The following is a 72,089-nucleotide window of genomic DNA, read 5'->3' as shown; positions in this document are numbered from 1 at the left end:
GTTATTTAGGTTTATAGATGGGTTTCAATATATTCTATAATGTCTTTCATGAATTAAAAAAACCGGATCTTAAGGAAGTTGTATCTTTGGCAGGTTCATCAAATAAGGCTATAAAAGAAAGAAGGTAACCTAAACTCAAGTACCTGAACTCGTGAAGTTCCCCAAGTGCAATGGAAATAACGAATGGTATACCAGAAAAAGCAAAGGAAAAAACGTTGAACTTTTGTCTAGAATGAAATTTAGTTGTATTCCAAACCAAATTATTTGTTTGTTTTGAGTGGAGTTTTGGAGGGCTTTTATAATGATACGTATGTATACTTTAATTAAATAAGATTAGTGTTCAAATTGTTTTTATCTTTTATAAGATTTGTTGTGATAAATAAAAGGAGGGATAAGATGTACTAAAAGATAAAAGATAAAATTCTTCTTTATCTTTAAAGAAAGTAGGACTCTTTAGTTTAGAGTAAGTAGGACAGATTTATCACCGTAGGATCGTCCCAAAAATGCTTTCTCCCCGACCGCTCGATATAACAGCATAAAAAACCAAGCTGCTTTATTATATAGACTAGAATTTAACCCGTGGCTATGCCACTCAAGTCATTATGGATGTAAAAATTACATCTAGTCTTCGTGGAGGTGATAAAAAATTGCATATGTTTCTAAATAATCGTACAAAATTGATCTAACTTGAATGACATTTTTACAATACGAATGTATAGTAATGTTCTCAGCTTGGCCAGAGGCATCGTAATGTTCCCACCACTTCTCATGCCACTCAACACCCATTCTATGCTTCCCCCACTTGTCTGCAGTTTTCTCCATATATAGTAGGCCTATTGAAGAGTTTGGCCTCAAAGAAAAGGATGTCACTAAAACCTTGAACAAAGAATGAATGTAAATAGTTATGCTTGTCGTAGTATGTTAATTACCTTCAAAGTAAGCTAATGATGCAAAGATAATAAGATAATTCCACCGCAAGAAAAATATTAATAACTTTAGAAGTAATTTTGTATAAATTTTAAATTTTGTATAAAAAGAAATTGAGAAATAAACATTAAAGCTCAAAAGTTACGAAATATACCTTCTCTCAAACTAAAGCAGGACTTCAGGATACACGATATTAGTTGTGTGGTTTGAAGAATCAGGAGGGAGGATGACACTGATTCGTTTTGAAGAAGTGCATCTTGATAACGCCACATATAATTGACCATGGCTAAACACCGGGTTTTGCAAATCAATACCAACGCATTTAATGTGAATTTGTCCTTGTGATTTGTTTATCGTCATTGCAAACGACAATCGAATCAGAAATTGTCGTCTGGTCATTTGAAATGGTATTTCATTGGTTGAAGGAGTTAATGATATTCTCGGGATAAAGCGTACATTCCCTGCTTTTTCTCTAGTTAAGATTAGAACTTGCACCACGTGTGGCTTTGTGCACACAATCATCAGGCGGGTGCCGTTACAAAGTCCATCTGTTGGCGCTATATTTCTCAGCAACATTACTGGGCATCCCTTCTTGAGAGTAAGCTTGAATGGAGGCAACCCAGAAGGATCGAGTGAGTTCAAGTACTCTGTTGGATAGCTATTTGCGTTACCACTATCAACAACACTGGCAGCGCCTAACTTGTTAGCACCTAAGCAAACAATTTCTTCCCCAGGAAACGTATCTAGTGCAGTAGCATTTATAGTGCTAACATCATCGTTGCGTGCTGAAAGGATAGTCCGCTCGGTCAAATAATTTGGGTCAGCTTCATACTGCTCACTTAGATCGGGATATACATTATTTAGCAAGTCATGAAGATTGCTACAATTTTGAATCTCCGGCGGCAATTGAACACTTTCTTCTGGTTTCATTCCAACTTGAAAATTTCAAATGAGAGCATATGAGATGAGTGATTGTGTATAATTTAAAATGGTCAGCAAAAAACATTATTTTTTTCAAGAAATTAAGTAATACCTCGATCAAGAAATTAGAGAACAACACGTTCTCTGGCAAGTCACTGTCTAATCTCATATTTTGCACCAAAGATAAAACATTAACGTGTTTCCAGAGCAAAGACCTTTTCAGTGATGCACCTACAATATCCTCACGTTCACCTTGTGGTACAACTGGCAAAATTTGTCGGAAGTCACCGCCTAGAACAACAGTGATTCCACCAAATGGTCTTTCATTGTTACAAACATCCCGGAGTGAACGGTCAACTGCTTCAATACAAAACCTATGCTGCATCGAGACTTCATCCCAAATTATCAATTTTGTTTCTTTAAATAGACCTGCTTGGAGTGAATCCTTTTTGAAGCCGCACATAGAGTTCTCCAACACATCAAAAGGAATAGAAAAAGTTGAATGAGCTGTTCTACCACCATCTAATAAAAGCGATGCAATACCAGATGAGGCAACTGCAATCACAATATGTCCTAGATGATGACATTTAGCTGCAATTGTATTATACACAAATGTCTTTCCTGTACCTGCAGCTCCATTTAAGAAGAAAATTCCCCCTGCATTTTGCATGACTGAATCAACCACGGTATCAAACGCATGGCGTTGCTCATTGTTAAGACGATCAATGTTACGGTTGATTTGTTCATCTTGTAAATCAGACTGGAGTTGGCGTTGCTCCCAAATTAGTCTATTTCCAATCCCTTTGTTCCATTTTTTGAGTGGTTGGGGCATTGGAGGAAAGTTTTCTAGAGTTTTGTTTTTAAATTCCATGAGGAACTGCTCCAATAGATGCAACCCGTAATCTGTCACCTGCAGGAAAATTGTGTATTTATAATATAATATAGGCTACATGAAGGAGGCATTAATATAATATCTGTCACCTGCTCTTTTGATGGATTAGGAATGTTGAAGATAGTTCGTAATTTGTGCGCCAAGTCGTCGCATATACTTGTTGAAAATCTATCCCACAACAAATGTGGTTGCACTGGATTGCATTCCAACAGAATAATGTCGAACAATCTCCTTAGCTGATATCCAGTATTCTTTATCGCCGCTTCTTGTAAACAATGTATCCACTCTCCATCATCTTCAAGAAGTCCACATGCAACACATGCAGCCTTGAATGTTGGATGAGGAATACCTTCAAATTTGCGTAGATCCTCAAATGATGTTGGGCCCTTTACGATGGTCAATAGTAGACGCAAGTAAAACCTCTCTCCCTCGTTGGGCTTGGCAAAATACATCTTGCCAATAGCATAACCACTACTTCTTTTAGTCCATACCTTATCTGTTTTGTGCCAAACAAAATGCTCGGGAAATTCTTGGTAAGTATAGGGCCGAGCATCTGGATTTGAAGCACAACAGTCGAAGAATGCAGTGAGACTCGAATTTTGTTGTTTCGCCCTCTCAAGAATATTCTCCATCGGTTCCTTAGGGTTGAACACAACATGATGCATAGCTGGCAACAAATCATAACTTAATAGTATGGCATTCCACTATAACTTAATAGTATATTGATGAAATTTGTTTAATTAGGTGTTAAATACCTAGCAAGTGAAGAGATAACCTTACAACAGTTGGAAACTCTTCATGTAAGGAAAACCCAAATAGCCGCCAAGCTGCTTCTGGTGGTCCAATATATCTGGCATCAATGTACTGTTTAATCTCATTTCCGCCGTCCAACACCATTGTTGTTCTGTCATTGCCCTTGTAGATGTACTTGTGGATGTACTTAACACATTGCAATCCCGCACACACTTCGACATTAATGTGACAATTAAACATCCCCACCAACTGTGGATTATATGGGACAACGTTCCTATTGTCAACCTCTTTGTCTTTCATCATATAGACACGTCCCGTGTTGCGACGCATATAAAGTGGATAACCGTCTTTTTGTATGGTTGTCGCGTCTGTAAACTCATGTGGAAAATGCTTTGTGCACTTGCCATTTTCCATACACGGTGAGTTCATATTGTTAACACCACACGGTCCATGGATCATACAACTTTTTATTGTATCAAAGAGCAAGGGATCCTTATCTGGGTCGGGAAATTCTGCAGATATAATTCGATCAATTTGGGCTGCGGTACGAATTTTATCTTCATGCTTGAGGAAAAAGAGTGCATGCATGTGCGGGAGGCCACGCTTCTGAAATTCAATGGTGTATACATGAGCTACTTCACGGCCAAACACATTTTTCTTCTTGATAAATTTCATTAAAGCTCTTCTCTTCAGTTCGAAAACACGGGCAAGAACATTAGGTCGATCAAATGCATTTTGGTTCTCTAAAAGGGCTTCTTGCTCTTCTGGCCGGTGAGGATTAGCTGTCTCGTAAGGAATATATCTGGATGCTTATTGTAACGTGTTATAGCCATCGAGTCTTGAAAGATCTCATACATGTACCTTGGACTTCCAATGAACGATGATGGCAAAATAAACCGCTGACCAACCTGATCAGGATCCGTATCCTCAGCTAAATCTATCAAACTCATGTACAATTCAGCACGAAGATCCTTTTGGTGGGTATAATGATAGTATAGCCGATTTTGCTCAGTAGAAGCCCAAGCATCACACAGAAGCTCCTGAAATAATTTTCCACCACGGAGTATTGCTGAATATTCAGTATGACGTTCAAACAAACGATATGCATAAAACTCCATTTGAGTCAATCGCCTCGAATCGTCGTCATTGACATCATAAAGTTTCATTTCGGTTGACCATCCAAGCTCACCCCGAGGGAAAAACAAAAGATAATGCAGGGGTAGATAAGCGGGATTACATTCATCAATCCGCTTCAGTGCATTGCCTAATCTATAATGAAGAATGATATCTCTTGTGCTTCTGATTTCAGTTCCATCCCCAGGTATAACAACTGCAATTTCATTTGTTGAAGGAAGATTGTATCGACGTCGGTCAGTAGATGTATTATAATGGAGATAAGCTGCCACGTCATTTTCCTTAGTTGTGCGAGCACTCAATATATCATATGCCTGACGAAATTTTTCAGCAAATCTATTACAATCCGACAGTGTACTCTGAATGATATCTAAAACATCACGTCTCAATTCTGGATTTCGGCGATGACGCACATCAAGGGCACTGGCTGGGTCATAAACATAGAGTTGAGCATAAGTCGGATCTTTCTCAGGTTCTGGTAGTAACGATCCAATTTGATGGCGTAACTCACCATGAATGGTGAATGGAATAGGACCGCTACCGCTGAATATTCGGTCATCCGGTTGACAACCGAGACTGGTAAATGCATTAGCCAAGTTATACTGACGAAGATGTTGTCTAAAAGACCTGGCTTTGGTGTCACTACCATCATATAGATCTTGAATCGCATGAGGCAATGGACTAAGTAAAGGAAGACTGACTTTTCCTTGTTTGCAACACGTCCCAAAAAGAGGTCTACTAAGCGATGAATTTGCAAGTCTTTCATCCATCCAGTGCAGTGCTTTACAGAAGAGACATGCCACATCCATCTTTCCAAGATAATGTCGGGAGTGAATATGCATATCAGTAGAAGATTCCTCTAGATGAGTCGTAACATTGCTAAAAATTGTTAAGTCGGGAAAGAAATAAAAAGTATGTCAGAGATAATATTTTGATCGAGAAAAAAAACAAACTAAAAAAAAATAGACAGATAAATGAACTTACGTGTGAGACACCACTGGAATATTCTTAAAGTTTGATGCTAAGTTTCTCCTAGTCCGCTTCTTTTTAATTATAGTCAAATCATCATTGACTATTTGCTTTCTTTTGCTCCTCACCCTAAAACTTGTTACTAAGGGGAATTCTCTTGATTCAGAAACACTAATAGGAAGTGGAGTAGTGACATTTAATGCCACATTTTGAGCTCGTTGTCTTTCTCTTCTTGTCCATTGTGCCAACGTTCAATCGGAAGGCGCTTTTTGAGTGTGTTTCCTCAAGCTTGAGGCTGACGAATTAGCACTTTTGCGTTCTCTATCTCTTTGTGTGCGTTGGGCTAACTTGCGGTTAGAAAGCTGGGAAGGTATGGAAAGATTGGTTGGACTGAATTCAAGAGTTAACTGTGGAGGTGTGACGACAACCTCTTGAGCTGATTGAACTTGATGGTTCTCTTGCAACTGTTTGTTGACAACCTATATTTTGTATTTGATAAAACAATAAAGACATCACAAATGAACGTAACAAATATTGCATATATTGTGAAAATATAATACATACCTTAGCATTGGTCGGACTAACAATAATAGTTGACTGTGGAGGTGTCACCACCTCCCCATGAGCTGATTGGACTTGATGCGAACATTTTTCTAAGGTTGACGTATTAGCACTTATCGCTATCTCTCTCTTCTTGTGTGTTGGGCCAACTTAGCGAAAAGTTCGCGAAGGTAAGAAAGCATTGGTGGGATTGACTCCAAGAGTTAACTGTGAAGGTGTCACGACAATCTCTTGAGCTAATTGGACTTGGCGGTTCTCATGCAATTGTTTTTTAATAACCTGTACATCACAAAATTAGCGTACGACAGAAAACAAATATTGTATATATCAATATAATACATATATATACCTTAGCATTAGGATTGGTTGGAATAACTGTAATAGTTGACTGTGGATGAGGTGTGACTACTACCTCATGAGCTGATTGGACTTGATGTGAAGGTATTTCTGAGGTTGACGAATTAGCACTTATGCGCTCTCTCTCCCTTCTTGTGCGTTGAGCCAACTTGCGCTTAGAAGGAGTAACACTAAGTAGAGTTGACCGTGGAGGTATCTCGACAACCTCATAAGCTGATTGGACTTGATGGTTTTCATGTAGTTGTTTGTTCATAACCTTTATTTTGTAATTGGTGAAAGGTTAAATACATTTAAAATTAACAATATTAACGTAAGCATAAAACAAACATTGTATAGATTGTGGAGTTTTACAATTCATGTAAGAATAAAAGAAAAAAAAAACGTGAAAGAATAAAAGAAGATAAAAAAAACTTGAAAAAATACCTCAAAGAAATGCAAAGACGTTCAATTGGTAGAAATAGTTTGTGTCTTATCCATCTTTGAGGAGAAAATGGAAAACAATAAAATATTTATGAGAACATGACATACTACAAAATATTGATAATTAATAACTTGTTGAGCAAAAAACAAAATAAATATGACTGCAAAGAGTTAAAGAAGACACTTTCACTAGTAGAAGATAACTGAATGTTAAAGATCAATGAACAACTTAAACCAAGAAATATTAGTTTTCTACTCAGCCAAATGAAGGCTAGAAGTTTTGGAAAATAACAAACTGAATAGAAATACACTCATTGTCAACCTTCACTCCTATGTTTACGGAATGCAAAGAATCCATGGGAATCATCATTCATACCATGCTAAGTTAAACAGTAAGTAATATATAGGGACCATGTGAGATGAACAGAATAATGAAACTTTCTAATTTAGTTTAGGCATCAGTAAAATGTCGTTATAGGTGATGAGGTATTTGTCTATCAATTCAAGACTTCATCTACCATTGTGACTTATGACCTGTAAGTATCCTTCCTATATGAGCTAAGAAAATGAGTATATACGGGAGATGTCTATATTACCAACCTTCATCCTTTAATCACCACATATATATTGATCGCCTTTTCGACCTCAAAGGGTGTATTGTAAATCTAGACTCATCTTGTCATGTTAGCGACCAAGCTTAGTAATAAAGAGTAATTTTATTTGAAGTCAGAATCATACTTAATTAAATGTATTGCAGATTCACAGATACCAAACATATACAATGGATATAAAAAACCTAAAAATGCTGACTAAAAGAAAGTAGTGCCGAGTGGAAGGAGAAGGATACTTGATAAAAAAAAAATCAAGAATTTCTTGTGCAGTGTTGTAAGATATCTCGAAGTCAAGCCCCGTCCATTAGCTAAGAGAGAGGATCAAATTTAAGTCTCAAACAGCAGTATAAATGACAATGTGGCTCTATGCAACTTGGTCCATAAGCTCAACATTTTGCTTCAGTTGAACATCAATAACCCCAGACTAAGAGTTAACGATAAAAAAAGTGATATAATCAGCCCTACCTTACTCACAAACTTCCATTTATCTCATGAGTAAAACTATATCATATATGGGAATAAAATGGCTTATTAATGTTATTATGTTGTTATAGGCGCCATAAACTTACCTTAAGTCCATAAAGCTCGAGCAAGCACTTCATCTGCAAATCTTCACCTCTACTTTTAGCAACTCTATCTGTTTCAAAGTTATGTGTAACTTAGTCATTAACATAGAATACATACATTAATGGCTGCAAAGATGACAAAGCTCGGTCTCCAAGACGTGGGCTGACAAAATTAAGGTCCTCCTGCAATCCTTTTAGTGGTGGATCATAAGAGTCGATGTACTGAACCAACCTGTAGTTGAAAAATGATAAAAAGGTGTGACAATTTTTATTTCTTAGGACACTGACAATTGAATAGCTAGTGAAATAAAACTAATCATCAGTAATCCATCGCAAAATTCATGCCTACCCACTCCCAAGTCTCAACCTTTCAATGTGAAGTGTCCGTGATTAAGTTTATTCACAGGACATGATTCTCACTTCAAATATATTCATTGATTGGTGTGATATCTCATGTATTCATTAGATACTAATAATGCATATGCATAAAAGTTTCATTCAAGATATCATATCTGACCATTGCCCAAATAATTTATTCTGGCTCATTAGTAATGTTTGTTTAGGGAATTCGATACACACATATAATATGTTGATTTTCTAAACAAATTGATCTTTTGCCCATTGTTATTAACACCATGGCTTTGTATATTGGTCAATGTTGTTTCATGAGGCAGGGCTGGAACATTTTTTTTCGTAATTTGACAATATACTATAGAGGGCCAAAGGGAGGTGTAGTAGTTTAAGGAATCTAGTACCAGGCGTAGGAGATGGAGAAGTGAATGGAAGTTAGAAGTAAGAGTGGTCGTTGTGAAAGTCTGTTTTTCTTAGGCACTCACGCCTTGCATGTTCATAAATCGGGAATCTAGGGGCGTTTTTATTGAATCAATTCTAGCTTTTCCATGTCTCTATTCATTTTCCATTACTTCTCTTTAACTGATTAGATGAACCTCCGCATTTAAAGGCTTAAAGCTTAAAGCTTAAAGCTCATAAGTCATAACATAGTCCACTATTCAAAACTTTAATATTCAACACATAACTTTTCATTTCAGTTCATTTGATCAAGAATCTTTAGTTTAGAAGACATCACTGTCACCAAAGTTTAAGTGTTTTGATGATGGATATTATTACATATTGGTGAGGATACTTTGATTGCTTTGGAGGAAAAGAAAATGGAATAGTAGCTAGATAAGCTTTTGATCATCTTAAAAAAGAAGAAAAAAAATATTCTTGCAAGAATAATCCTTTCTACTTTGTTACTACTCACTACACTTTAATTTAGCCTGTCTCTCTTTCTCAAAGGGAGTGTAGCCAGACAAATATGCAGATGGAGAGGGAGTATGAAAGATATCCGTACGAGATGAGTGGAGGAATTGTTCTGTCTAGAGATCCTAAGCCTAGACTGAGATGGACGGCTGAGCTTCATGATCGTTTCGTGGATGCTGTCACCAAGCTTGGTGGACCTGACAGTAAGTCGATCGTCTCCTACTCCTCACTAAATTTGTGCATTTCTTTTGTAATTTGTGCTGCAACGTAACATTGATACTGTTCTAATTTTGTGTATTATTGGTTATACAGAAGCAACACCCAAGTCAGTGCTGAGGGTGATGGGCCTTAAGGGCTTGACATTGTACCACTTAAAGAGCCATTTGCAGGTTTGCTTGAAAAATTTTCCCTTGCTATTTTTATTTGGTCAATACCAAAATGTTATATTTTGAGGAACACTGGTAACTCCATCCATTCCTTTCCAGATGACTATGTACGTTTACGGCTATGATATTTCTATTCTAATTGACATTGTGGCATATTTGTAGAAGTATAGACTGGGGAAGCAGGCTCAGCGAGAAACCAGCTTAGACCAAAGCAAAGACAGTGCTGGTGAGTGACTTTACTTCAAAGTATATAGTTTCTGAGTGTTTAATCAGTCTGATATGAAAAGTAAGAAGACTTACCCATGGGAATATTGGCACAGGGCTTTCAGACTCAGGCCCGATTCTTTCAATATAATCAGTAAAGTGCAAATACCTCGATGGGGGCAGGCGCAGAGACCGCAGTAAAGAAAGAGAGGTAGCAAGCTTGGTCTTCGTAGTATACCAAAGAGACACCTTCAGACCTGCAAAACGGAAACACTCTATGTTACATTGTGGACGCCAACTTTACATCAATATAATCAGTAATTGTATACACAGCTTAAAAGTGCAAATAAACATTAGCAGTATTAACATTAGCAGAGACGAAGCAGCAACACCAATAGCAGCAGTACTAACATTAGCAGCTAAAGTTGATGAATGTGCGTGGACATTTGGAGGTCTATATAGAAGATGAGGGCTGGGACTCTCTATTTCCTGGGACTCTCTATTATCCTAGGACTCTTCCGACTCTCTATTTCAAGTATTAATATATTACCTAGATTTTCTCTAGGACTCTCTATTATCCTAAGATTCTAGGATGTTTTTTATGATTTTAGAGCCGGCTTGTGCTTTGTGGTAATTGGATAGATTTTACGTCAGTCTGGATAGATTTATATAGCCTTCCCGTGGATATATATCCGAATGAAGATATGAGATATAATCCTGTGGATATATATCGGAATGAGACTCTTCCGACTCTCTATTTCTAAGATTCTAGGATGTTGTTTTTTATGATTTTAGAGCCGGCTTGTGCTTTGTGGTAATTGGATAGATTTTACGTCAGTCTGGATAGATTTATATAGCCTTCTCGTGGATATATAATCCGAATATGAAGATAATCCCTATGATATAATCCCTATGTATTGACAAGATCAAATGTATTCTCGTGGATATATATCCAATGAAGATATGAGATATAATCCTATGAGCTTCAAATGTATTGAGCTTAAACCCGATGTAGGATTCACAAAAGAGAGCTTAAACCGTCGGATGTAGTCGTCCGATCCGATGTAGGCTTCACACAAAGAGCTTAAAGACCAAGCTGTTTTATTATATAGAATATATACTAGCTTTCGAACCCGTCCTACGAACGGGTGTCGTTATATTAAATTATTCTAAAAAATATTAGCAACTATTCATAGCTATGAGATATGAAAATTATATTAATCACTTGCTTAAATTTTTTGCACCACTCTCTATCAAACGAAAGCACCAAATCTTGGTAAAACCCGTCGATTTATTTTGGTTGTTATGTTTAATAATAGAAGTTTGATTGAAATTTTGTGAGAATGCTCAATGTGGCGAAGATGATATTGAAGCTACTTAAATAGCAAGACATTCTCAATCATAATAAAATAATTATAATAAGTACTACTTAAAATGCAAAACTATACTTGTCGAGATATTATATTCTCCCTATATATAATACAACTATATTTCGAGGTTAGTTCAATGCATTTGCATCAAGTTTCTAATTTTACGTTAATTATTCTTTGAGGCTAGTTCAATGTATGTAGTTGGATCTAGTTTTCGATTTTCCATTAATTATTCTTTGAGGTTAATTCAATGTAGTTGTATCAAGTTTTTTATTTTCCATTAATTATTATTTGAGGTTAGTTTAGTGCAGTTGCACCAAGTTTACGATTTTCCGTTAGTTATTCATTAAAATTAATTCAGTGCAGTTCCATCTAGTTCTTAATGTTTCGTTAATGACTCTTTGAGATTAGTTAATTGCATTTGCATTAAGGTTCCAATTTTCCGTTAATTACTCTTTAAGGTTAGTTTAATACATCTGCATCCAGTTTCTGATTTCCCGTTAATTACTTTTCGAAGTTAGTTCGCATCTAGTTTCCAATCAATTTCCAGTTATTTATGCTTTGAGGGTAGTTCGATGTAGTTACATCCGGTTTTCGATTTCTAGTTAACTATTCTTTAAGGTTATTTTAATGCATTTGCATCTAGTTTCTGATTTTCCGTAAAATATTCATCAAGGATATTACATCCAATTTCTGATTTTCCAGCCTGTTAGTTAATATATGATTTTAGTTTAATGCATTTATATCCAGTTTTCTATTTTTCGTTAATTATTCTTTGAGGTTAGTTCAATGCAGTTGCATCCAATTTCTGATTTTCCATTAATTATTTTTCGAGGTTAGTTTAATGCATTTGCAGCAAGTTTTCGATTTCCCGTTAATTATTTTTTGAGGTTTGTTCAATGCAGTTGCATCAAATTTATGATTTCTCGTTAATTATTCATTGAGGTTAGTTCAGTGCATTTGCATCCATTTTTTTATGTTTCTATATTCGTTAATTAGTCTTTAGATTAGTTCATTATATTTGCATACAACTTTTGATTTTTCATTTATAACTCTTTAAGGTTAGTTCAATACATCTGTATCTAGTTTATGATTTATGCTTTGAGATTTTAATTAGTTCGATACAATTTCATCCGATTTCTGATTTCCCGTTAACTATTCTTTGAGGTTATTTTAATGTATTTGCATGTAGTTTCTGATTCCCCATCAACTATTCTATGAGGTTAGTTGAATGCAGTTGCATTTGGTTTTTGATTTCTTGTTAATTATATTTTGAGGTTAGTTCAATACATTTGCATTCAGTTTCTGATTCATCGTTAATTATTATTTGAGGTTTGTTTGATGCATTTTTGTATACCGTTTCCAATTTACTGTTAAATATTTTTCAAATATTTGCATCCAATTTCTAATTTCCCATTAGTTATTCTCTGACGTTAGTTTAATACAGTTGCATCCAGTTTCCGATTTCTAATTAATTACTTTTTTAGTTTAGTTTATTGCATTTGCATAAAATTTTAAATTTTCCGTTAATTACTATTTGAGCTCAGTTCAATGTATTTGAATCCAGTTTTCGATTTCTTTTTAATTATCCAATGTGGTGTGTAATACCAACTTTCTACTTATCCATATGTAGTGTCCTTGCAAACATGACATAAAAATAAATTATGCTTGATTTACTATATTGGATCATCAAACATTATCCAGTTTCCGATTTTCCGTTAATTATTCTTTAAATTATATACCTGACTCACTATGTGAGATCTTCAAAGATTATCTACGAACGGGTCCTGTCATATTAATTATTCTGAAAAATATATTCAACTATATATGCATAACTATTATATACAGATATTATATTGCTCACTCATCCAAATTTCTTATAACATGAAAACCTCACGTACTCTCTATTAAAAAAAAATAACTCGCCATTGATAAAACCTTTCAACTTCATTTATTGTTTAATAATTGAAGTTTGATTGAAGTTTTATGAAATTGTCTAATAAGATAAAGTTCATATTGAAGCTACTTGAATAGCAAAGTGTTCCCAATTATACGAAAAAGATTAGATAAACACCGTTTTAAATGCAAAACTATACTTATCGAGACATTCCCACAACATATAACACAACTATATTTTGAGGTTAGTTCAATGCATTTGCATCTAATTTCTAATTTTCTGTTATTTATTTTTTGAGGTTAGTTCAATGCAGTTGCATCCAGTTTCCGATTTCTTGTTAATTATTATTTGCTGTAGTTTAATGCATTTGCATCCAATTTCTAATTTACTGCTAATTATTCTTCGAGCTCAATTAAATGCATTTGCATATAGTTTCTGATTTTCCGTTAATCATTTTTTTAGATTAGTTGAATACATTTGCATCCGGCCAGTTTCCGATTTCTCGTTTATTATTCGATGAGGTTGTATTTGCATCTAGTTTCTGATTTCCCGTTAATTATTATTTGAGGTTAGTTCAATGAATTTGCATCTAATTTCTGATTTTTCGTTAATTATTTCTTGAGGTTAGTTCAATGTATTTGTATCAAATTTATTTTTTGAAATTAGTTTAGTGTAGTTGCATCCAATTTTCGATTTCCCATTAATTATTTGTAAAGATTAGTTTCACACATTTGCATCATGTTTCCAATTTATAGTTATTTTTTTTAGGTTAGTTCAATACAGTTGCATCCAGTTTCCGATTTCCCGATAATTTAATCTCTGAGGGTTAGTTCAATGCATTTGCATCCAGTTTCCGATTTCCCGATAATTATTTGTTGATGTTAGTTTGATGTATGTGCATTCAAGTTTTGATTTCCCGTTATTTATTCTTTGAGGTTAGTTTAATGCTTGCATGTGCATCCAATTTCTGATTTCCCGTTAAATATTATTTGAGGTTAGTTCAATGTATTTGCATCTAGTTTTCTGTTTCTCATTAATTGTTCTTTGACGTTAGTTTCATGCAGTATTATATATATTTAAAAATATTTGTTATTATTGGGGGTTTTTTTTTCCAGTTTCTATTATATATTTTGTGATATTATTTTTTGTATAATTTAATTTTCCATATGTAATTTGGTTTGGTTTGGTTTGATATATAATTTATTTAAGCCCAACGTCTACTTTAACTAAATCAATAATTATATAAATTATTTAAGCCAACATCCGTTTTAACTAAATCTCATTATTCCGCTAAAATTGGAAATTATAAAATTTATAAATTTAATTAGAATATGTCGTAATTATTGTGGCCTGTGGTTTTTGAAATCCTTAACAATGACTAAATTTTACACCTTAAATTGATTCAACTTTATTTATTGGACCCATATATATAGTGCATACAATACAATTTTATTTGTTTTTAGTGTACACTATTACTTATTTTATGATTAGTTTACTTATTTTTTTTCCTTTTTTCTCAGTCACATGTGTGGTTAACAAATGCATAAAGTAAATGTTCAAGCAACTCAATTCATTTTTTTCATTTGTTCTTTCGTAGTTTTATTATCATTTTCTAGAAAGAAACTTTGTTATGTTAAACTTCACCTGAGATTAGTGTGTAAACTATTCTTTGTGGCGTAAGGGTTTTAGGAAAATCGTTTTTGGTTGAAAATATTGCTTTTTGCAATTTAGTTATTTTTTTTAGGTTAGTTCAATACAGTTGCATCCAATTTTCGATTTCACGGTAATTTAATCTCTGAGGGTTAGTTCAATCCATTTGCATCCAGTTTCCAATTTCCCGACAATTATTTGTTGGTGTTAGTTTGATGTATTTGCATCTAAGTTTTGATTTTCCGTTAATTATTTTTTGAGGTTAGTTTAATGCAGTTGTATCAATATTCTGATTGTCCATTAATTAATTTTTAAGATTAGTTTATTAGTTTAATGTTTGCATGTGCATCCAATTTCCGATTTCCTGTTAAATATTATTTGAGGTTAGTTCAATGCATTTGCATCTAATTTTATGTTTCTCGGTAATTGTTCTTTGATGTTAGTTTCATACAGTATTATATATATTTGAAAATATTTATTATTATTGGGGGTTTTTTTTTTCCAATTGCTATTATATATTTTGTGATGTTATTTTTTATATAATTTAATTTTCCACATGTAATTTGTTTTGGTTTGGTTTGGTTTGGTATATAATTTATTTAAGCCCAACGTCTATTTTAACTAAATCAATAGTTATATAATTTATTTAAGCCAACGTCCGTTTTAACTGAATCTCGTTATTCCACTAAAATTAGAAATTATAAAATTCATAAATTTAATTAGAATATATCGTAATTATTGTGGCATGTGGTTTTTGAAATCCTTAACTATGACTAAATTTTACACCTCAAATTGATTCAACTTTATTTGTTATGTATATATATATATATTGCATGCAATACAATTTTATTTGTTTTTGGTGTACACTATTACTTATTTTATGATTAGTTTATTTATTTTTTCATTTTTTCCAGTTATATGTGTGGTTAACAAATGAATTAAGTAAATGTTCAAGCAACTCAATTCATTTTTTCCTTTGTTCTTTCATTGTTTCATTATCATTTTCTAGAATGAAACTTTGTTATGTTAAACTTCGTCTGAGATTAGTGTGGAAACTATTTTTTGTAGCATAAGGATTTTAGGAAAATCGTTTTTGGTTGAAAATATTATTTTTTGCAATTTAGTTTTTTTTTTTCATAATTAGCTATATGTTTTAGAAAAAGTTGGACATTCTGTGAAATTCTAGATGAGATTGTTTATTTATTTATATCCTACTTTTTTATAATTAGTAATAGAATTTAGAAAAAATTAGAGTCTCTAGAGTGCTCCAAAAAATAGATTGGTGAGGGTATAACTATAATCAAAGACCATTAATACTGAGTAGTTGAGAATGCTCCCAGTGACCCACGTCAGTCCCCTTTTTTTCTCTCAGACTGACACATCAGATTTTACTTAAAAAAATGAATTCTCATTTTTTTTTTTTTGGCGATTTCAATTGTTCGTAGTCCAAAATACATAAAAACCCAAAATAGATAAGTAGATAAAAACCTCTTTCTTAAATCTTATCTCCATTCTTAAATCTTATATTCATTCGGTTATAATCTTTCTTCTACTATATAGACTTTTGGTTCGTGGGATTAAATGATTTTGATCGCAAAAGAAACTGTCATTGCTGAAATTACACGAATTGTCCATATTGATCTCATTTCCAGGTACGCTGACATATTGTTAATGGTGTTACCATCTTTGAGTTGGTTCTCCCCAACCAATGCTTTGCATTTGTTTGGGCTACTCAAAATCCAAAACATTTCACCCAACTTATTAAACAAACCGCTCACCCTTTCTCACTTCCAAATTCCAAACCATCTCTCAAAATCTCTCGAAAATAATGGCTCGAAAGCAAGATTGATGAATCCTCCAAGAACAAGAAAGGTTGAAGTTTAAACCGACATCAACAGTACCAGTAACTCTCTCAAACGTGCCAAAGATGGAAGTGCTTTCACCCGATGGTAATAATCTTTCTTCTCCTTAAAATAAAACTTCAAACTTTATCTGTTAATATTTTTTTTTTTGTAGTGAAGAGTGTAATAGAGATGTAGCGGTGGTGCTTATAGATATGCACAGTTGCAGCCAAGAATCTAAACTCAGAATGAAAATGGGTTTTATTGGATATCAATGGAAGAAAAATAACCATGTAAGTGCCCCCCACCACATATTTTCATTTATGGCTTCTTTGTACTGTGGATGGCATAGTTCAACATAAGCATTGGAGAAGCACTCGAAGCAACTACATTAATACCAGTCGATCAGAGCAATGATTCAAGCATAATTGGTTAGAGCAACCCGTAGTAATGTCATCACTCCCCGGTGTGTGTAGGCCCATGGCTAAATCTGCGGCAACTATGAATGCAAGGATAGATCGAGATGAGGACAAAACAAAGGTTCTTGATGCCCTTATGGTAAAATTGTGTTTATATCAACTTAAATCATAATTATACATTATTTAAAGGGTCTATATAAGGAGACTTACTGATATTACGGCTATCTATAGGATGCAACCGCCATTTTGCCTAATGACAAACCGGTAACCCAACAAGATGTGGAGATTATTGGACAGACCCATGCAATGCGGTTTTGTAAGATAGTTTCTTTGATATACTTATATCAATTGTGAATTTGTGATTTCCTTTCTTCATATCATTCCATTTGTTCAAATCTTTTTCTTAAAGATAATTAAATGGTAAAAGTACTTATTTTGCACCTCTACTTAGGAAGATGTACACATTCCCATGTTTTAAAGTCTATCTTTCGGTTCTCAATTAATAAAATGAGTTCCACAGTTTTCATCGGTTAATCCCAGACATTTTTCTAGGAAAAGAAGTCTAGAACAAAGTTATGATTATGATTTTGGCAAGAAATAATCAAGGTCCAATGACAACTACATTTGCAGAATAGAGAAGTTTGGAAGGCGAGATATTTTTACTTACTTTTGCTCCACTTATGCTTAGATGCCTATTGAAAGTAACAAATGGAAAGATCCCCTTTAAAAATGTTCTTCGTCACTACTAATGTTGCTTCACTTGGAGCTTTAACTTAGTCCTACTCTTCTAAACTCCGCTCTGATTGTGAACCTCGAGGATCTTTGCATAAACATGTCTAGAGATATGCACAGATGTGTGTCGTATGCGGTAAAGAGGCGTTATGGATAACTCATCACTCCATTCGCTATAGAAATGTATATTTGCTATTTCACTCACTCAAGTCAGCATAATATCCTTTCTACTTAGAATATTGCATAGCAAGTTTTAGTGAACATTGATAGTGGTAGTAATATATATGTAGCTCTAGTATCATATTCTTTTGAGTTTGCTATATATCTTAAAGCAGCTGCATGTGTGTGAGAAGCTGAGTGTGGGAGCCTCTTGAGTATGGGAAGTATGAAGAAGATCATATTATATTCATGACATGGGAAAGGAGACTCACAAGTGAAGGGAATGCAGTTACTCTCGGTCGTGTACAACAACAACAAAAAAACAATTAGTGGGATGGAGTGATCACTGACGGGCGGTTATTTTGGAGGTTCAAGTCACAATGGACTCCATAGAATTGGATGACTGCTCTTGGTCTGACACCTAAGAAGACAGAGTCAGAGCGACGTGAAACGCCACAAAGGAGACCGTATGATGGACCCAATGGAACCAAATGATGAGGCCAAGAGGATTACTACACCGCTCTATCGGCCAGTTTAAAGATCTTGCCCACTATACTGCGCTGCCATTGCTACCATGGGAAGAGGAAAGATAGAAGTAAGCAATATTTTTCATTAGGTATTGTACATATTTTTTTTGAAGCATTTGGTTCAATAATATGTTGAGTCCAATTCTTCTAAAACTAGTACAAAGATACATCTCTGTAACTGTTTTAGTTTACACACCACCTGTCCATTCTAGATTTTAAATTGTTCTAAATTGCCCAATAGACTCCGTCGATCTGTTTTTTGTTTTCCTTTTAGTTGTTTAAGATTTGTATTTACAAAACCCACATATCGAAAAGGAAACTCTTCTTTTTTGTCTGATAGATTCCATCTCCTGCCACGAACATTGTGATTTTATATTCGTCTCCATTCCCTACCCCCAGAGAACTAGGATTGTGAACTTTATATTGAGAAAATCAAATCTGAGCAAATACATAAAATTTTACCTATCAAAATACAAATCTCATATATTATATTTAGGAAGAATTTTTGTATCAATGAAGGTGTGCGTAAGTTACTTTAATATTTGGATATTTAGTTTTGATTCGTTTTGTGAAAATACAATCTCATATATTATATGTTTTGGTTGGTTTGATTTGTTTGTGTTGTAGAGGTAGTCAAGCTTGGGAGTTCTACTCGGATCTGTGTTGAAGATTTGATTCATGAGATCATGACTGTAGGACCTCATTTCAGGGAACCAAACAACTTCTTATGGCCTTTCCAGTTGACTGCTCCATTAGGTGGAATTAAGAAGAAGAGAAACCACTATGTTGAAGGTGGAGATGCTGGAAATAGGAAAGATTACATCAATGAGCTCATAAGGCGGATGAACTAGATAAGGAGCTCATATTGTCACAAAATATGACTATATGGTTTCATTTTTCGTTTCGGACACTATGTGGATTTTAATTGCTCATATTATCAGAGCTATGACTATATGGTTTCAGTTTTCATTTTGTAGAGTATTTTTGGATTTTGATTTAGCTGAGTTCTGCATTAAACTTATTGTTTGTTTGTTGGGATTTTGTTGTTCTCACCTGTCTACCAGTTTTGGGTTCGTATTATGCATTTATAGCCAATTTCAGATGCTTTTCATATTGGATACATACATCATTTATGTTCATAGGACAGATATGCTCCTATTCTGTAAGTAAGTACAATAACTATATATATCCACTTCCAATATGAAGTGTGTTTCTCTTAATTTGCCGCCCTCTACACCAGTCAGTTGTGTCTTCTGCGTATCATCATCAATTTCTTCAATCCGGATCCTCTTCACAGCCTGAGCAGAATCATTCCTCTGCCTATTCGGTATCTCAATCAATACATCTGATTTTTTACCAGTGCTTGCATTCACAAGGCCCCCATTCTTCTCTACCTGATATGCTAGCTCATCGCCTATTGGTGAAGCATCAATATAGACTGATGAGTTCTCATCTATCTCCCCTCTTATCGGCATCTTTGATAACTTCGGTCACCACCTTCTTCTCCGGCCACCTCCTAATTGGCCTTGCACCATAAACCTGGATCATAGCTCTTTGACAAGACAACATCCGAGGCAAACGCATCGGATCTTGCTAAAGCAATACCTCTCTCCGCCCTCTACACCCGGTCGGTTGTGTCTTCTGCATATCATCATCTTGAACATTAGTCATTTCTTGTTGATGCATTGAAAAAGAGTCATTTATCTTCTGCAAGTGTATTAATGCAATATCAAAAGTTACGCTCATGTATAAAAGAAGCTATACTAATGAAAATGTACTAATGCAAAATCACGCAAGATCATCTCAATGTAAAGTCCAAAATTGAACGCTAATATGGGCCATTCCCCCACTCGGCCCAAACAGTTAACAAAAAACACGTAACCGACTGCATTCATTCTCAACACTACCCATTACAAGGCGAGGAGTCTAGAATGTTTTCGACACCTCTCAACCAAATTCGTTTCTCTTATTAAAGGAGATGTACTATTGCAATTGTACTAACGCTTGCATAAAACTTTCTTTTGAGTGAGATATTTGACAATACTTTCAGCAAAATTTATTTATCTTAGATTTGATATTGTATGATTGTGTATACATACCTCTACGAATTGCACTTCTTCAACATCACTGCATAGCTGCCATTGACTCTTCTGATAGAGACTGGAAGATATTAGCTAGAGTAAGTAGATTATGGGAAGCCATTGACAACAGCTCGGATGAAATAACAAGTTTAGACATGCTCCTCATTGACGAACAGGTATGTATAATTATATATCTTTTGTTTTACTTTTTTTATCAAACACAATATATAACAACATTTGCACTTTTACCAGGTACACCAGATACATTCAAGAATTTATAAAACGTTCATGGATAAGTTTAGACACCCCATAGTTGAGAAAGAGATTTATGAAATCTATAGATTTTCTTTGATAAAAAGCGACAAGGCATATAAAGTAACATCTAGAGAATATATTATCACTTTCAATTGGGCACCAAGATAAAACCAGCCAAAATCAGCGCTACAAACTTCGCAGAGCATGCATTCCAATTTGTCGATTTTGATCAAATATCATCCAAGATTAACGACAAGCATCTTATAGGTATGTACCTACATACTATAATATTTTAATAATTATTTCCAACGTTAATCTAATGTTTTACGCTGTTCTTTTTATTTACAGATGTAGTCGGACGGATAATTGTGTGGAACAAACTAAAGAATGTTACAAAAAAGAATGGCCATCAGACTGTTATAAGGGAGATACAAATCCAAGATGAACAATAAGACATTTCATTCCAAACAAACATTAGAAATACTCTGCGGATGAATTACTTATTTATGTATACTTACTTTTCTATTAATCACTATACTTCACTATACTCCGTTTTAGCGTACTGTTATTAAATCTTCTTAAATTTAAAGAAAGAGGAAGGAAAGTTTCAGACAAGGGGATAAGGCAGAACAAAATAAGTGTGGGATGAATTTCATATGGATCCATTTTGAAAATTAAAAATACTTTATATTATTCTACATAAAAATTCGAAATCAAAATTGTCTCTCTCTCTATTTACTCTCCCTCTTTACACACATGCTACCTCTGTTGCATGGGTAGTGCATAATTTCCTCTCAGATCGGCGTGCCGTGTCGTGCGGACACGGATCTGGACACTGGACACAAGCAAAACAAGTACCTTAATTCTCAGATCTTGCTGTGTCCAAATCGTCGCACCGATGTCCAAACCCGGACACTCCGTCCGCATACCCATGCAACCAAAGACATGCTACCTATTTATTGCTTCATCATGTAGAGGATATGTCCTGATTAGGGTCTTCTTATGGGGTTTATGGGAAAGTTATGATTGTATATGATGTTGTGTACTCTTTCTACTGTCTTTTTGTATGATGTATTGAGGGCATACTTTTGTGGTTGCTCTTACAATGTGACCCCATTTTGGTACCGCTCTCCTCACTTTTGTAACCTGGAAAGACTGTTTATATATTCTCTTTCTCATAGTTTGTTTTTCATTTATTTATTTAGTTGAGATAGTTAAAGCTGCTATTAAAACTTTCTTTCCCAATGAAAATCAGGTATTAATTGTTTTGGAATTTGCTTGAATAGGTACTCTTTGTCATTGAGCACTTTGAAATAGGCGTATTGAGGATTTGGGATGATGAGTTGGAAAATTTAATTCTTAGTGTCTACTAAATTTTGAGAGCTACGGCAGAAAATTGGAAACCCAACTACAAGGTGTTTTGGAGCCTAATATATGTTTTGGATCTTCATTGCATATTATGTTCTCTTGCTTTGTTGAAGTAAAAGACCATCCTTGGCCCATTGACTGACTTAAAGAAACTAACTAACAGGTGTATTATGGGAAATAGGAAGGTGTATCATGGGGGCTCTGAAGGAGATCAGTTGCAGGCATCAATGGGTAATTGCAGATGATGCAAATCAAAATTGAGTTGGATTATAGTTAGTGGAGAGTGGATCGTTCCTAAAGAACCATATGGCCGGCTCGCTACTTTATGTACTTAACAAGGATTAGATTGATGTAATTGGTTTTCAATTATTAATCCTTATTGCTAAGAACCATATGGTCGCCATCTTTGAAACTCTTAAAGATCCTTAGGTGATTCTTTATTCAACACCGACTCTATATTGTAGTATAGGAGAGATGCAATGTCCGATTACCTATGAAACTTGGTGTCATCTATTTCGGTTAGTGTTCTAAAAAATGTCTATGATACACTACAAAAAAAATTGACTTTATGCCACGAATTCTCGGTATTTTTAGCCACGGATATGAGCTGTTAGGTGTTTTTCCCATGGTATTTGTTTGTAATTTATATGGATCGCGAAAAAGTCACAAGGTGGTTAAGGAAGAATGGAATCAGGTTCTAAGAGGTCCTAAACTTAACTCTCTAATTTACCAGTACTACTAGGTGTTACGGTTGAGACTGTGCCCACCACCAATTGTGTTTCTTATCTTACATTTTGTCAGGGTGTTTTAGGAGCCAACATTCCTCCTTATGCGAATGTGATATCTTTGATTGACATTGTTGTGTCACAGTCCGGTATTAATACATTTAATAATAGTTGAAGTCCTGTTTCTAATTGGGTCTATTGTGTTTCCATACACACACATCTGATCAATAGAATGTAACAAATATCCACACTTTGTAACCTAATCGTCCTAAGTTCAAGAACTACAAAGATCTTGACTCATTATGGACGAGCTCAGTTATCAAATTTATGGTGCTAATATATTTATCAACATATTGACTGTGTGCAATTGAAAAAAATAATGTATCGGTAATTTGGATCACTTCTATAATTTGAATCACTTTTTGTCTTCAGAAAGGGTGGGTGCAGCGACTGTCTTACAAAGAGAAACTCAACCCTTTTCATCATGTTTAAATGTTGTAGGACTCTTTGATCATAGAGCCACAAGAAGCAAGTTTACCTAATGGTCAAGTATGGGAGATGTGCCTCCTAGAAAATGGTCAAAACTTGAGAGGGTTCTCATTAAGGATAATGGTCTATGTTCCACAGGAGACTACAGTGGAATAATTCCTACTTAATGGTACCATATCTGATCACAGTCCGGCTATTCCATCCTTTGTGGATTCCTTTAGATCCAGGAACCCTTTCAGATTTTTTGAGAATACTCTTAGTAGTAGTTCGAACTATCCCATCTATGGCAACCCTCCTTATATAAGGATGGACTTTTTTTTCTTAACTACACCCCAATTTCATATATATATTGCTCTCATTTGCTATATTTGGTTCACTCTGATTAGCTAGCTAGCTACGCTAACAAGTTAGTTTCCATTCATACAAGCTTCTTCTTGCTTAGTTATTTTCTATTCGAATTATCTATTTTCAGTGGAGTACATTTGCTTGGTGATTGCACCTTTTAATATTTAAGGTTTTCTTGAAAAACTTATTTTTTTTCAGGCTGCATACAAAAATAATGATATATTCAAAATCTTATAATCCTATTTTATCCTTTGTTTTCATTTTTTTTTTATGAGTGGAATAAATTTTTTATATTTTTTTCTCATGGTTTTCTGTCTTAATGTGGTTTTCAGGTAGTCGATACTAAGTCATTCTTGATCTATTGGTACACTTCAAAGCAATGGAAAGGAACCTAGCTTTCCTTGAGGAGATCTTTTAAATCGTAAGGGCGGCAATCAGAGGTTTTGTAGAGTTTCCAGATGGTCATAATTTTGAACCAAAGTTCCTGTTGTTTTTCGGAAATGGCTTTCGCCAGGGATTCCTTCCTCTAGCGAAAGCGAAAGCACATGTACTGGTTCTTCACTTACACTCCATCTGCTCAATATAAATAAGAATTTCTATTGCGTGGTTTTCTTTTGGTAAATATCTAATTTCGACTATGCTTTTCTACTTTGACATTTCAACATCAACAAGTATTGTACTTAAACACAACGTATGTTTTTCGTCTTGAGATTTGAAACAGAAACTACATTGTTGCAGGACACTGCTCAACAATTTTTTTTTCTTAAACTAATGGCATGACGTGTGGTTGTAGAGAAAGAAGCAAGAGAGGAAGAAGACCTTAGCCAAATAAAACAATTCGTGCTACAAAATCTTGGTAAAGTTCCCAAAGAAGTACTGGGTGTCATAGAAAAAACCGGTTTGGAAAGCATTATCTCAGCTCCATTAAGATCCGGGCATCCATTGAATGTACTATGGCCAGGTGCTATCTACAAAGAAAATTTATGTGTAGCAGGAGAGGCTCTGCATCGTATGACTCCTGATATTGGCCAAGGGGGTTGTGCGGCCTTAGAAGATGGTGTTGTTTTAGCAAGATGTCTTTCTGAAGTCTTTCCGAGAAAGCAAACTAAAGAAAAAACAGATGATGAAGAAGAATATAAGAGGATGAGGAAAGGTATTAAGAAGTTTGCTAAGGAAAGAAAGTGGAGAAGTTTTGAGCTCATTGCTACATCTTATATTGTCGGTATGTTACAACAGAGCAATGGGAATATCATGAACTTCTTTAGAGACAAGTTTTTGTCGTCGTACCTAGCTGGTTTGTTACTCAAGAAATCTGACTTTGATTGTGGGAAGCTCACCTCTTCCTGAACTGATATTAGTGTAAGTCACAAAGATTATTGACAGCCTGGGTCACTGGGTGTGCAAATTTATCCTTCTCCAGTCTCTTTAGTTGTTGAACCTTTCTTTGGCCATTTTCAGTGGAGATTAAATGCTTAGTCGAACTAAGATAGTTAAGTTTCCTTCACAGTTAGTTGAGTCTTTAGGATCAGTGAAGGATTGAACCTAATTGATCCCAAAGATCAATAATATGTGTGCTTTTAAGATTCGAATTTAATGATGCAATCATTATTTAGTTAGTAGTTTGCAACTCAAATCCTACTATAACCATGTGAAAAATGAGGCGAAGAAAAAAAATGAGAAACGTTTCGTATAAATGTTCTAATGACACAGGAAAACACATTCAAGACCTCTCCTGAACATTCTTATTCTCTCAAATCAAGCAAGCGCTAATCTTTTACTTGGGAGGGTCACATGTAAATAGGGAAAGAAGAGTGCACAAACTGCACATATCGTTAACGGCGGGCCATGAGGCACATCAGACTAAAGTTGTTTTCGTACTTTAGCGAAAAAAAAAAAATCCAGGATTAATTGAAGATATGCTATAATTGTAAGAACGTATGACACTATGAGATATAGACCATGTATGATCATCCAAAAGAGAATTTATTTGAATGAACAATGGAGAGTGTTTTCATCAAGCTTTGATGCTTTACATCTATTACTCTTTGCAAGGACATAAATGTTGAGTATCAGTCTCACACCTTCTTCAATAGCAATGGAGGTGAGTTGGTAGCTATAAAAGTATAATATTTACATTTTAATTCTTTAGACTTTCAGGAACGTATGTACCGGTAGCATGCTTTCCTTCAGTTGGCTTCAAGTTTTCAATTCACTTTTGTATCTAACATTTGTTTTTTTATAGTATATACAAGAATGGAGAATGTTGTTACGCAAAAATTAGTGCAAGTTATGGACCGAAACATATTTCAAGCCTAAGATGCTTGCCTTTAGTGGTCAGAAGATGTCTTTTGTTCTAATTGCTAGATGGAAGTCAGGTACCCTATTACAATCTACAACAGTTAGCCGAAGATTATAGAAAATTTAGGGAGGCAAAAACTCGAAGCTGATTTAGTGGGTAGATATGGTTGGACAAGACCCTTATTGAATCGACAAAACACCTCTTTTTGTCTAGGTAGATTGGTTTTGTTTTAGATGAAGTGCTATTTTGGGAGTTAGTTTATTTTTTTATTATATTTTTTTTCTGTTGTTTTATTGGTCATTAATACTGAGTAGTTGAGAATGCTCCCAAAAAGCCACGTCACCCCATTCTATCAATATAAATATATTATTTATTTAAGTGGACTTTAGGCTTTTGAGTATTTAGCTATCTATGTAGCAAGTCCGGCCATAGGCCGGGCCAAATGGCTAGTATATATCTAAAGATTTGGATTTTTTTTATTTTTTCCGTAATTAGTATTAGAGTTTAGAAAAAGTTGGAGACTCTGTAAAGCCTTGAAAAATAGAGCCAAGAGGGTATAGCTATAATATATATCTAAAGATAATCCGTGAGCGTAGCGAACTCTTGAGGTCGCTTTTCTCAAATCACCCAAAAAACCACTTGCTACGGGTGTCACTCTCCCCTGTGTCTGTCCGTACCCCCAAATAACCCTTCGTTTGTCCCGATCAGCCATTTCTATTTTCTCATTTTCCTTTGTCTTCGCCTCCAATCTCCCAATCTCTGCTCCATCAAGCCTGTTCTCACAATCTATCTTGAAAAACGCCTTAATTCAAAGAATTCAAGTGGGTTTTCCTTCAAACCGAACCAATTGAAATCTTTTAAACGACACATACTATATTTTCTTAAGATATTTCTAAGCTCTCAGATTATGATATTTCTCTCTCTCGATTTAAGCCACTTCAAAGTACAAATACAATAGATTCATTTCATCGAAATGAAGCATTGGAAGATTTCAAAACATTGGTTCACTGATTGATTATGATAGAAGAGTGATTATTTCATGTCGAGGGGTCATCACTTGCGCTTTTAGGTGAAACTTTACTTTGGGGTTTTGTAATTGTTATTGTTTTAGAGCTTTAGTGAAATTAGGGTATTGGGTTTTGGTCTTGGTGGTGGTGGTGATGGAAGTGGGGTTTTTGTTTCGAGGAGGGATGGGAGTCTTCTTTGGAGAGAAGTGGTGGTTGAGAAAAGGAGGTTTAAGGAGAGGGAAGGGAAGAAGAAGGGGTTTAATTTTAAGGTTCCAATTAATCCCCTTTCGCCTTCTAGAGATGTGGTGAAGTTGGGAAGTGAGGCGGCTTTGCGGAGACTGCAAAAGCATGCGTTGGAAGGGGAGAAACTTCCTAAATGGTGGCCTGATTTTGTTCCGGCTTCTTCAGTTGTTTCTGGCAATGACAACCAGGAGTTACAGAAAGAAGCCAATAGAGTAATTCAAGGTTTGCTGATTTTTCTTTGTAATTTTTGTTGTTGAGGCAATAATATCACATTCGTTACATGATAAATTATTTTCTGATATAGGTTATGAAATAAAATTGTATTTAGCAATTGGCAAATGTTTAAAGCTGCATTTGGTATTGTGAAATCATCATGACCTGTTTTTGTCATAGAATTCATAGCTCAAGCCAAGTTGAACAATGCCCATTACGTATCTCGACATGTAATTTGAAGCCCACAAAAGTGATTATTGGAAGCTTGGATTGTTGTTTCTTCTAATCACTTCTTAGACATTGGTTCCTTCTATCGTTCATCAGTTGACTTTGTTCTCAATTACTGCAGCAGGTGTGCATTGTCATTCAACACAAATATATTCTTGTTTCAGTCACTACTTCATAAATAAAAAATCTATTATAACTTTATTGTGCTCTTCATATGTGATGCAGCTCAGCAAGCAGCTCTACCTTTGCACAAATTGATGGGGAGGATGCACGCCAATTTGTTGCTGGTCTTGCTGATAGCATAGGACTTCAAAACGTTCGCGTTGCAACCATTGTGTCTACAGCAATTGCAGCACGGACACATTCATGTTTTCTGCAGGCCTGGGTAAAGTTTTTTTTTTCCCTCAGGCTATATCTGACTATATGTCTATATGTTGAACATATTCACGTAACATGCAAGACTATCAGAAATTGAATCTATCTCTAGATTTGTTCTAGCGTCTTAGTAATCCTCATTAGGTGGATAGTAAAATATCAGAAAAAGAGCAAAAAGAAATTCGGAGATATTTTTATTTTGTTTCTTTTTTCTTGGTTTTATGTCAGGAAACTTAAAATAGTCAGCAATACATTATATCCCAACTCCCGTGGTGTTTCCAAGTAGGATGTTTTTGCTAAGATTAAACTTCATAAATCAATAACTAGCAAGTTTAGAAGTCACCAATTATTTTATTTTGGTTTAATCTGTGTTTTTTGCAGATATTAAACTGCATCTAACATTCTAGCGAATGAAGTGAATCGTAGGTTGTCGGGTTATAAAGCGGGTACACCAATTGATCGCTCAAGGACTTACATTTACTAATGGGCTGAGAAAGAAGCTTAAGGAATTAATGATGGATTTTCGGGGAGTTGAGGCAGAAAATGATGTCCGAAATATAAGGAGATGGTGGGGAGAAGTTACTTTACGCTGGATGGTGAACGTTTAGAAGAAGATGTTATTGAGAAGATTATAACAAATGGTGAAGAGGGGTTGGGCTGATGCATGATTCTTCTTCTTTGCAGGTGAACAAGTCAGCGGGTTTATTCTGGATCAATTCAACCCCCAATTAAATTCGATCTTTGGAATGTGGGAATTGGTGGTCCGGCTTTCTCTTTTTCTCGCGTTGGACAATTACAAATTTCCAATGAGTTTGAAGCATGGGGAGATGCTTCAAATCCTCCGTGAAGTCAAGGAATTCACAATACCAAAATCTCAATGATTGAATTGCGGTGAGTTGATTGAAGCCTTGGGGAAGTGGACGACCGTAGAATGGCAGATGGAGAAAGAGTGAAGATTTGGCAGATGGAGAAAGAGTGTATGGAGTTATTGTGACAGGCGAAAAAGGGGTCACAGAAAAATCAAATCCACCGCCTTCAAAATAACCAGGCAGTTGGCGATCAACAGATTTCAGCAACATTTGATCATTCAAATACAGGAACAATCTCCGGTGCCAATGGGAGTCACCGACCCAAAGATGATATTTTCAGTAACACCCCCGAAATGATCGGTTTAAAGATAGACAGACGCACCCAAAAGAATGTCCACGTTTCCTCAAATGAACATCTCATCATTCCGGTTGATACCATAGCGGTAATAATAGCCATTAAGTGACCTCGATAAGTCATAGTGTCGCCACGGACATCAAGATGCCTATAATTGACATAAGATCCATCAAAGGATAGAACCTTACGCAAACTCATCGAGTAGCGCCTTTATGGCGACCTCAATAACATATGAAGGGCGGAAATTTATTAGTGTTGTTCTCAGATCACTCTACCTCTAGATAAATCACTTTGGAGTACAAAAAACTCTTTACCATTAGACATTTGGCAGTGTTAGTATAATTTACAGCCTGAAGACATCTCTTGAGCCACGTGGTAGATGATACATGTATATAAATGGTATCTGGGGGATGGTCATTTTGGCTCTTGAGCTCCACTTCAAAACATAATTTCTTATAGGTTCGAGATGATGAAGAATAAGAGAAGAGTTGCTAACTTCTAAACCTATTAACCCCACACGCTTTGAAATTGTTCTTGGTTTAATGAATTAATGAACCTCTTGAAGTATCTCATCTGTGGCTTATTCAGAGAAATATTATCTGACTAACTCTTCCTCAATGATGTATAACTTTCGGTGTAGGTCTTTAGGATGATCGCTTTTTCTCCTCTGGTAGCACTACAACTTGCAAGTTGTTGATGAGAATGCTTGTTGGCTTATTCAACACCTATCTTGGGACCTTAACGCATACCACTTTAGAATAATTATATTTGAAGTTTACAACTCCGTCCATTTAATCATGGTCTAATATCGTGTTTTCTTAAAACTGATGTTACCATGTTTGTATAACAATGCAGATGAATTGGTGATTTTGGCGCCAAATATGCAATCCAACTTGTCCGAGTTTGAAATATAGAGATACAAACCTTCTGGCTGTATACATTCTGTATCTTGCTATGGCTTTTCGTGGCCTAATAATTTTGAGATGTAACCACCTTATTACAACTAGCATGATGCATGTGCTTGCTATGGCTTTTTAAATGACATAATTGTCTTTAATTAATTTTTAATATTTTGATTGATGTTTTGTAATTTAATCAAATGGATACCATTCCCAAATAAAATTTGAAGAGGCAATATAAAATATTAAAATACTGTTGTATTTTCTTTAAAAGTATTTTAGATATAGTCTAATTTTATCAAAAATTAATCAAAAAATTAATCAAAATAAAAAAAAAAAATATATATAAAAAATAATAATAATAAAATAGTCAAATAAATAATATGCTACTACGCCCACGCCCCACTGCAATGCAGTATACTAGTATTAAATGCTAGCATCTGACATCAATTTGAAGACTGTGGGTTCTGCCGTTCGGGCTGGGTTCGTAAATGACTCTAGAGTCTAGTCAAAAGATCCATCGAGAATCTAGAACTAGACCGATTCGCAATCTATAATAAATATCTGAAACTGAATTTTTTTGCTTTCGTCATCATCATCAACACAACACACACCAACGTTTTCTTTCTTCTCTCCTCTTTTAAGAACAGATCACTCACGAAAACACTCCACTCTACTCCACTTCTTTTCTTTACAACCGTTGATATCACACTTGTTTCTTTTCTTCAATGTAAAGTTACACATACTCTTCCTTCTTCACTCTCTTCAAAGTCACTTTTTCTTTTTCTTTACTGTTTTACAGGAAGAAGACGAAGAAATGATGATGATGATGATGATAGTGAAGAAGAAACAGTTTTCGTTATTATCTATAAGATCACCAGCTTTCTTACTAGTATCAAAGCTTGCTATATTTCTTTCTATCGTTCTTTGTGTTTTCGCTTTCTTTAGACTTCATTCTCAATCTCCACAGTTTCGTAAACATTATAGTAGTACTAGTACTTTTCAAGTTGTTACTCAATTTAATGGACAACCAAAGATTTCTTTTCTTTTTCTAGCTCGTAAAGATCTTCCTCTTGATTTTCTTTGGAACAACTTCCTTCAGGTTTGTACTACTTTTTTCCTTTTGTCATTTTGATTATTGTATGGTTTGTTTGAGTTTGGTGTGTTTTTGTTTTTCGTAGAATGCTGATTTGGCTAGTTTTTCGATATATATACATTCGGAGCCTGGATTTGTGTTTAATGAGTTGACTACCAAGTCATCGTTCTTCTACGGTCGGCAATTGAGTGAAAGTGTTAGGGTAATTTTGTTATTTAATTCAATTGCTGCCTTTAATATTTTGAATTTTGCTGATTTATGTGCTGTTTGTTGTAGGTTGTTTGGGGAGAGTCTAGTATGATTGAAGCGGAGAGATTGTTACTTGGAGAGGCTCTTCAAGATCCTGCTAATCAGAGATTTGTTCTTCTTTCTGATAGGTATTGTATGTTTAATTATCTATTCATATGTAATTTGACTTATGTATTGTTTTGCTTGTGCTTTCTGTATCTATCAATAATGATGTTCAGTGTATATAATTATGGAATTAAGCAATCAATTATATATTTGATGTCACTGCTTCTGTCTATATCTAGACTCTAGAAGAAAACTGAAGACACCTATGCATAATTGAAATTAGACTACTTGTCATTACTAATTCACCCAACCTGGTACTTTGGCGACTTAATGATTATAGCTGACCTTGCTACTTTTTATAAATGAAATGCTTTGTGGCTTTTGTTCTTTGTTGTTTCATCTGTCTACCTTGTTGAATGAAGTTGTTTCTATACATACATAGTCACACTTCAGTGCTATTTTGTTGGATATAAATTTGAAGAATTGGCAAATAGGTTTCCTATTATACTGACCTGTGAGAGTATAGGGCATTTTGGAATATAGTTGACTGGGTGTGTTCACACTATCTTTGAATTCCATAAGTTTAATATGTCTGAACTCTGAAGTCTGATAGAAGTTTCAATTAGGCATCGCTGTTTGAGACGTGTTGTGCATTTTCTTGGGCATATAACCGGAAGTCTGGAATGCGTTTACTCGATAACAATTCACTTATCAGAATACTAATTGGGTCATCTTTTGCATTTAAAAATGTTAGACTAACCACTATGCCAATTAGGATGATAATTAGGGCATGCGCGACAACTTTCTCTCATGCCTGGAATTTAGGTTTCGGTGAAAGTTATTGTCACAGTTGTTTGGTTGTCCAAAATCATGGTATCCCATTTTCTTGTGAAAGCTAACTTGATGCACGTCCTCGTTTGAAATCAAAGTCGCAACCCCCTTAGAATTTGTGGTCTCTATAGGAGATGGGAAATCAAATCAACTTCCAATAAAAGGCGGCCCTTCATTATCTCAAAAGCACTAGGACAGGAAGGAGTCCAAACACACCGCAGAAAACCCACCATTGATCATCTTCTCCAATGGTTGCTTCAATTGTTGTCATCCCCAGCAGTTCGACTCCAATTTCTAATGTCTTCACATCTAGATCGCAGGTGAGCGGAAAGTACTATGGTTTTCATTTGTTTTTTTTTCCATTTGCTATGTGGTTTACATTAAGATGATACCCTGGGGTTCTAGATTTATACATCCGTTATTCATGGTATATTGCTGCTTTTCCACCATAGTTTCACTTTCTTGAGGTAGATCTTGAGCTCTACATGTGGTTCCTGAGTTGAAAATGTAGAGAATTTGGCCTAAATTTAAAATTTGGCATAACTTCATCAATCTCACCCTGAATCTACAGATCTAACCTTGATGTCATGTCTAGATGGGAAGATATTGTAATGGCTACGCATTAGGGTGTGATACTTATTTGTTGGGGGTATAGTGTGATTTCCTCTATCACACTAGTTTCGGTTAATAGTATACAAATCTAAGATTGGTTCTACCACTTGGGTTCGTTATCCACCTTCACCTTGGGGAGAAGGGATTAGGGAATAAGTTCTAATTATAAAAAATTTAAGTTTGTTTTTTGAATATTTGTATGGGAAGCAAACAATAAAGGTTACGTTAGAGATAACAATCAAAGCCGGATGATAACCTTGTTTGTGGAAGATCAAGAACCGCCTTCTAAGTTGCCGTCTCCAAAGCTTCTATAGTAATTGAGCGTTTGGTTCTCTAGATTTCTTGAAGGATACACAAATATGAGACGAAGGTGAACAGAGACATAGGATTAATCATCCACGTTAGAGGTAAGAGAATAGAATATGTAGCCATAAGTGCATACTATAGGTAGGTTTTACTTTCTTTTATAGGTGAAATTCGTGAATACCAAGAGATGTTTAATGAATAAATGAAATGAAATGAAACTACTTCAGAAAGTGGGTTGGAATCAAATTCATTCTTATTGCTTAACATATATGGCATGTTGATTTTTTAAGACTTTTGAAGCCCATTTGCTACCACAAGATGTTTGTTTTTTGTAGTTCATTCTATTAGATTTATTGTAACTGAAGGCAATAGTTATTGGGCCTTAAATTTGTGATTTCAATGATGACTACCTGTTCCATATAAGAATTTTGGTCCAATAACTATTTTAAATCACAAATTTAAAGCCCGAAAAATATGGATGGACTTTATAGTAGATCTTTTAGAATGAAAAATTGAAACTTAAAAGAACCATCATGGGGTTGCAAACGGCTTCAAAAGTGAAGCAAATTCAATACATCAAAAATACGAAATGCTAAGAATGTTTTTTTATTGCCTATTCATGTTGCTAAGTAATTTGGTTTACTTCTTCCAATGTCTCTTGGTATTCCCAAATTTCACTTTTAAAAGCAAGTGAGGTCTACCTATCCCATGCACTTTCATCTAGCTGCCCCACTCAGTTTCATCTTCCTATCCTAAAGGCAAAGGCACTCTTCAGTGACTTTCTTTGCTCCTTCCTCCCCACATTGACGAAGAGATATGGGAGGAAGAAAAAGAGGAGGGCTCCTCCAACGATAATCATTGATGATGGCTTCACTGACTTTTCAACTGACAATGGCTCTTGATCAGAGCCTAACAAACCTTTTAGTTTGGTCTTCGTATGGCTCAAATGGAGAACTTGGTGACTGATGTGTGGGTGCCTCTTCTCTAACCATGTGGTTTTTGTTTTGGTATTGTTCTTGTGTACGTATGTACTTTTTCCATTTGGTAATTTTAATCAAAATAATTGTTTGTTCAATTTATTATCCTTTTAATTCACATCATTGTTATTTTTAAGTTATCATTTGCTGCCGTTTTAAAAGGATCTAACTACCAATGCAGAATAATTATAGTGTTGTTGAGTTCGTCTCTAAATGCGCATAAAGTCATAAAGAAATGCTTTGAAATGTAAACCAATTGTTGCACAACCGTTGGATCATGTCAATCGTTTTAATCAAGGTCCTCATTGAATATTGGATCTCTAGGTTTATCCAAACACTTTAATAAATTGGAACATTAACGTCAATAAGTTAAACGGTGTAAGAGCGTGGTGTGGAGTCAACATCAACATTGGTTACTTTGAAAACAATTACAAGGGGTATCAAGGCGAAAAGCTAGTTCAAAAGTCCAAATAACAAAAAGGAAAAAAGGTCGAAAATATTGGGTTTTTTGCATTTTGGTCCTAGTGATAATAGTGATATTAGGGTTTGGTCCACAATTAATTATTTATTGCACTTTGGTCCAAAATTGTCGTTATAGTGCGTTGACTTTGCCTTGACAATGAGTTAACCGAACGGCCCACGTTTATTCCGTCCATATTTTTCTGAAATACCTATAACACCCTGCACGGATCATACACGTGACCTACTTGAGGATCAAACTGCAAATATCGCTATTAAGAGTAGGATCTATTACTAAAAACTACACATGACACCATCTCGTTCATTCAATCCAACGATGGAGCTTAGACAGTTAACATTTTTTTCTTGAACATGGCCACCACCACTACCGTCCAAAAGTAATGGCCGCCATTAACACAATCAACAATCAATCAAAAATCCATTTCTCACATTTTTACTTTAATGATTATATTTTCAAGTTTGTCGGTGATTTTTGAACATTTACGTTTGTTGCTGATCTTTGACACTCAATGCTTTTTAGATTTCTGGTTAAGATAAGGGTTGTTAAGATTTTTGTCTAATTTATTAGGGAGTTTTAAGTTGAAATTTCAAATACCCAATCTTATTTCTTTAAAATTCAAAGTTCATTTTTGTAGTCTTCTATTGTTTTAAGTTCAATAGGACAAATGATTTTGATCTTTGTATAAGGTTGAGAGAGATGACGGTGATTGTTGAATGGTGATGAATGAGGTGATAATTGAGTGGAGGAGGAGAAGGTGGTGGTGGTGGTGGTAAGATATGAAGAAGATAAAATGTAAGTTTCGGACTTGGTTAGTTGAGATACACATGGTGTAAAACGAACCGTTGATTAAAAGTAGATGAATAAATGATGGCCAATGATTTTGAGGGTAAACATGGTATTATGAAATTTTAGATGGGTTGACGAGGCCAAAGTGCAATAAACGATTAATTGTGTCCCAAACCCTAATATCATCATTATTATCACTAGGACCAAACTGCAAAATACCAGTTAAGTGATGGCCGGTGATTTTAAGTGTAAATGTGGTATTATGAAATTTTTGACAGGCTAACCGCAATTTTGGACCAAACCCTTATATCACTAGGACCAAAATGCAAAAACCCTGAAAATATTTGATATCTGTTTGGGAATTTCAAATTTCCCATGTTATGCAAATACAATTTTATTGATGTGTGCAATAGGAATACAAATGTGGGAGAATCTCTCTACAATCAGTTGCAAGTCAAAGACCCCAAGCTACAAAGCTCTTGTTACAGAACTTTGGCAGTAAGGCATTGCGATACACACCGTCTCCAAGCCAACCATTCGGTTGACAGTTGACTAGGGAGCCATTGACTGCTGCAATTAGGTGCGCTTTACTGACAATGAGCAATAGCTTCCTCATCCTTTCCAGCTCAGCATGTGTCCAACAGATTGCAGGATCACTCAATTTGACTACTTTTGGAATAGCACTTTCCTTACCGAAGCTTTGAAACCTGCTTCTAGCTTGCACTCAATGATAGTAAGAAATAGCTGTATCTTGATCCTGCCCCAACTTTTTGTGGAGCATGACTCCATTGTAGCACGAAAAGTTGCCGGAGCCAAAACTCTTTCCAACAAGATTTATTCCATATTCTGGTGCCTTGTCGGGTTATCTCATGTTTAACATGTTATTTTGTTGATAAGCTCTATCTTTGACACACGTCACACACAAGGTTACATTTATTGTCAACCTTCCATATAGTTTGCACTCTGAGTAGCATTAGGAAGAGTATCCACAGAAGTGTGAACAAAGAGAAATAAATAGAAACATGATAGCTCTTGTGAAAATGATTGTATGTTATTTGCGCTAGTGCTTGCATGATCATCATAGTCTATTGGAAGCCTTTCAAAGGGACCCATTTTGGAGGTAGCTTGAGGGGATATCTCTTGCTGTGCATAATATTGTGTTGTGAGTACCTCTTAAGCTCTATCCTTGACGTGCTTGACATAAGGCTATATCCTCCTTTTCCTTCTCAACCTGTTGTTTATTTGCAGTCATTTTATTTCTGTGAAGGTATGTGTGGACGTTTTTGTTGGATTTTGAGTGTTAAATCCAGTTTGCTAATTAAGTTTTTCTTTATGCAGTTGTGTTCCATTGTATAACTTCAGTTACATCTACAATTATTTGATGTCTTCTCCCAGAAGCTTTGTGGACAGGTACTTGCAAGAACTGTATGCTGTGGTATAAAGATTAATTATAAAAAGTTATAAGAATGATATATTCAATTTGTGTGATGTTTTAACCGCCTTTGTTCTAGCTTTCTCGATGCAAAGGACGTGCGTTACCATCCAAAGATGTCACCTGTTATACCCAAGGGCAGATGGCGAAAAGGATCCCAGGTTTTCCTTCTCATTTAACTTACTCTTTGTTGTAGATATGAACTCAGAAACTAAAAAAACATTGTTTCAAACAAGTTAAAAAAAGAAGTTTGTTCCTCTGCCTTATCGTTAATTTCTTGATTGTTATGTGGAACTCTAAAATATCTCACGGACATAAAACTCAACAATTTCTCTTAAATAGCTATATTGTCTTTATGGTTATAGTCATATAATCATTATGATATATGATCTATGTAATGTCAACAAACTGAAAATGGTAAAAAATAAATTTTAGAAAAGGAAGAGAAAACAGTGTATGAAGATGACTGAAATAGTACTCTTTCATGCTCTTACTGTGTCATCTAATATGCTATTACTGTCATCTAAACCCTTGTGAGATATTTGTTGCTTTGGCACATGTGTTGGTCAGAATATAATTGTGGTGGCCCATCTTTGCATAAGTGATAGTTAAAAGAAGTGAATTTTTATATTTTTTCTAGCCTCGTCGAAATGAGTAGATATGCTCTAGTAGATGGTTCTTTCCAGAAAAACATTATAGCTCCAAGTTCATGGAGTCTGAGAGCACACATCACAAAACAACCCAGCATCCTTGCTATGAAACACCATCGATTTTCCATTTTTTTGCATTGTTGGTCAGGAGTTGCTGAGCCTACTGCCTTCCATGCCAAATTATCCTCTGCACTTACTCTTTTACTAGTCAGTGTGGCTCTGGCTCATGTGGTTCTGCCTCTGGCGTGCCCATCACTGCATGGGAATGCGGAGTGACCTATTATATCTCTAGCACAGTTTGCCCCACATGTAGCTTGTAGCTTCATCGGCATTCCCCACCCGTTGAAAAATATAATATTATGATTTACGAACTATAGCTTTGAAAAGATAATATTGCTTAGAAAAATGTCGCGTTACTCTGAAGTCCTCTAGATATAAATCAAGGCTTGCTATCTACATACATGTTTAAGCTGTACAAGGTTTACTATTAACTTAGAGCAGACAGTTCCTAACAGGTCAGACATTCAAAGTCTCAATATCGAAGGACAAAAAAAAATATGTACCCCGCCTGCGGTGTAAGTTGTAATGTGGGTACTTACTATGTTTTTGACCCACAATTCTTGATATACATTGTGCTTTGCCTCTGTACAAGCTTATGCTTTTGAACAACTGATTGTCAACAGAATACCATTTCTTCGCACCGGCCTGTACAACCATCTATACTTGTTTCGCTTCATTTTAAATTATTTCATCTTAACGTGATTTGTAGCTTTTTCTTTTTCTATCACTATATCCCAATTCCACATAAAGCCCTATAGATTGGAGTGGACTTGTGGTGGTGGAACATGAGAACAATGAAGGGTTTAGGCTTTGACTTTGTAGTTGGTTACCTGTTCTTTGGGGGTTCCTTTGGGTGTTTCTGGTTGTCCTCTCTCTTAGGCCGAGTTCAATGGCTCGGCATCCCCCCAAAAGTGGTGTAATTTGCGGCAGTTTATACTCTCCATTTGTATATTACTCTCTCTCTCTCTCTCTCTCTCTCTCTCTCTCGAGTATTTTTGAGGAATGCGGAGTGCATTCTACTAAGTGAGTTGAAGTGGCGTGAAATGAAAAAACCCAAATGGCGCCACTTCTGCCACTAGAAGTGGCGCAGAATGTAAAATAGAATTTCATTTAGAGCCATTTGAAGTGGAGTCATTTTATTGTGTCCCCACCAAATCACATGCTAATTATGATAACAACGAATAACTACACTACCCCCACTATTTCTTTATTACGAATGTATCCTTTTACTCATTTAATTAAATTTTGCAGTGTTTTTGCGTAATTAAAACAAAGTTTTCCAAATTAATTGGCAATCGTAAAATAATACAAGTTGCATAACATAAAAAACATTCCATTATTACAACACACAAATTAAAATTGCATAAAATAAACACAACACTTCCAAAAAATATAAAATTTCAATTGGAATCTTCGTCGCATTGGGTGAAGTCCAGGTTCCTTGATGCACCAAACATACATGTTTGCATGTCTAGGTTAATTTGACGTTTCATCCCCTTATACCACATTTTCCCCTCTGGTGTCATATATATATATTTTTGGTTGGAAAGCGAGGTTTTTATAGAGGTCCCCTACCCCTTTTCACTAAATAAAATAATATCATAGCTTGTTACATTCTCTCACATATTGTTTGCCACTTGCATCATCAAAAATAATTTTCTTTACATCTTCTGAAGATGAGCTAGGGACTAACTCTATGTAGCTAACAGCCGGTATATTACTAGCTAAAGCATCAGCTAGTTTGTTAGCTTCACGAAAGACATGGATAATACTAAAAACCTCAAACTCTGTCTTCATCCTTCCAATGCTTCGAATCATCTTCTCTGCTTGCCATGGTTGCTGTAATTTCTTTGTTAGGAAAGAGATTACATTCTTTGAATCTGTTTGCGCTCTGATCCTCTTTATGCCATGTCTTAGAGCCATACTCATTCCGTTCTCAACAGCTTGTAACTCAATAAGCTCTATATTGTGCTTGTTGGATTTGCCTCGACTTGCCGCAACAACTTCACCTCTTTCATTCCTGATCGCTGCTGCCCATCGCCCAGTGATGCCTTGTAGAGTGCCATCAGTATTAAGAATAGATGTTCCTTCCTCTGCCCTCTCCCATAGTCCCATGTGCAAAGCTTCTTTTGATTTTGGCGAATTTTGACCTGCATGTTCCAAGTATCCATGAAGTGCTCTGTTTCTGGTCCGGGTGCCATTGTAATATTCATTGCCACCAACTTGATTCGTACATCTCCTAGAACTGATTGGGCAACTTGAGGTGCGTCTTTCTGTTTGTTCTCAAAGATACGCTCGTTTCTTGTTTTCCAGACCCAGTAATTGAACCCATTCCACACCAATCTCATCGCGTCTTGCTTGCACCCCTTTCATTTCGTAACTGTTCCTGCCCACTGTACCTCTTCTTCCCAAGTCAAAGCCATCTGTCTTGTATACCCCATCTTTCCCAGCAGAATACTCCAAACTGCTCGAAAGAAATTGCACAAATGGAAGAGATGCTCCTCTGTTTCTGTATCCCTCCAACAAAGCACTCACAAATCAGTTGCTATCACTTTCCATTCCTTCATCTTCTTCATCGTTTTTAACCCTCCACTCAGTGCCATCCAGCTGATGAACGAGTGTCTTGGGATGTTGTTCGTGTACCAGACCAATCTTCTCCACTGTACTGATTGCCTTATACCCCTCAAGCTGTCATAAGTATCTTTCATGTTGTATTCACCATTGATCGATGCATTCCAGACTATTTTATCATCTCCACCCATGATTTCCACTTCATCTTCAATCAGTTCGATAATCTCTCTTAGATGGGGCCTTATGTGCTGTTGGAACGACCATTCTCCATTTACGATGAAACTCGATACATCAGATCGTAAGTTGTAAGCTGATGCATATAGTAAAACTTGAGGAAACTTATCTCGTAGTATCCCGCTAGGATGCCAGGGATCATGCCAGAAATCAGTTGCGTTGCCATCACCTATCTGATGAGTGACTCGCTGTGATGCTTCTTTCCTCAGCTTTAGGATATTCTCCAGCTCCATGAGCTGTCATTGGGTACTTTCAAATGCCAGAAGTTCCTGTCTTTGATTAAGTTCTGCTGTACCCATTGTAACCATAACGTGTCTGCGCTTCTGATAATCTTCCATATGTGCTTGATCGTAGCTGCTTGGTTAACCTTCTCCAAGTCTCTAATTCCCAAGCCTCCTTCTTCATAAGGATAGCATAAATCTCCCCAACCAATGAGGGTGTGTGATTGGAGGCAATCTGGTCCTGTCCACAGGTTATTTCCTACACAGCCTATTTATATCATCAATCGTCTTTTGGGGTATTGTGAAGGATGCAACCCAATAGACACTTAAATTGTTCAACACTGCCTTTATCAGTTGTAGTCTCCTGGCATATGATAGCAGCTTCCCCTTCCAGCTTTGGATTCTGCTTGTCACTTTCTGAATTAGATGGCAACAATCCACTGACCTTAGTCTTGTAGTAATCAAGGGCAGCCCTAGATACTTCACTGGTAGCTCTCCTCTTTGAAATTGTAGCGCTAACTCAATGTCAGCACTTGTGGTGTCATCCACTCCGGCAAAGAACACATTGCTTTTCTGAAAGTTCACCTCCAATCCTGATGCCATTTTGAAAGTTTCTAGATTCATCTTTAATTGAATAGCAGTTTGAACATCTCCATGCATGAACGCCATCAAGTCATCTGCAAAGGACAAGTGAGTGATAACTGGTGATACACATTTATAATGCAACTTATATAAACCCCTCCTGACACTATGTGACATAATCTCCGAGAATAAGTCCATTACAAGCACAAAAAGGTACGGTGACATGGGGTCACCCTGCCTAATTCCTCGCTTTCCTTTGAAATAGCCATAAGCAGATCCATTGATCATAATAGAATAAGATGCTGTTTCCACACAAGCTTTTACCCATGTCAAAAATCTTTCTGGCATGCCTACTCTTCTCATAGCGAATTCTACCGCCTCCCATCTCACAGAGTCATAGGCTTTTCTCAAATCAACTTTAGCAGCACATCTAGGTGGGTGAGCGTCTCGGTGGTAATTGTGCATAAATTCATGAGATAACAATATGTTATCTTGTATGCTCCTACCAGTTATGAAAGCAGACTGGTTTGTGTTGATTATCTTCGGCATCAACTCCTTCATCCGTTTTGTCATGATCTTTGTTATGCACTTGTACATCACACCACAACATGCTATAGGCCTATAATCACTGAGAGATATAGGAATTTGTACTTTAGGAATTAGTGTGATACATGTTGAGTTTACCTCACTAAGCAGCTGGTTCGAGTGGAAAAAATTCTTTGCGGCCCTTATGAAATCATCCCCAACTATTCTCCACGTGCATTTGAAGAAGAAAGAGGAAAACCCATCACTTCCCGGAGCTTTCTCACTGCCAATGTTAGCAAGTGCCTCTGTTATCTCATCCCTAGTCACCTTTTTTTCCAAGTTCTCATAATCTACTGTGCATATCTGATCTCTCGGCCCAATCTCTTGAAAAACTGAAAAATCCATCTGTTGCATGTTGGTAGGGCTGTATAAATCCTTATAATACTCCACGCATTCAGCCCCAATGTCATTGAAGTCTTGTATCACATTTCCAATACTATATTTCAAACAAGTGATTTTATTGACTACTCTTCTTGCCTGCATGGATTTGAAGAAATAAGTCGTATTGTTATCCCCCACTCTTATCACTTGATCCCTAGATTTTTGCTTGAACATTTCTTCCTCTGAGTTTGTCGCCTGTACATATGTTCTAATGGCATTTTTTTCTTTCATGATGATCGTCGGGCTTAGTGGCTGTGCTTGCAGTTCTGTTTGAATCAAATCCATTTCTCTCTTCGCTTCTTTGACCCTGTTCACAACATTGCTTACTCTATCTTTATTCCAGTCGATAAGTGCGGCCTTTGTTAGTTTCAGCTTCTTCATAAATACATACATTGGGTTCCCTACTACTACACTCCTCCATGCTTCCTCCACTGTTTTCATGAATTCTTTCTCTGTATACCAGAAATTGAAGAATTTGAACGCTTTCTTTTTATGATTTCTCTGCACCATTGATGTTACCACCATTGCAGAGTGGTCAGAAATAGCACCTCGGTTCAAAAATTCAGTCTCATAGTCCCCATATCCACTCGGCATTACCCATAACTCTATCTAATTTACAACTCACTCTTACCTTTTGCTTGTTGCTCCAGGTGAGGAAGTTTCCTTTGTATTTGATGTCTACAAGCCCTGCTGAAGTTACACAGTTCAGAAAATCAACGAAATGGTACGGTCTCACCTCCACTCCTCATACTTTCTCTTGGGAGTTCAAAAAGGAATTAAAATCCCCCAAAAGTATCCATGGCTTGTTCATAGTACAGGACAGGTCATTGATGCTTCGCCAAAGCTGTCGTCTAATACCCATATCCGTACTTGCATATATGATAGACACAATGAACTCTTCTCCCGCTATTGTAGCTACTTCCATGGTGACTTGCTGTGTGTCTTTCCTCAGTATGGTGGCTGTACATACTCTCGGATTCCAACACACCCATATACTCCCCATCTCAGTCCCATAATAGTTCCCCTCCAGTTGCCATTGTGAGAAAGTGTTATTGAAAACTTTATCTCTATTATTCTGTTTTACTCTAGTTTCCACGAGCCCCATCAAACTTATATCATGCTTTCTGATCATATCCCTGACTTCAACTTGCTTAAAAGCTTTGTTGAATCCCCTTACATTCCAACACGATAAATTTATCATTTAAGAGGTTTAGAAAGTTTCAAAGGGCTTTTCAATGCCCCTTCTTTACCGAGAATTCTCTGTGATGTTCTTGTTGCTTGCTTTGTGACTTGGCTTCCTCTCTTCATCATAATTTTGTCTGTTTCAGTACTGACCTTGAGTCTGCTCTCCCCATACTTAACCATCTGATTCTCTGCCGGTCTCTCTTTGACCATACTTCCTAACCCTTTCTCTGCTTGTTTTCCCTCTCTGTGCTTATCATTCCCCCCTTGCTTTGTAGTGTCCTCAATACCATCTTCATCATTTCTTACCACTTGCAGCTCACCTTGTTTCGTCTGCATTTCTTTTTCCCCACTCTCATTGCCTTCATTTGCTTCAATCCCATTCTGTCCCAGTATTTTCTCATTCTCTTCCTCTTTAGTCTCTTCTCCACCAGCACTCTGCTCCTCTCTTGTTTTAGATGCTCTTGAGCACCCTTCTCCTTGTATCATGCGGCTTTTGCATCTATGTTTTTTGCTCGGCGTCATCCACTCGTTCTCAACTTCATGAATTTCCTGAACTTCATTGTCTGCTACCATCTTGCCTTTAAGCTTTTGATCTTTTTTTTCCTCACCTTTTGACTCAAACTCCCCCTCTTTGGCTTGAGGTTTCTGCAACCAAACTTGATCAGCACTATCTCTCCCCCTTGCTCTTCTTAGGGCAGTTTTGGTCCGAGTGTCCGAAGACCGCACAACTTGTACACCCCATAGGCTTCTAGTTGTATTCGAAAGACACTATACACTCTTCTTTTATCCAAGACCACAGGTATATCATCTGGGTACTTGCAGCTTGTGTTAATTTCCACGCATAATCTAGCATAGGAGGTTCGAGACATGTTTTGTGTTAATCGATCGGTGAACATTGGAACTCTGATAGCACTCCCGACTTGGCTAAAGCCTTGCTTGTTCCACATTTCCATTGGCAAGCCTTTAATCACAACCCATATAGGAATTGTCTTTAATTCTCGTGTTTCTGCCTCGACAAAAAGCTTCCAAGGCCTAACAACAAACAACTGGTTGGCTATGTGGAATGATCCCATATCTAGCACTTCCATCCTCTCATCATCATTCATAAACTTGAAAGTAAACATGGTTTCGCCATAAGGTTTCATGATAAAATTCTTTGTTCTCCATGTACAACTCACTATGTCCTTGACAAAGTTATAGTTGAGTCTCTTCCCAACAAAGGATCCAACAATTATTTTTTCGAATTTTTTGTTCAGATCTTCAAATTGGGAGCTGTTGACATGTACTACAGGTTTACCATTGACAATCGCTGGGGGTATATATGTTAGTTCATCAGTACCCACTGACTTCCCACCAATCATATCAGCCCATGTGCTCTTCGTTTCCGATGGGTTCTTTGCTTCGGCATCTGGTGCGGTTTCACTTTTGGCCATATCGGTTTGCCTTGTTCCAGATCCTATTACTGCGATACTCATTGATGCATTGGTCTCTTCCACTCCCGCTCCCCTAGGCTCTTTAAAGTATGTCTCAACATCTTGTTGCAACTTCGTTTGTGTTTCTTTGGTTCCCTGTGCTGCTATCCAAGAGCCTTGAGTATTCAGAGCACCATTTCCATGTTCCACAACAACGCTTTCAGAATTGATTATCTCTGCCTCAGCCATAACTTGCCTGGCTTTGAAGGTACCATCTTTCGTCTTGTGTAGCTCTGCTGCAGTTTTCTTCCCTATCTCTATACTTCGAGGTGCTTCATGCTGCTCTGTTTCCACAACCTTGATTGTCGATGTTTTAGTGCTTGTATCATTATTTTTTCCAGATCCTAGCTTCTCGGATCTTACTTTTAGGGTTTGCAATGCCGTGTTTCCTTGGCTTACTTCACCAGTTTCTCCTTTCTCAGTGGTCAGCCCTCGTGTTCCGGTGATATTTCTCTCGTGTGTGATGTCAACAGTCATGTTGGCATCTTCTTCCTCCTCTCGCAGTACTAATAGGTCATTGTGAATCTTGACCATTTTTCGTTGGATCAGTCTTTCGAGTGATCCTTTCCAATACAGCCTTTAAAATTCACTTTCTTGTTTCTCTGATTCCTTATCAACTGTTACATTCCTAGGAGTTCTAGGGGTTGCGCTCTCATTCTCTTGTGTTTTTTCTCTCTCCATCTGTTTTTTTAGTTAAATGACTAATATACCCTTACTGATATAATCGCTCACTTAAGGTCGCCATTAACTAACTAACAAGCTCAGTTGTGATTTCAATATCTTTGTGCTCATGATGTTTGACTCCCACTCCAATCTCGTGCGGGTTGGCTGCTTCTCTTTATTTTTACCACGTGAAGAATTTTTTTCACTGGATTCATAAACTTCATAGGCATTTTTCCTGCGGTCACGCAAGTCTTCAATAGCCTCCATCGCTCGTCGAGAATATTCTTCAATATTCTTCAGACTAGATGCATTTTGTGATTCAACTCTTTTCACTTGTTTTGCTTTGTCTTTCCCACGTATCCTTGTCGACAGAGAATTTCATGGCATATCAGAATTAGGTGGTGCCCCAGTCTCGACACCAATGTTTACCGACGCGGGTGATTTGAAATTCATATTGTTAATGAAGATGCAAAGTGTCGGTGGGACTTCATGTGGAGCCCATTTCTGGTTGTCTTTCAATAGTTCCCATGGGCGTGATTCACGGTGAAATTCTTGTGACTTGTTGACCTTTCGACATACATCTGTTTTGCTTGTGCCATTTGTTAAGAAAAAATATACAAACTGTAAACAAAATGAAATACAAATTAAAATTAACAATACTAGTGAATTTAAAATCAGTACTTACAATATGTGTTTTGTTTGCTCCAGAAATGTTAAAAGATTCAGCTTGATGGACAACCACGAAACAAAGTTATAGCTTTGTTGATCATTCCCCAACGACCTTCCAAGCCTTTCTTGGTTCGATGAATATAACAGTAGTTCAATCTCTCTGTTTCGTACCGATTCACAATATTATCCCATATCATGTTGTAGGACTGGTTTTTCCCGGTAATTGGATAAATTGAGAATTGTAATCATGCTTCAATCAAAATTGTGTCTTCCATTGGGTTAAACGACGATTTCCTAGAAGACGTTGCTATAAAACAAAATGAGAAAAAAACTGAGAATGAGAATTTTTTTTTGTTGGCTCAAAAGAGAATAAGAAATGTGTGAATTGTATGATGAGAATGGATATGCAGTGTTATCGAGAATCGTACGACTCAAGTCGAGTCGTAATTCAAAAGATCATAATCGTACCAATAAATCGTTAATGACAGGAATAGGTCAAAAATCGGGATTCGAATCGCAAAATCGTAGGAATCGAAAATAATAACGATTCCTTCGATTAAAAAAAACAGCAACAGGTACATATCAAGAAAAGAAAAAAAAAAGAAATGAGAAGATAGAAAGAAATCAGAGAACTTACCAGGTACGTTTTTATACACTTTCTACTTCTAATTCTTCTTCTTCTTCTATTCTTCTTTCTTTTCTTTTTTTTCGGTCTGGTCTCCTTCTCAATTTTTTTTTTCTTAAGAACGAAGGGTTATATGTTATATGCTTATATGGACCTGGGTTAGGTCCAACCCAACCTAATAAGACTTGGGTCAGTCCATATAACTTAAGCCCATATTCTATTTCGAAAATTAGACAAATTTCACCCATTTTCAATGAAATTTCAGTATTTTTTCATAAATTTCGACCATGGAATGGAGATTTGGGGATTTCTCTTAGGGTTTCTACTTTCTTATACTCCAAACTCCAAGTGATTAGTAGTTTTCATATGGTATATTCATATATGTAAAAAATTTACAACCCCTATATATATTATGGCTAGAATCTTACGATTTACGACTCGATACGATTTACGATTCGGTAAAAATGGAAAACGACTTAATTGACAACATTGTGGATATGTATTTATAATTAAGAAATATAATAATCATTATTAGATATATTATTAGATATGTTATCTTTACAGGATTTCCAATATGACATCTCCCATCTCTAATAAATATAAGAGCGGCAAAGGTGTATGTGCTAGCTTATGTATTTTCATTTCAATCTTTTGGTTGTATATTATCTTTACAGGATTTCCAATATGACATCTCCATCTAAGAAATAAAGAGCATATGTGCTTGCTTATTTAACTTCATTTCAATATTTTGGCTGTGAAGTCAAGTCAGGAAATAAATGTGTTGGATGCTCCAATCTCCATTATCAATTATTATCTATTATTATCTAATCTCCAATCTCCATTATTATCCAATGGTAAATTTCAAATATGTTAATTTCGTAGAAATTGAAATGGTAACTTTCCATTATTAAAACTGTTACAGTAAAATTGGTACAATAAATTTCCAACGGTAAATTTCAAATATTACAGTAAAATTGTAATTGTTACAATCCAATGGTAAAACTATTACAGTAAAATTAGTAAAGTTATTTTCCAACTGTAAATTTTTAATAATAACTTTCTAATGGTAAAAAAAATATCATATCCACAACATAACATCAACTATTTTATCGTAAAAAAATCTCATGATTTGTGAAAATCTCATCTTCAAAAAATTTGGACCTCAATTTTAGATTTCATTAATCTATATAAACAAACCTAAGCCTATCCTATTCCACAAGGAACTTCTTACTTCATTCATTATTTTCTCTTTTTTATATAACTTTTATAAAAATGGCCTCTGGAGCTGCTCCTCATCATCATTCTTCCGGTCTTCCAGCTCTTCTGGTAATGATGACAATGATGCTATTAACCGAAGAAATCATTTTCTTCAATTCTACCAACAAGATCAAGATTTTTTGGATACCGCGGCTAATGACATCCAAGCAAATCTTATTGCATTGGTTGTTATCTATAATAATGTCATTCAACCAGAAAGGCCCCGTCTAGGGTCTATTGCAGGACGCAAGTATCATAACCGTAATAGAGCCATGGGCAATGCACGTTTAAAAGGCTGATTACTTTGGTCTGAATCCCATATATGATGAATGCATTTTCAACAATCGCAACTGAATGAGTAGTCAGTTATTCTTGAGGATTAGGAGTTGCCTAAAGCAACATAGTGACGTTTGGAAGAAGTATGATGCAGCTTGTAAAGTCGGATTGTCGTCTTGGAGAAAAATGTTGTGTGCGTTGCAAACGGTAGCTTATGAAATCCCAGCTGATTTTCTGGATCAGTATTTCCACATTGCTAAATCAACCATACTCATATGTAAAATTGTTTTGTCAACATATAGTGGAGGCATTTAGTCCCGAATATTTGAGAGAACCAAACCAGGAGGACATTGCAAGGTTGTTTAATGTTGTTGAGCTAAGGGGGTTTACATGAATGCTTGGTAGTCTCGATTGTATGTACTAGATTTGGGAAACATGTCCAACAGAGCGGGCAGGACAGTACACTGGAAGATTGGAAAACATGGAGCTGCAACCATCGTACTTGAGACAGTTGCTTCTTACGACATGTGGATATTGCACGCTTACTTTGGCCTACCAGGTACTAATAATGACGTTAATATTTTGTGGCGCTCTACTCTTTTCAATAATCTCATGTTTGGTCTTACCCCTCCTGCAAGCTACACTCTCATGGGTAAAAACTACACCATTGGTTATTATTTGACGGATGGTATATATCCTAAATAGTCTACACTAGTGAAAGCAATAAAAAAACTTAGAGGTGAAAGATAAATTTTTTTTACACAGATGCACGAGTGTTACACGAAAAATGTTGAACGAGCATTTGGAGTTCTTAAAAAAGAATTGTCATTGTTAGAGGTCGAGCTCGCCTATGGGACAAAAATGTGTTGCATGATGTCATGTCATCATGCATAAAATGATTGTGGAAGAAGAAAGACATACATATGTGCATGCAGAAGACTTTGGAGATTTACCACCTGCTAGGAACTATAATTATGAAGAGGTTGTTGTTATCCCATATATTGTTGAACGAGATACTAGTAATGTTGAGTTTATAAGAGTTTTGCAACGTTTAGCTCACATGCACAATCGAGCTGAGCATAGAGAATTAGAGCATCGCTTAATTAATCACTTATGGGAATGGCGTGCAAACCAATAAATAAAGTTGTTTGTTGTCTTATTATTTCCTAGTTCCAGTCTTCACGTTTCAATGTGGTCTGTTGTGTTGTATGTAAGTTTTAAGTTTTATATTTCAAATGTTATGTGTTCGAAGCTACATGTTATAAATTATCTTTTGAATTAATTTAAAGTGTACAAAAAAAAAAAAGGACAAAGCCTCATTTGTATTTTCAATACTTTCCCATAATATTAATCCTGTCATACCTGCAATGTATCATAAACTACATTATTATAATTACAAAGTAAAAAAAACCCAACAATCTCCTTGTGTTTTCAATACTTTCCCATAATTTTAATCCGGATATCACGGAGCAATGCAAACAGTCAAATCAACATGATACATGCGTTTTACAAAAATAGAATCAAAATCCTTAGATTCATTAGATCAAATAGATACACCATTGGAGGAAATTAAATATTTCTTACAAGCAGGATAAATAAGGTGAGATCATATGAAATGTACACATAACAATTAGCTTGCAACACACGAAAAAAAACATAAAAAGCTCTCACTGATAATGGAGATAAATAAATACATTAGAGAGTACCCATTCACATCAAGGTACTGTATGTGATTTCAATACTAATAATATCAATAGGCAAAGATTGTCTACTGTTGACGTGTTAGATGAAGAATCATTACCATCAAGGTACTGTATGTGAAGAATCATTAACCTCGCTTTGTTCGATGTAGAGGATGACTCACAATGAATTAGAATTTGAAAAGAATAAGAAGACAATACCATATCACCATGCACCATTAAGCCACCAAGGGAGCTATTAAAGTACCGTGCTACCACCACCCTCCATTTCAACTACTATCCCCCTGAAAAGTACTTCTAACGCCCTGTAAGCTGGAGTCACCATGAAAGCTGGAGTAGCGCCTAGATGTATGTGGAGGCTCAAACTGAGGATAGTATACACCTCCCGGTGGGGTCATATCAGTCTCAAATACTTGGGATTGAGTATGTTGATCCTCTAGACTACTATGACCAACAGTGTTGTTAAAAGCTCGAATGACATCACCTGAAGTACTATACATCCCATTTGAGATATGAGATATAACACTGACCATTGAAGCATTTGCATGTGGAACATCCTCTAACATTGCCTTCATCTTGGCCTGCATATATTCAAAGATAACAATTGCATATCATAACCAACACTAACAAGTACGGTAATAAATACAAATAAAACAATCAAACAAATTAAGTTACTTACACGAGACATCTGATCATAAATAGGAAGCTGGGGCACTGATTCTCAACCTACTGGTTCAATATGGTGATGAATGATCTGCCCATTTTGTAAAGTGATAGGGACAGTCCAGTTGCTTGCAGTGTGGGATGCATCGACCTCACGCTCTCTCTGTAGGTAAGGTGTGTAAGACAAGGTCGCATCCACCGGTTGTGAGATATGCACATCATCCTGGAGACTAGATGGACCAATGTAGTCCACGTTTACAATTCTATGCATGGCGAGAAGAAGCATACCTACTGACACGTGACCCCAATAAGCTCTGTACTGGTCCTCACTAACAAGTCGAACTAATCTAGTAGTAAGAACACCAACATTTTCTGACCACTGCTGTAGTGTCGCAGGAGAGGCCAGAATATCCGTAGGGGAAGGTGGAGCACAAGGAATTGAAGTTTCACCTGTCACTTGGTGTCGGCAATGCTCTCCCAAATACCATGTATGTACATAAGCTCCAAACACACCGTATCGCGTAGGTTAGTCAACTCTTTAGCACTCTGAACGTAGTGATGTTCTATGTAACCCTTCCATGGTTGCCATATAATAGAAGCCCGACTACGAGACTCTAACTGTTGGCGAGCTAGGTCTAAAATATGACGACCATCACCGGAGGCACACTGACGAAAATTTGGACCCCAATTATTTATAGCTTGAAACTTGTTAGGCTCAGGTATTTTGGCAATAAGAGTAATACCAGTACTGAACACAATTAATTTAGATTAACTCACAAATTAAAATAATTAAGTACTTAATTTTATAAATAACATGTAATTAATTTTCATTACCTCAAGCACTTGCCACATCGCCGATATAGTTTTAGTCCCAGGTTTAGTGCCATAGCGACATACTTTGTCCAAAGACCGAATTAGGTACGCATAAGAAGCTCCTCCCCAATCATAACCACAAATATCGTCTATGGTAATAAGACTCGCCAAATACCCCAAATGCACCGTGCTATTGCTTTTTGGACACAATATGACCAATAGCATACAACATAAAAGCTCGTAAAAACATATCGGAATATGCATAGCACGTATATTGCTCCAAATGAACCAACTTGATGCTACAGATTGAATGTCATTTTCATTCAACAATGTGAGATATTTTTCAGCCAACTCAAATGACTCAAATCTCTTATCATAAGCCAACGGCTTCCCAACTCCAATATGCAAACCAGTCAACATAGCGAAATCAAGCTGCGTGATTCCTAGCTCCCCACACGGTAAGTGAAACGTATGGGTAGAATCCTACCATCTCTCTACAATGACCTCATTTAAAGCATGGTCGGCCTGGTCATCATCTATTTGTGCAAAAATGTCTAACCCAATGTCATTAATGAATTGCCTAAATTCGAGGGTGTCTATTAATTTGATCAGCTTCAACACAAGAGTCCAAGTCCCTTTGAGACCAATTTTTGCAACTGTCACACCATTTCGAAGATTGTAAGATACATGTGTCTCTTCATTTGGAGCAACACGTTCATACGACGTGGGATCAAATGATGTAATAGTAAGATTTGTATCCTCCGAACGAGAAGATATTTGTTTCACGACCTTTTTTCTACTCCTTGAACTCCAAAGTATACGCCCAAATCCAAACATTTTACTGGAGATCAATTCAAATTAAATAATGTACATGAAGATATAATTTAACAATAATTTCACTAAATTAATGTGTTTCATGAGTCAAATACAAAACAAACTACACTAAGCTAACCTTATTAAACAAAGTTCCGTGAATTTTCAATTTCTAAGCCAACGTGTTTTGTGAGTAAAATACAAAAAATAAATCAAATGGTGAAAGAATACATACAGTTCTAATAAGGAAGACAATAAGTAATTTATCTTTTCTTTTCCAGGCAATCTGGGTGTATTACAAATAAAATGATACCCAACTCCGAGCCACAAACATATTTCAACACCCTTCAATTCACATGATAATTATCAATGAAATAACAATAGAGTAGGCATAAGAATTCTTACCAAGTCAGTGAATGAACTCACAATTGCCACTTTTCTTCTGAAGGAAGTGTAGCCTGTCAACTAGAGCTATTGTGGACTGAGATGATCAATAGTTTGGAAAGGAGTCAGCCATCCATCACCTTTGATACTTCCTTCCTCAAAGTCCTAGCACCAGTTCTAAAGGCAACTCTCGATCAAGCAAACTCTGCCATTTCAAAATCTACGGTAATTTTCTGCTACGTTACATATGGAAATTAAGTAAAGTTAGACTATCCTCAAAGTTTGCTTCCAGTTTGAGACAAGCTGTGAAGGAAGGGGGAATTAGCATCCAAAAAAAAAAGCCCACCATATTTGGTGAATGGTCTTTCTAAAGAGGTAATGGGTGCCCCATTAGGATACAGGGTAGCTGCAAAACAGAACAAAATCTCAAAAGAAATGGAATTCAAAGAGAAGAAAAGTATTGATTATGAAGGTACCAATAAAGTGGTGCATGCAAATGGCTTGAAAATGAAAAAGTTAAATTAATTGAACATTAGAAGGAAGTTATAATAATGCAACAAGGGTATGAGTACCTTTTAATTGGAAATTGAGCAAGAAAGAGAGGCATGAAGGAATCTCTCAAAGAACTAGAATAAAAATCTAGCAAAAATATAGAAGAATTGTTGGTTGTTGAATTGGAAGTGTTGGGGTACTCCTTACTCCTTCATTCGGTGGTGGTGTTCACCAATTGTTGAGTGGAGGGGAAGTGGCGCTGAAATGTTTTTGGGGCGAAATTGGTTGAGGAAGAAAGTGGGTTCTGTTGGAAATAAGAGGGTGCAGGGGCACTTTCGTCTTTTGCGACATTTGGGTTTCTATTCTGTGCAACTTGAAGAGGCGTGGAATGCTTTTTATTATTATTATTTTTTTCGTTGTGCGCTGGTCAAAGTGGCGTAGAAAAAAAGCGGGTTTCAAACTTTCAGACCATTGAATCACCAAAACCTACTCTCTATCCTTATAACACTGTGTATGGGGAGTTGATAACCATTGGACCCAACCTTAGCTTCAGGGCTGCAATTGCAATGTTGGAGTGGGGTATTGTTCTTGAAAAATTAGATTCAGACCAATAATTCATGTGTTGGTGTAATACTTTGATTATGTTGATATATTAATTTTTACATATAAAAAAAAAACATCCTCATCACCTTACAAGAGTATCCCAATTATACACACCTTGGTAGGCGACTCCCTTGAAACGAGGGTTAATACATGCCCGACTGTATAGCTACTTGTTGATCCCCTCCACTACCTTGTGAAATTCCTTTTCTTCTTGCTAAAAAATTCTTGTATTGCATTCTGATGCATGAGCATAGATGCTGACATCAACATGATGTCGGACTTGCTTGAAATTAGTTATTTTTACTAGTTATTCTATTTTATTACTATCCTCTAAATTCGAAATCATAGGTTTACTAGGTTTAGTAATAAGTTATTAGTAGTTTATATTTTGAATTCTGATTAGAATTAGGAAGAGGTTTGCTATTTAAAGGCATGTTGGCCTTCAATGTTAGTTGGTTGTTTATTGTTTATTAATTGTTTGATTGAGTCTAATTACTGGAAATTCGTTTTTCCCCTGTAGCCCTAATTTTGGGAGTTTATAATTATTAATGTTTTGGTGTTTACTCTTCGAAGTTGCTCCCGCCTTCGGTTATAAATGACTTTCTTTCCACACAATCCAAACAAGGAAGATGCTCCGCCAGCCATGTTGCTTTGCTAGGAAGCGGTGAGTATTAACTTACTACCAAGCGCCTCCCTAATGTTGGTAGGCATCCTCCAAGGTTTATGGAAAGAAGAAAAGAATAGCACCTAAAAATCCTTCAAGAAGTCACGATTAAGAAGAATTTGATCCACGCTCTTTTCTTCTTCTTTACAAAGTGAACACATGTTCTCAAGTTCCGTACCCGTACATTGAAGATATTGATGGTTTGAATTCTAACCATGAAGGCAGGCCAACAAAAGAAAGCCACTTTAGATGGAATGCAATCCATCCATATCCGCTTCTACGGAAAAATCAGGAATTATATCCTCTACTTGTAGCATTTGCAAAAAGCATACTCCTTGGTCAATCTTTGGTAGACGGATTGCACTGAAAACTCTTCTTTATTGTCCCGATTCCCATAGTCATCTGGAAAACAAGATTTGCAACTAAATGATAATACCATTGTGAGAGTGAATTGCAACCCCATATGTTATCTGATATTATATTGGGTGCAAGACCCAAATTAACTAAGGCCTGAGATACACTCACAAACTTAGAATAGTAGAATATTGGCCGTAGGTATCTTCTTCCACAATTTGTCTCCCTACTAAGTCACGGTGTTTTATTATTTAGATAATATGATTGTTTACTGCTTGCTGATCCTCTTCCGTAAGATCTGCATTGACTTTGATTTGACATTTCAGTGGATTGCCATAGTCCGTAAGCATGCTGAGGTTATTGTAGATGATGATGTTATCCTTCCAGTTTTCAAAAGATATTGCAAGGTATGCATTGATGTGATTTTTTTCCTAATTCTTCATTCATATTCTTTTAAGTACTTTTCAAAGAAGTGTCTTCTATAATTAGAAATGCAGTCAAGTTCCTTGACATATATTCATCCTTATTCATATGAATCTGATTTTTATTAATTGGAAAGAGAAATCTAAGTTTCAAACCAATATATACACACACACACACACACACACAACTGTGTGTGTGTGTGTGTTTGTGTGTATCTGTATCTGTGTGTGTGTGTGTGTTCTGTATACACACCTGTTGTACACATTATGAATTTGGAGCTGACTTACTAGCTGATATTTTGGAAGTTACTTATTCCTTAATGTGTTAACTGTGCAGCGACGTCCACCAATTGACCCCCGTGGAGGAAGGAAGAATATCGTGAGTAATGTTTCTCCGTGATTGCTTTATCCACATTCACTATCCTTGCATCAAGATACCCATTCTTATTAGCTACTCTTGGGCTTAATTTTTACATTCAGTTCTAACCTTTTCAGGTTAATACTATGTCTCTGAGTTTAATGGATTAAAAAAGATAGATACTCGAGAAACTTTGCTTAGTCTCCAGGGAACGAGTCTTAACAAGTTTTTGGAACCTAGGGGGGAGGGATTGCATTTATGGAATAAGGTATATAAACAGGTTTTAATATTATGGCAAACTGCAGCACATTAAATTCTAGAGGTAAATTTGGAGAACAAGATCAAATATATATTATTACAAAATGGGAGATGGGTATCTCGAGAGTTCTTTTTATGATTGGTGGTTGAGATTTCATCATGAGGCGAGACTAGTGATGGATATTTGTCTCTAACCAGAAATATCAGATTATATGTTATTACGAGAGAAAATAGGAATAGATATACAACTTTAGTTACTACAAAATATAAACCTATGGTGGCCATATGGGAGAGAAAATAGGAATATCCAAACAAATAGATAATAAAAGTACCATTTGATAATTTTGTTCCCTTGGATTTTGGAAGTCAAATTTGTTTTGGTTTCTTTTCTCTTAAAAGAAAGCTGCTGTCATGAGTGTTGCCAACTACCATCAGTGTCGCCATGTCGGTAACAAACTACTCTGTAGGTATATGTAATTATGTAAGTATAGAGAACGTGCATTAATCATAAAGGCGCTTGTATGGGAACTCGTTTTCCTCAAATCACTTTCTCATTGGTACCATAAAGATCTCTTTCTTTCTGTCTCACACTGACTCGCCATCTCTAGATTTGGTCCCATGCTATTGAACACATAGAACATACGTTCTGTGTGTTCCTCACTTTTCATGGTACTCATCAACACAAATGCATTTGGTTCTCACATACAGTTTTTGTAATTTGTCGGCCATACACACCATTTCAAGAATCAAGTACTCCACTTATTTTGAATAACATTACTTTCTTGGTTAGTTACACATCTTCCTCTTTCTATATTGGAATTAGATTTCCAAATTTCATCATTTATATTAGCTTTGAAGATAATGGAATAGTTTCACTTATCTGGTATCAGTCCTAGTGATTTTAGAGATGTTTCCAAGACTGCCAAATTTTTAAATACTTTCTTCCTTTCCTGAACGATTCTATTTTTTTTAATACAAGCACTTCAATATTAATTGCAGCAACTTCAGAAGCAGCATAACTGCATCCCTGATGAACATTATGTGCAGACACTACTTTCAGTAAGCCTGATTTTTACTTTTGTGCCTTCAGCAACAATTATGTTTAGTATGATCTTTGTTTTAATTTTCTTTTTGACTTTTAGCTTTCTCATTTTTTGCACGTTGTTCAATTGATTCCTCCCTTACAGCAGACTCCATCGAAAAAGTGGACCGACAGTACGAATTAAGGGCTGATTAGCATGAAGATAATCCTAAAAAATTATCAGCTCATTTTAATGTCTAACATTGCCAAAAGTTGTGTTCGAGTTATAGTGTCAATCTAATTGTTAACAAAATTTTAACTCTCCTGACCATATTCAAATGAGCTGAGTTTTGTGACAATGGACATGATTGGGGGTTGTCATCTCCACAAATATCAACCCTTAATTAATATATATGTATGTATGTATATATATGGGGAGGGATAGAGCCACTCCCAAAACATACAAAGCCATATCTCATCCTACCAGTTGAATTAAGGGCTGATCTCTCCACCATGAATAACATGCCTATAAAATTTCGGTTCATTCAAATATATCTAATCTAATAAAATGTTATCATGAAATCGGAAAATTCTGGACTGTTAGATAAACATTCAAAATTGAACACTAGTTTTCGCAAGGTTAGACATATCCAAATAGTATGAAATTTTGTGGGCATGCTATCCATTGTGAGAAGATCATATCCACAAAAAATCATGTCTTAATTCAATTTGTACGTCGAAGGAGTGGCTCTATCCCTCCCTATATATATATATATATAGCTACATGTTCTAGACCACTTCTTATTTTGAATCACTAGGCATGAATTTCCCTTTGGTGTGAATATATTCTTTATTAATTTCCTCTTAGATGAATGAGATTGAGAATGAACTCGAGCGGAGAACGTTGACATACACCTTGTGGAACCAGTCGACGGGAAAACCAGAAAAGTCAGCTTGGCATCCGGTCACATTCACTTATGCCAAAGCAGGCCCTCAACAAATAAAAGAAATAAAGGTGCAGTTCTTTATTTTATTACATCTAAGTTCTAATGACTTAATGCTCACATACTTGTTACATGAACTGCAAATGGTGCTTCTCATTATTACTACTGAATTGATCATAATGTTCGGTAAGGAGTAGACAATATCCAAGTTTTATGTGAGTGAGAATAGGTTCTGGGTCTAACAAAATTTTGTTTTCTGCTGTGCAAATTCTTTTATATTGTACACCGCCAGTTATTTAGCATGACTTAGAGTCGTAAAAACTCCATTAATTCTGAAATCACATTTAATTGCTTATAAGAAAATTCCCAACTGGTATTATATTCACATAACTAGTCCCATATCTTACGTTTCTTAAGTTGCCTCTGGATATTGGGCTGTTCCTTAACAAATAGATTCTGTGCTGTCCAATCTGGCAGGAAATTAACCATGTGTACTATGAGACGGAGTACCGAACTGAATGGTGCAAGACTAATTCAACATCTGTTCCTTGCTTCCTATTTGCAAGGAAGTTCTCCAGTGGGGCTGCCATGCGCATTCTAGGTGAGGGTGTGATGGATGCCTCAGATGTTGCTGCCTTAGTTGACACGCACCTGTAACTAGCTTTGGTAAATTTCTGTCTTAACATTTTTTAGTCATCTTGATCTAATTTAGGTGAAAGAATATATAGTACAGTAAGTTACCAAAAAAGGGTGAAAGAATATATAGTACAGTAAGCTTTATAGACGCACGACCCATGATGTACAAAACCATTTTTTGACCACAAACACCAATTTTATTAGAAGAGTGGCTGTTTGGCTGAATATATTACGCACAACGAATTATAAATTCGTAATTTTCTTTTTCGAACCATGGGCTGTACGTAAACAAAGTTTGGTTGTTGTTTTGGTGCAAGTTAACCAAGTTTCAGGATATTTCAACCACAACTGCTGTTAACAAAATCGTAAGCTTTTGTAACAACTCATCAGGAGAAACTGTTCACGTAAGTTAGTTCCAGGGGCAAACATAGTAAACAAACTTGTACCTTGGTTATCCTTTTGTAGAATGCATTCTGATTTATCAAATGAAGCATAAAAAGTGCCACGATTGTTTCAAAGACTACCTTCTGTTCCCTGTTTTGATCAAAAGCCACCTAGACTGGAGGAGATATTCCAGATTGCTGAGAATGGCTTTAAGTTGATTCATCACATTTTATTATACATTGGCTGGTTTCATCGACTCTTGCAAAAGTTTAGTCAAAATAGTTGTTGAGTACTTGAGTTTCTGGATGACCTGCTTGGAGAAATGAGTGTCCATTGAGATAAACAAGGCAATATTAAGCACTTTCGTGTTGTTTCTCTTGTTCAGACTCTTCCTCGGCCTGTCTCTTGCATTAATGAGAAGCCATCTCAAAACCTTCACCTTTGTCTCTGGTTTAATGAGGGCCATTTCAAAGCTTCTCTCCTTCGACAATAACCACCAAACATGCCTATTGTGATATAGTCACATCAGTTAATCAACTCCGTGGACGCAAAGTTCATGTTGAGAACCAATGAAACTACCAGTCTACCAAGCTGGTATAGTGGTATATATACATCTACATAATTCCAACGTCCATTCTTATTGCAATGTGCAACACTATGATATGCCTAGCTCGGTAGATTATTCTTGTTTTAATGCTGGAGGTGAAGAGACCATCGTCGATGCGCCCAAGAGAGATGGAAACCATCTACAACAACCAAAGCCAATCTGTCTCCTTCCTGGACAAAAACAGTAGGGATGCCGTCGCCATGGATGGTTGCTTGCTACTTGAATAAACAATAAAGCAAAAATTAAATAAAAACAACGTATACCAGCCGGAAAAAGGTGACAGTGTTGTGTAGAAGAGTAATAACTTGAAGAGATGTAGAGAACAAAACAGAGAAATAGAGAAATACAGCGTTCAAATACTAAGTTAAAAATATAGGGGGTGTTTTGATCCTATTTATTTAGGTACTCGTACTCGCTACAGCTCAGTTTCCATTTTGTGTTGGGAAGACCCGCAAAAAAAGATTTATTACAAGTTTGTCATTGACTTAAAAAACATGTTTTGTGTTGGGCACCCCCTAACTACATTAAGTTAACCTGTTGCAACATCTTTTAGCCCTCCCCTCATTTGAAACTCCTGAACCCTAAGTCTTAAGCAACTCATGAATCAAACTTAATCAAAACACCAAAATGAATGACCTAATTTTTTTAGAACATGAAGATGAACTACTTGAGGAACAAATATTTGAGGTACAACAACAATTTAGAGATATGAGAGAAGACATGCAACAACAAATTAGAGAATTGAGAGAAGAGAAAATGAGAGACGAAATGAGAGATAATGAAGAGGAGGGAGGAATGGGAGAGACGAAATGAGAGATAATGAAGAGGAGGGAGGAATGGAAGATGACTAAATGAGAGAAAATGTGGAAAGTGAAGAAGTAGATGATGCAAGTAGTCAGACAATAGAGGTGCCAAGAAATTGCCGACAACAAATTAATAAGGTAAACCTACTACTACATTACTAAACAATTGGGATCCTTTGGAGCATAATACATCATATCATTAAACAATTGTTCTTCATGTAAGATTTTTTGCTGGGTTCCGAGAACCCTGGAAACTCGAATGGCGTGGATGATGTTCAACCGGTTTCAAGTGATACAACATAAATATTTGCTACGGAAGAGGTACGGTGTAGGCATTGATTTAATTTGTTTTGATATTCTAAATGAAATTATATTAGTGTATCGATTGTTACTTTTTTTTTCATGTCTTTAGGTCTTTCATACACGTAATGAGGCAATTGGTTAGGCAACTGCTAGAGGAAAACTATGTAATGTGGCTATGATAATTGGGAAGTCGCAGTGTGCTAAGGGGTATCGAGTAGTAAGGCTGGGGATTTAGCTTGTGAGTCTTTGAGTGTGTATCGGTCACATAAGAAGCAGGTAGGGGAAAAGAAGGCTAATAAGAGAAACACATGAACAAAAAAAATATAGATGGCCATTTAAGTTAAGATGTTTTTTTTCCAATGCAACAATGTTGATAGTTGGAAAATTGTCATTGCCGTTGTTAATGGTGTTTACAACCATCTACTGGCGAAGACCTTTGAAGAACATGCATTTGCCATTCGACTGACCGTTCCACAATTTGAGTACGCCTATAAAACCATAAGACAAGGCACTAACCGGCCTTTTGAGACCAAAATGTTTCTGTTCGGCAATAGTGTGCCACCTGATGTTAATCCAATAGGCTATCATATGTCGTTTGAGACTAAAAAAAAAAAAAAAAAACAGCCAAGCTCGGCCTTACTGAACAAGTTTATTTGGTATAGCTCTCGCCCTTATCAAACCGACTCACAAAGCCAGGTTTAGCCTTGTGAACCCATAAGACAAGGCACTGACCGACCTTTTGATACCAAAATGTTTATGTTCGGCGATATTGTGCCACCTCATATTAATCCAACAGGCTATCATAGGTCGTTTGAGACTCTAATAAATAAATAAGGTGCTTGTTACTGCTGGACCCCATATTGTGTTGGACAAACCCCAAAAATTAAAACAATTATTATAAATGTGCCATTGGTCCCAAAAGTTGTTTTGTGTTGGGCACCTCCCAAACCAAAGTGAATTTGACTTGTTGCAATCTTTTCAACCCTTCTATTCTATTCTCTTCTATTCACTTCTCTTCCACCATCAAAAACCATAAACCCTTAAACCCTTAAACCCTAACACTAACACTAAACACTAATAGAAGAGCCCAACCCCATTTTAGAACATGAAGATGACGAAGAAAATGTAGAACAAGTTCCAAGTGACCCCATTCAAGAAGAAAATGTAGAACAAGTTCAAAGTGAAGAAAATAGAGGAATGGATGATGATGCATTTAATAAAAATAAGGTAAATCTAAATTAAACGTAATTATGCATGTAGTAATTATGCATGTAGTAATTATACATGTAATAATTATGCAAGTAGTAATTATTGATGTGTACAGTGATTATACATGTAGTAATTAAACGACCCGGCTAGGTCGTTTGTATTTCACACCAAACGGTCTGGCCACACCGTCGATCGCGGTCCAAAACGATGTGGCCATGTCGTTTGGCATATGGACTAAAAAAAACTTGCCGGTGTGGCCACACCGTTTGAACTTTTTCCCAATCGGCATGGCCACACTGTTTGGGACCTAGTCCAAACGGTGTGACCATATCGTTTGGGATTTGAACTTGGAAAAAAAGCCTTGTCTGTTTTTTTACCACTTGAAAGGTATGGCCACACCGTTTGGACTTAGTCTCAACGACATGGCCACACCGTTTGGGACCTAGTCCCAAACGGTGTGGCCATGTCGTTTGAGATTTGAACTTGGAAAAAATGACTTCACTGTTTTTTTGCCTCTTGAACGGTGTGGCCACACCATTTGGACTTAATCCCAAACGACATGGCCACACCGTTTGGTTCAAATCCCAAACGGTGTGGCCATGTCGTTTGAGATTTGAACTTGGAAAAAAGACTTGTCTGTTTTTTTGCCACTTGAACGGTGTGGCCACACTGTTTGGACTTAGTCCCAAATGGTGTGGCCCAATGATGTGGCCATGTCGTTTGGGATTTGAACTTGGAAAAAATATGAAGTTCTGTTTTTAGAATCTCTAACGGTGTGGCCATGTCGTTTTAGGATTTGAACATAGAAAAACACAAACAGTGGTAAACGGTGTGTTTGTCGCATTTGGTACTTAAGCCAAACATCAATTAACAAATGTTCTTTATTTAGGATCATTCGGTGTGTTTCGAGAACTCTGGAAACTTGAATGATGTGGATGATGTTCAACTGCTTTCAATGGATACAACAGAAATATTTACTACGGAAGAGGTACATAGTAGGCATTGTTTTCACTTGTTTTTATTTTCTAAATGAAATTATATTAGTTTATTGATTGTTGTTTTCTTTCATATCTTTAGGTATTTCATACACGTAATGACGTAATTGGTTGGGCAACTGCTCGGGGAAAATAATGTAATGTGGTTGTGGTAATTGGGAAGTCGCAGAATGCTAACGGGAATCGAGTACCAAGGCTGGATTTAGATTGCGAGAGTTCGGGCGTGTATCGTTCACACAAAAAAGTAGAGAAAGCTAATAAAAGAAATATGGGAACCAAGAAACGTGGATGTCCATTTAAGTTAAGATGTATTTTCGAACGCGGCACTGTCAATAGTTGGAAAATTGTCGTTCTTAATGGTGTTCACAACCATCCATTGGCGAAGACCCTTGAAGGACATGCATTTGCTACTCGACTGACTGTTCCACAATTCGAGTTCTTGTCAGAGATGACTCAAAATGGAGTTAAGCTTAAAGAAGTTTTGAAGTCCATCAGACATAGGTTTCCTGATAACCTATCTAGCATATATCAAGTCTACAATGCCAGGCACAAGGTGAGGACATTGGATATGAACGATCACCGCAAATGCGAGATTGCGTGAGTTGTTAGCAGAAAACCATTATTTCGAGGAGGTGAGAGAGGATATGAATACGGATGAGATAACGGGATTGTTATGGGCCCATCCAGACGGTGTTAAAATGGCTCGGACTTTTCCAAAAGTTTTCATCATAGACGCAACCTACAAAACCAATAAGTATCGGTGGCCTTTTGTACAGTTTGTGGGGGTGACTTCAACCTGGAAGTCTTTCACGGTCTGTTAAGTGTTGCTCCAGTCCGAAACAACGATAGACTATGAGTAGGCTTTGCGTCAGTTTAACGGTTTGCTAGGTGAAGAAAAGGCCATCTGTGATCATGTCTGACAGGGACTTGGCCTTGATGAGTGCCGCTGATATTGTGTTTTCTGACGCACACAAGCATCTCTGTAGATGGCATATCTCTATGTGCATCCTTCAGAAATGCAATGATTTTTTTCCCACCATAGAACTTGTAGATAAAGGCCAGTTCTCGTGGAACACTGTAGTGAAATTGAGGACTGAGGATATCTTCAACCGTAAAATTGCTGCTTTGGAAAAACACTATAGGGTTGAGTACTCCAATTTTGTTAGTTATCTGCGAGAGACTTGGTTGCCTTACAAGGATCGATTCGTATGTTGTTAGACAGATCAACACATTCACTTTGGGAGTACAACGACCAATAGAGTCGAAGGGTCTCATGCTCAGGTGAAACGTGTTCTAGGAAACACAAACAAACATGATTTTCTAAGTATGTTTTACTTGATCCACCGATTTTTAGAGATCCAAATTGCCCGAGATTAGAGGTACGTTTGAGAAGAGTCTGATTGTAACCCAACACCACCACCGGATTCCTTTATTTCGTGAACTCAGAAACCTGGTCTCAAGAAAATGTTTGGACTTGCTTTATGAAGAACTAGATACTCGTGTAAGCCGTGCTGCTAAGGACTCTGAGTTCATTTGTGGGTGTTATTAGTGCACCAGTCATGGATTGCCATGTGCTCACGAAATCATTGAACTTCAAAAGCAAGAACGTTCCATATCTTTGAGTGCTATCGATCCCTTTTGGAAAACTCTGTCTGTTTTTCCAAGTGTGTCGGTGGGTGTTGGTCCCGATTGTAGACTTTCGATGGATATGTTTATGAAAATGTATGAAATGGCTTCTAAAGAAGAGCAGAGGGTTATGGTTAGGAAACTTATGGAGATTGCTGTGCCAGAAAGTACATGGCTAGAACCACCTCATGAGGAGGCGAAAACCAAAGGTCGGCCTAAGGGTAGCTGCAAGAGAAAGCTTCCAACTGAGGATGAGAACTCTTCAAAGCGAGATTCATCTGGTTTTGAACATTCCCAATGTGAGCATGAAGAGTGGGTCTCGTCGCAACAATCGGAATGTACGCCAAATTCCAAGCCTTCTCATAAAACACCCACACCATCGAAATACGCTACTCCAAACCCACCTGCAGAGAAGTCTTCTCCGAAACCACTTTTTCCACCAAAAAAAATCACACCACGGAATAACTCTTCTCAAAAATCACCTTTACCACCTAAAACAACCACACCACGGAATAACTCTTCTAAAAAATCACCTCAAAAGTTAGACATTGGCATCCTGAGGAGTCCGAAACATTACGGTTTGGATATTCCAAAAGAACTGCACAAATATATTGTTAAAGTGGATGACCCTGTGGGTGATGGCAATTGCGGGTATAGAGCAATGTGCATTGCACTGGGAAGAAGTCAGGAAGAGTGGCCGTGGATGAGAAATGAGTTGTTACAAGAACTTAATGACAACCTCCCCCTATACTATACATTGTACACTCACAGTGAGATTAGGTACGTGAAACCTACAATTTCCCATGAATGTGGTTGGGCACCCCCTGGTAAGTGGATGAGCATGCCTTTTGCTGGATATCTATTTGCTTTGAGATTTAATGTCGTCCTCGTACATTTAGGAAGTATGTACTGCCATCTTATTTTTCCACTGAGAACCCAAACAAATCCTGAGAGAGTAAAGAAAGTATAAGGTACCGCTTACGTACAGGGATGTCATTTTGTCCATGTCGTTTGAGACTAAAACTTGGAAAAAAAAGACTTGTCTGTTTTTTAGCCTCTTGAAACCGTTTGGACTTAAGTCCAAAAGGTGTGGCCACACCGTTCAAGAGGCAAAAAAATAGATGTTTCGTGTTTTGGCAATTTATCAATGTTTTGGCAAAAAAGGGTGTTTTGGCATATTGGCAACAAGATTATATAAAACGAAACAAAATACAAGAACTCGTGTGAAAATTTAATTCATGTAAGTTCCATTCTCAGTTAACCCTCACACAAACAACAATGAGCACTTGTTATACAATATCATCTAACTTCAAATATTAACATGTAACAAAAAAAAAATGGCACTAAACATTACGTTCTGCATTAGATTATTAATAGAGTTATCTTCGCTTAATAGATCAGCAGCAGGACAATTTGAACTCTTTCAGAACTCTATGAGGAAACCAAACACTAGCATGCACACATAAGATTGAGAACTGACAAACAAACCATTCACATAACTAGCAAGAGTAACTTACATCATTCTCTTCCAACACAAGATAACCACTTACATAAAAAAACTAAACAGCTCAGTTATCAATCTCTCTTCAACTTCTCCACATAAAAACACTAGTACAAGACAGACCAAGGATCTAAATAAACATCATCAAAAGACTGCCTCTATAACACACTTCCAACAAGACTGCCAATGCTCAACACACTAAACCCTAAACTAACCAAACTCAACATTGCTAAATCCAATGCTCCTTAACGATATCGTCCGCCAATGAACTTGCATCGGGTCAAATTGTATGCCTCCATGAACTCGTTCCGTGCATCGTCTGAAAATCGCAGTCCCACCCAATTGTAGGCCTTGATTGAGCAAGCGAGAAATTTCATCGACGACGGGGTGCTGTCAAAATTAAAACGAAAAACTACATTAGTATATACATTTACATTTATAAAATACCAAAAAAAAAAAAACTAACGCTGTAAAAAAATTAACTCACCGGGTATTATGATATGGAAGACTCTGTAGGGAGTAGTGATTAAGATGATCAGGGTTTATCATTCAAATATGACTATTGTTTTCGTACCAACTCGTGTATCTACTAACACACTCCCATGGATAAGACAGAATGGGTCCTCGATGTTCAAGTTGTATCAAGTGATTCTGCCATTTACTCCAATAGGAAGACACAATATTAAATTTCACATCGTACCCGCGTTTGGAAGTAGTTCGCGTTGAGGTCTTTTGTCTTGGGGGATCTGAAGGTACAAACTGCATATGACCCAACTGACGCACAACCCTAGAAATATTGTACTGCTCGACATTATCAAGAAAGCATATAAATCCCTTGAAAAATGCTATTTCATCCATCGGCCGTGTAGCTCGGACTTCAGTATAGGGATACCATTCAACCTGTCAAATAGCATATGATCGAGGAAATTAATCATTAACCACATACTAATAATATCAATTAATAAATAAAACTATTTACATACAAAAATACTTACATCGGTATAAGTCATATTATCGATCATCGCTCGGGTATGCTTCAATGCAGCTGTTGTGCTAGCATAAAAAGATTGAGTAACTGAGTACTTATGAGTACGCGACATGCTCAACTGATAGTCATCGTTTGGGAATGGCCTGAACACCAGGAAGTACTCATAAATCCATGCCTAGATTAATATAGACACCCAGTTAATATTGTAATAGATAGATAAAATTGACATTGAAAAGAAAAACAAAAAAACTAATGCCTATACGAGAGTGAAATAGCCTGAAACACCCTTCACTTTGGCACTTGTGGCAGTCCCAAGACTGCCAAGTAAGCCAGTAAGGCTGCACCCCACGCGTAGTCTCTGATCTTGGCAAATTTCATAAGCAGTCTCAGATAACAAATGGGAACTGCAGTTCCAGACGTGTCGGTGAAGGCGGTACATCCAAAGAAAAACAACAAATAAGCTCTCACAGCAAACCGCAACTCTTTTTGGGTTGACGCCTTCTTCACAACAACCCCATTTTCATCCCATAAATCTTCATCCGTTACCCTCTCAGCAAATTGCTTCATCAAGAAATCCATCCTAACTTTGGAAGTGAACTTATTGGATTTCATCTCCGCATCTATCTTGTCCATGGGTATGCCAAGACCTTGGTGGAGGAGTCTTTTTGTCTGTTCCAGGGTCAAATCAGTGTCCCCAGTCACTGCTTTGCCTCTGATCGGAACTCTTAAGAGTTGGGAAACATCATCTAACATGATTGCCATCTCGCCCCACGGCATATGAAACGTGTTGGTCTCTGGATGCCACCTCTCCACAAACGCAGAGACCAACACAGGATCCTAATGCCTATATACACCTAAGACCAGAGCACATAAGCCGGTCCTTTGAAGCTCCACATGAAAATTAGAACAGTCTGAACACTCTTCGACGATATCCCATTGTACCAACTTGTTTAGGTGCCCATGACACTTCAACACCCCTCGCTCCGCCTAAAACAACAAAAACTCAGTATTAATGTATGCACAAGGTTTCATAATACAAAATTTAAATACTAATAGACAATATATGATAATATTACCTGCCCCTCCCAAATATCGCGAGCCACGTGCACCGCATAGTCATACAACAGATGTGACACACGAGGGCCACCTCCATAAACACCTTTCTGGAACTCCAAGTCATTGTTGGACTTTTTCACAATATTCACTGGAGGTACAGGTATATGGACTTCAGGGACCTCCTCCCTCCTCCTCCTCCGCGTCCTCCTCCTCCTCGTCATTATCCTCTTCTGCATCATCAACACCCTCTTCATCATCTTCTTCACTATCAGCATGGCTTACAACTACACTCTTCCCACGATCCATATTTACGTCATCGTCATCTATATCTAAATCTAAATCTAAATCTACATCCACATCTACATTTACATCTAGATCACTCAGAACTGTCCCCTTTCTTCTCTTTTGATTTCCTAACTCTACACCACTTACAACATTACTGGAATCATCGGCTTTCCGATCCCCTCTACGAACTGATGCCGAGGTGGTTGTTCCCCTTCCTCTCTTTTTCTCAGGCTCCTCATCGCGACCCAAACTACTACTCCCCCCACCTAACAACTTTTTAGCACCCGTGAAAACACTTTTTGCTACATTCTTCACATTCACATTCTTTGTTCGAGGCATTGCTACAAAATAAATAGGAGTTAAAAATAAGACATTTAACTAATTCAAATTGTTGCAATACTAACGTGAAAAAACAAAGAACGAAATAAGGCGGTGTGCATGCCAATCTATATCTAAGGTGTGTAGTTCCCATACGATCAATATTTGTGTAGTAAATCAAGCAATCTTAAACAGGTGATGTGCCTAGCTATCTGTTAAACTTACAAGTAATATGCTTAAAATGGCTACAAGACTACAAGTTGATTTCTCACTTCTCTAATGATCTAAACCAATATTTTCCACAACACATGTTTGTTTAATCAATAACCTACTAGAACTACTTCTCAAGTAATAAATTAGACCATTTTGAACTAATATTGATCAAACACCCATATATGTACCAAAAACCAATTTCTACATCAATAAACCCTAAATACGAGAAGAGTAGTATTGGTATGAACAATTTCAGCTATCTAGGCAAACTATACTCCTCTATTAAATCCCCCCTCCACACACAAACAAAAAAAACCCAATCTAATTCAACCAATATAAGTGTTCGTTCACTATACTTATTTGTTCCATAATTTCATATAGCCGGTAAGCCGGTACCAAGCATGGAAGCACAATTGTGACAACAATATCCCTCTCATGCATGCATGCATGATGATGTTTCCAGTGGGCCTTGACACTGAGCACCTATCAATTTCAAATACCAGGTAATGTTTGTAAAACAGAGCATTTTTCAGTGGAAACCTCTTAGATATGAAAAATGCTTTAATGAATGATTCTTTTTTATATTATAGTTAAATCGATTGAAATATAAATGTCAGGAGAGGAAATAGCAATTTGTACACCATGTGAGATTAAATCACCTCACCTTATTTAAATTGAGCTACTGGAGAATCAAAGACACTACTCTTCCCAATAAAAATCTGAACATGTTTTAAAAAAGATATCTTGTAAGAAACAAAAGAGGAATAACAGAATCAAGAACAAAGTAGTGCTAGAAATAAACTTGAATCCCAAAACCTAATAGATGGAAATCACCAAATTCCAAATAAAACAGTTTTTGCTTCTTTTCTTGCCTCCTCCATGCATGAATATGGATTTGGTGGTGACCTCATGAATGCCTAAGGTATGTTGACTCTCCCAACCCAGATTTATTCAAGATATTCTTCTTAAACCGCAAACTTTCTTATGAAAATACCCCCAACAGTTTTAATTGATTCATGAAGGTCTCGTAGCTACATTTCAATGCATCTCTAGGTTTGTAGCATGCGAAATCGACTAGGAAAACTTTGCGAGAACGACTCATGTAAAACTTTAAAGCCGCCATGGAGATAATGAACATTGAAAAAAGAAGCACATTTGTAAAACAAAAATAGTCGACGCGGCATAAGAGAAAGACAATATAAGAGCTGAAGCTCGATGGGGAAAATGAAAGGGCATAGAAAGACCAACATCAAAGAGGAACAACTGTCGATACTCGATCTTAAGTCTCTAACTCAAAAACTAATGAATATGAACCGAGTGTAGAAGCTATTAAAGTCACAGTTGTATACATAGCACATCAAGATCAAGAAGCCAGAGAAAACTGTAGAGTTGAATGCATCTACTTTGCACATATGTAGCAGGTGGCATTATAGAAAAATTGCTATCAGTTATTAAGTTGGATTCGAGCATATGGCATAGATGCAAGTTAAATACAGCCACGTGGTCTTGAGTTTGAGGTAAGTACAGTGTCGGCGATACACATTAATGAATTTTGGTGTCTCTCTTGCTAGTTTGGGACGTCCAACATAAACTAAAATGTCAAAAACTTTTAATCTTTTATACTTGCATGATCTTCATGGCAAATTCTTAGCTGGAAAGAAGCCTTACGACCATGCACGAGTACCACCAGGTAGGGGCGGTAGGTAGTCGGGACCTTAATTAGTTTAGTTAAGCGTCACACTCCTACTATGATTTGCATATACAAAATGGGTGTCTAGAATTCAAAAGAATTGAATCAAACATAACATTATTAAAGAAAAAAAGAAAGATAGAAAGATAGAACAGTTACCTGCAAACAGAGCTATATAAGTAGTATAGTTTCAAAGACACCAACAACTTAGAATAGTTTCTTTCCTTTCTCTGTGCTAAGGAAAGCAAGCAGTACTCCAGTCGATATGGCCTCAAATAAAAATCTAGTGATATCAACAGGAGAGACAATAAGTTCATAACTTCATTGCTTGATTTAACGATTTATTTATTTTGAATCATTCATCTCTTATAAATCCAATCAAGTAAACAAACAAAATATCTTCAATTAATAATTCAATCCCACTTAAATATTTATAAAGCAAACAAATATCAAACAAACCCATAGCAACGCCAATTAGATTAAAAATGCAAAAAATCTTTTTCCATTAACATGATGGAAGAAACTAAAAATACAAAAGATTAAACTAACAAACAAATAAAGCCAAAAAAATATATATATAGCAAAATGACAAAGAACCACAACTAGCCCCTCAAACCCTTTCTTCCGGGGCAAACTTAAGCCCTTAAAATTACATATATTTTAATAAAAAATTTTTACAATATATTTCATTTTAACATTAATATGCTAAAAATCACTTAAAAAAACGTTTATCTATTAAGTTTGTCAACCTTATAATTTCATTATAATATTTTATGAAATGAATTTAATTGATCTTAATTGACTAATACAACTTTAACAAGTTTTTTGGTAGTTTGAAGATTTAATTGTGAAGTGCATTCGATTTTATCATTTTAACTAATGTTTCTAAATTTATTTTGTAAATCAAATGTATAACATAATTTAAGCCCGACCCTTCAAGCCCTAAAGGGGCGGGGCTGGCAAAGCCACCTATAAAGATGATTTTATCATTTTTAAACTAATGTTTCTAAATTTATTTTGAAATCAAATGTATAACATAGTATTGAAATCACTTTTGCCTTTCCCGACCCTTCAAGCCCCTATAAAGACTTTAAGCATTGGCCCGAGCCCCCCTCACATATCAAATGAGGGTAAGTGGAAAAACATGAGGGCTTCATTTCTAGCTAGACACCATAATTTCACCACTAACCACACAAATCACTTTTGCTCTTTCTAATTTCATGAGTTACACCATAATTTCATAATTTCAAGTTAAAATAGCATAGGAAGTTACACCATAATTTCATAATTTCAAGTTAAAATATTGCAGAGAACATATATTCACAAAGTGATTGAACAACTTTATCAAGGCCCTACTATTCCCATCGACAAACTGGATTATCTAATTATGAAATCCCACGAAACTAACAATTAGGTACAAGATAACGTACACACATTCGGGAAAGATTCAAACAAACAAACAAAAAAACGCGTTTTTAGGATCTTACCTT

General features: G+C 36.3%; 4 protein-coding genes, 1 long non-coding RNA gene and 1 pseudogene across 10 annotated transcripts in view; 4 read left to right on the top strand and 2 right to left on the bottom strand.

The window, feature by feature from the left end:
- Positions 1 to 6,285, bottom strand: part of LOC147504094 (uncharacterized) — a 14,115-nt gene extending 7,830 nt beyond the window's left edge. Inside the window, exons 1-3 of one of the 2 annotated variants that reach the window (XM_086557191.1) lie at positions 6,161 to 6,284; positions 5,612 to 6,075; positions 4,237 to 5,506 (exon numbers count right to left, since the gene is read on the bottom strand). In XM_086557191.1, the coding sequence (XP_086413317.1) occupies positions 4,237 to 5,469 (1,233 nt within the window). In that variant the 5' untranslated portion in view covers positions 5,470 to 5,506; positions 5,612 to 6,075; positions 6,161 to 6,284. Of the gene's footprint in view, positions 1 to 4,236; positions 5,507 to 5,611; positions 6,076 to 6,160 lie in introns of those variants that run through there. The other variant, XR_015192955.1, reaches the window with a different exon arrangement.
- On the bottom strand, positions 1,320 to 4,168 carry LOC147504095 (uncharacterized). The gene is made up of 3 exons (XM_086557190.1): positions 3,496 to 4,168; positions 2,830 to 3,407; positions 1,320 to 2,758 (listed from the first exon to the last, which is right to left on the bottom strand). Exons 1-3 carry the CDS (start codon positions 4,166 to 4,168, stop codon positions 1,808 to 1,810), a joined length of 2,202 nt encoding a protein of 733 aa, XP_086413316.1. The 3' UTR covers positions 1,320 to 1,807.
- A 2,447-nt stretch (positions 6,286 to 8,732) lies between the features above and the next one.
- LOC147504093 (myb family transcription factor PHL11-like) lies at positions 8,733 to 10,325 on the top strand. 2 transcript variants are annotated; one of them, XM_086557189.1, is made up of 4 exons: positions 8,733 to 9,577; positions 9,687 to 9,763; positions 9,923 to 9,986; positions 10,090 to 10,325. In XM_086557189.1, exons 1-4 carry the CDS (start codon positions 9,430 to 9,432, stop codon positions 10,113 to 10,115), a joined length of 315 nt encoding a protein of 104 aa, XP_086413315.1. In that variant the 5' UTR covers positions 8,733 to 9,429; the 3' UTR covers positions 10,116 to 10,325. The 2 variants fall into 2 exon arrangements, with proteins under 2 accessions (XP_086413315.1, XP_086413314.1); XM_086557188.1 differs by having other exon boundaries at positions 8,738 to 9,577; positions 10,081 to 10,325.
- Positions 10,326 to 22,433: 12,108 nt separating this feature from the next.
- On the top strand, positions 22,434 to 25,169 carry LOC147504092 (monooxygenase 2 pseudogene; annotated as a pseudogene).
- A 2,468-nt stretch (positions 25,170 to 27,637) lies between these two features.
- LOC147504091 (uncharacterized) lies at positions 27,638 to 28,692 on the top strand. The gene is made up of 3 exons (XR_015220337.1): positions 27,638 to 27,936; positions 28,038 to 28,197; positions 28,569 to 28,692. It is a non-coding gene; the product is annotated as an uncharacterized LOC147504091 (long non-coding RNA).
- A 2,096-nt stretch (positions 28,693 to 30,788) lies between these two features.
- On the top strand, positions 30,789 to 58,892 carry LOC147504090 (glycosyltransferase BC10-like). Of its 4 annotated transcripts, none has more exons than XM_086557185.1 (12): positions 30,789 to 31,352; positions 31,432 to 31,548; positions 31,623 to 31,723; positions 32,603 to 32,791; positions 36,972 to 37,043; positions 37,145 to 37,226; positions 55,309 to 55,389; positions 55,742 to 55,783; positions 57,020 to 57,079; positions 57,910 to 58,056; positions 58,463 to 58,651; positions 58,698 to 58,892. In XM_086557185.1, the coding sequence occupies exons 1-11, from the start codon at positions 31,068 to 31,070 to the stop codon at positions 58,640 to 58,642; spliced, it is 1,356 nt and encodes a 451-aa protein (XP_086413311.1). In that variant the 5' UTR covers positions 30,789 to 31,067; the 3' UTR covers positions 58,643 to 58,651; positions 58,698 to 58,892. The 4 variants fall into 4 exon arrangements, with proteins under 4 accessions (XP_086413311.1, XP_086413310.1, XP_086413313.1 ...); XM_086557184.1 differs by having other exon boundaries at positions 30,790 to 31,352; positions 58,463 to 58,642; positions 58,693 to 58,892; XM_086557187.1 differs by lacking the exon at positions 32,603 to 32,791 and having other exon boundaries at positions 30,801 to 31,352.
- The last annotated feature ends 13,197 nt before the right edge of the window (positions 58,893 to 72,089 follow it).

Source organism: Coptis chinensis, chromosome 4, assembly GCF_015680905.1.
Source record: "Coptis chinensis isolate HL-2020 chromosome 4, ASM1568090v1, whole genome shotgun sequence".
NCBI lineage: Eukaryota > Viridiplantae > Streptophyta > Magnoliopsida > Ranunculales > Ranunculaceae > Coptis > Coptis chinensis.
Note: the sequence above shows the minus strand (reverse complement) of the source record. Positions and strands in the feature narration are given on the sequence as shown.

Bases quoted from the DNA above. Each gene is read 5' to 3' on its own strand.
- LOC147504095 (XM_086557190.1), bottom strand. From the start codon at position 4,168: ATGAAATTTATCAAGAAGAAAAATGTGTTTGGCCGTGAAGTAGCTCAT. The intron at 3,408-3,495 runs GTATTTAACACC...ATTTGTTGCCAG, and splicing joins GTTATCTCTTCACTTGCTAG to CTATGCATCATGTTGTGTTC. The intron at 2,759-2,829 runs GTGACAGATATT...ATTTTCCTGCAG, and splicing joins CTAATCCATCAAAAGAGCAG to GTGACAGATTACGGGTTGCA.
- LOC147504093 (XM_086557188.1), top strand. From the start codon at position 9,430: ATGCAGATGGAGAGGGAGTATGAAAGATATCCGTACGAGATGAGTGGA. The intron at 9,578-9,686 runs GTAAGTCGATCG...TTGGTTATACAG, and splicing joins CAAGCTTGGTGGACCTGACA to AAGCAACACCCAAGTCAGTG. The intron at 9,987-10,080 runs GTGAGTGACTTT...ATATTGGCACAG, and splicing joins CCAAAGCAAAGACAGTGCTG to GGCTTTCAGACTCAGGCCCG.
- LOC147504090 (XM_086557185.1), top strand. From the start codon at position 31,068: ATGATGATGATGATGATGATAGTGAAGAAGAAACAGTTTTCGTTATTA. The intron at 32,792-36,971 runs GTGAGCGGAAAG...TTCTTTATGCAG, and splicing joins TCTTCACATCTAGATCGCAG to TTGTGTTCCATTGTATAACT. The intron at 57,080-57,909 runs GTAAGCCTGATT...ATTTCCTCTTAG, and splicing joins ATGTGCAGACACTACTTTCA to ATGAATGAGATTGAGAATGA.